A 72,089-nucleotide genomic window follows, 5' to 3' on the forward strand; every position below is an offset into this window, starting at 1 on the left:
TGGTTTCTTAACACGAATAGACTATTTCATACATCCAGACCACACTTTAACATACTCTCACCCACTGTTAGGACGCTGGACCTTTGGATCAAATGAAAAATGAAACCGTTGGTGTCTGTGTGGTCATTTGGTTGTATTTTTCTCTCTCTTAGATGTATAGCCAGGGTAGGAAGCACAGGTTTTTACTGTTTGAGGGCTGGCGTGTGAGTGCCCTCTCTCTACTCCCTTGCCAATCCTCACCAGACTCTAACCATCCCCCATGGTGAGGCGGTTCCTGTAGCTCTCCCTTCCTTCCTTCCTCCCTCAGCTCTGGCCCTTCTCCCTGGCCCATCACCCAATTACTTTGGAAAGATATATATTCAGATATATACACAGGGTCTCACTACATAGATCAGGCTAGCCTCCTCCGTACTGGGATCAAAGGTGAGTGCTACCCCACTAGGCTTTTTTTTTTTAATTATGTACTGTGTGTGTGCAGATCTTCAAGGCCTCTGTTTTGACATTCGTTATCTGTACAAGGTCTACAGGTAAATGTTAGAGTAAATGTATACAAAAGTCATAATGCAAGAAATGCAAGGTACCCCAAATCTAGAAACTACATGATTTTATTTATAAAATTCAGCATAGTGCTCAAAGTTGTCCATGCCCATTTAAACGGTACTCAGCTATAGACCGTCATGTTTCAAGTATCACTAAATACTTCAGCACACTGCTCCCCGGGTTCTGGTGTTAAGTACTACAGGAAACAGCAGGGTAAGGGCGAGCTCTCCCTACTGGCTTCGCTCCACTGTCCTCTCACGGAGCCTTTACCCGTGAGATGATTTCATTTACAAAGCTGTTGTTCTTCGCCAGCACCTCAGCTTTCAGTTGCTTCAGCTTCACTGAGACGCTCTCCTCCGACAAGTCAGTGAAGGGCACTTGCTTGACCTTGGACAGGAACTCCAGAATAATCTTCTCACCTTGCTGAAAAACACATGTTCCAAAGTCATTACAGTATATTCATGTGTGTGTGTGTGTGTGTGTGTGACACGAGTCCATGGGGGCCTTGGATGCCAGGGTTGGATCTCCTGGTGCTGGATTTACAGATGATCATAGCCCCCTGACGTGGGTGGCTGGGAACCAAACACCAGGCTTCTGGGAAAGCGGTAAGTGCTCTTTCCCACTGGGCCACCTCTCCAGCACAAGCAATGAACTCTTTCTCTAATTTTAATCTAAACGTGCTTTAGATGTTTAACAAACATTTTTATCACGGGTAAGCAATTTTGAGAATCTCAAAGTCCTTGGTTGCTATGAACTTTTCCAGAGCAAGCTATTTATAAGACATTTCTATTGTAATTTTAGATGACAAGGGATTGAGTAGCTCTTAAGTGATTTACTGACACGGAATTTAATCTTGGGGAAAATTTTAGGGAAGAAACAGTGACATTCTCTTCCAAGCACACAAATGGCGTATGTGCATGGAACACTCCCATTTTCATTTACTGTTCAATGCGGTACCAAGGAACACGGTTACAACTTTTGGGGCAGATTCCTAACTCACAGTCTTCATCTAAAAATGAGGATACCAATATTAGCAGCTTCACACACTTGTTGCAGGGATACAAAGACTTAGAGCATGTCTAAGCACACGTCAGGACTATGTAGTTTATTACAGCATGTGAAGAACTAAATGGCCCATTTCACACAGGAGAATCACCTGGTACCCACATGTCGTGTAGACAACAGGCAAGTACTGAACAGGCAAGAAGCACATAATATCCAACAGGAAAAGCAAATACTTCTCCACTTAAAATCACATGAGGAGCTGGCAAGCCTAGTCACCTAAATCTGATCTCCGAGACCTACATGGTGGATAGCAACAGAGAACTGATCCCTGAAAACTGTCCTCTGACATGTGCTGCGAGACAAGCAAACAAACCAAGGAAACACAAACCTTCTCTTCCCCCACCCGTCACTCAGGGAAAGTCAAGCTCCAGCACTGTAAGGATAAAAATGTACTGTCTGAAAAACAGAAGACCAGAAGCCTATACTAATGACAGTAAGAGTGCGTGGTCTCCTTTAGCAAACTTTTCACACATGTCTTATACTAACACAAGTGTACAGTTTCCGTTTTCTTGGAAACCAGGACTCCCGTAACACAGTCCTGCTGAATCCCAGTCATCAGGACCTGTGAGTTTGACATATGAAGGGAAGTAAGGATACAAAACCATTCTATGCCCAGGAGGGCAACCTTCCACATCTAAAATTATGAGCAAGTTAGGATAGTTTTCCTTTTTGTATAACAACTATCTATCCTTTCAGAAAGAAAAAAAAAAGGCCCACTGAGTAAAAGCTACAAACATGCCAAGTAAAAGTCTGTCACAATGTGTGCCCACTGTAAGGCCTGTCACAATGTGTGCCCACTGTAAGGCCTGTCACAATGTGTGCCCCTGTATGGTCTGTCACAATGTGTGCCCACTGTAAGGTTTGTCACAATGTGTGCCCCTGTATGGTCTGTTACAATGTATGCCCCTGTAAGGTCTGTCACAATGTGTGCCCCTGCACGATCTGTCACAATGCATGCCCACTGTATGGTCTGTCACAATGAGTGCCCCTGTATGGTCTGTCACAATGTATGCCCCTGTAAGGTCTGTCACAATGTGTGTATGGTCTGTCACAGTGTATGCCCCTGTAAGGTCTGTCACAATGTGTGTATGGTCTGTCACAGTGTATGCCCCTGTAAGGTCTGTCACAATGTGTGTATGGTCTGTCACAGTGTATGCCCCTGTAAGGTCTGTCACAATGTGTGTATGGTCTGTCACAGTGTATGCCCCTGTAAGGTCTGTCACAATGTGTGCCCCTGTATGATCTGTCACAATGTATGCCTCTGTAAGGTCTGTCAGTGTATGCTCCTATAAGGTCTGTCACAATATATGCCCCTATAAGGTCTGTCACAATGTATGCCCCTGTAAGGTCTGTCACAATGTATGCCCCTGTAAGGTCTGTCACAATGTATGCCCCTGTATGGTCTGTCACAATGTATGCCCCAGTAAGGTCTGTCACAATGTGTGCCCACTGTATGGTCTGTCACAATGTGTGCCCACTGTAAGGTCTGTCACAATGTATGCCCCTGTAAGGTCTGTCACAATGTATGCCCCAGTAAGGTCTGTCACAATGTATGCCCCAGTAAGGTCTGTCACAATGTGTGCCCACTGTAAGGTCTGTCACAATGTATGCCCCTGTAAGGTCTGTGACAATGTATGCCCCTGTAAGGTCTGTCACAATGTATGCCCCAGTAAGGTCTGTCACAATGTATGCCCCAGTAAGGTCTGTCACAATGTGTGCCCACTGTATGGTCTGTCACAATGTGTGCCCACTGTAAGGTCTGTCACAATGTGTGCCCCTGTAAGGTCTGTGACAATGTATGCCCCTGTAAGGTCTGTCACAATGTATGCTCCAGTAAGGTCTGTCACAATATATGCCCTGGTAAGGTCTGTCACAATGTGTGCCCCTGTATGGTCTGTCACAATGTACGGCACTGTAAGGTCTGTCACAATGTGTGCCCCTGTAAGGTCTGTCACAGTGTACGGCACTGTAAGGTCTGTCACAATGTGTGCCCCTGTAAGGTCTGTCACAGTGTACGGCACTGTGAAGCTGCCAGGACGAGGCAGCAGTGAAGTTCTTTATTACTGTGCAAGCCTGTGGTTGTTAAAAAGAAACAAGTTAGAGTAGAGATACTCTGCAGCACTGTGTGAACATCTAAATCTGACCCCTTACCTACAGAGAAGGCTCAACAGAAGATCCAGTTCTGGTAACAAACACTGCCCACCCACGATCAGCTCTCCTCAGAAAGTCGAAGACACACACTGCTCTTACTGCTCACACACATTCTAAATAGCATGGAGCTCGAACCGTGTTTGCTGCTGGTGTCACACTTATCAAATGACATCTATAGCTTTAAGAATTAAATCTAGGGGTTGGGGATTTAGCTCAGTGGTAGAGCGCTTGCCTAGCAAGCGCAAGGCCCTGGGTTCGGTCCCCAGCTCCAAAAAAAAGAAAAAAGGAAAGAATTAAATCTAGATGCACACTTGTTTACATTATTCACTCTTTACTCCCATTACCATATCTAGAACTTTCGGTGGTGTTCTGGGAGGGAAGTGAGTGAGTGTGTGTGTGTGTGAGACAGAAACTAGACCCGCAGATTCCTGCATGCTAAGCAGGTGCTCTACACAGGAATATATTCCAGCTCCAACCTTCCTTCATAGGAAGAATGGTACAGATATGGGAAAGGGAGGAGAGGGAGGGACAGAGGAAGGGAGGGAAAGGAAGAGGCTGAGAGGTTTAGTGGTTCCCATGTTTAATCCCAGCATTCTGGAGGCAAAGGCAGGCAGATTTCTACAAGTTCAGGGTCATCTAGGTCTCAACAGTGAGTTGTAGATCAGCCAGAGCTATATGGTGAGACCTTACCTCAAACAACAACAACCCAGGGATGGAGTTTTGGTTATGCTGAGAAATATGAGCCAGTAAGAATGACCGGAAAGTGAATACTGCAGTCCTACGGGGAAAGTCGTGACCCGCAAGGACACAGAGGTCCTGTGACTCACGGCCCCCAACCCACCTCTCTTTCCAGGCAGCGCCTCTTTGCAGCTGGCTGGGTTTCATCGTGTCCCTGTGAGGTCCCAATGCTCTGAAACTCCTCAAGCTCCAGAGCCTTCTGCTTGGCGCACTCTATCACATGCCTAGGGAAATTAGCGAGTTCAGCCACATGAATCCCGAAACTCTGATCACAGACACCTACAGAGACAGGGGTGGAGTGGGGGGAGGAGGAAAGAAACAGCACTTATGTAAATAGAATATCCTGCTTATTGCCTCATTGGAAAATGTAATAACTTTATATTTCAAATACGTTAGCCAAATGGTTCAGAGCACTTCAGATAAACCTTTTAACCAACCACCAACAATGAGACTCACACCCTCGCTTGTTCTGCCTTACTGCAAACCAGCAGTGGTGAAAGGACCTGAGTAACAAACGAACTTAGGACACAGCCGTGTGTAGGCACGAGTGACACTGCGTGGCACAGCTGCACCTCGGCTGTGCCCCAACTGTTTAAAGCAAACTAGTTCTCTTGCCCACCCCATGCTTTCCATCTAGAGCTGGAATTTGGAGCAAACAAGAGTAAACCACAGTCAACCCACGTCAAGTCCCACAATGGGCGGGCCGGTGAACGTACTCTTTCTATCCAGGCCAGACTCACGTAGCCCATAAGTATTCGGAAACCACTTCTGTGTTACACAACACACAAATAACGTACAGGCAGAACAGTGTCAGGCTGAAGGCCAGATCTACTACAGTATCAATAATGCGGACATAGTGACTCTAACTCCCGCTGAGGCAAAACTAAGAAGGACAGCATCAAGACATGTGGACAGTAATAAAACAGAAGTACTTTCATGGGACTCAATATAGACACGTGAAAACCCCTATCTGAACCAATCATCCACGATACAGAAACTCCTGATGGAGGGTAGCACCCCTGATTCTGTAATCTGAGCGGTGTTAGACCCACGGTCACCAGCCTTTCTGAAAGGACGCCACACCAGAGGATAGCAGACTCCAGAGCCACTGGACTCATCAGGTCTAAAGGCCACAAAAGGCCAGAAAGATGGCTGCCTCAGGTTAAATCGTAGAGTCGTCTAGGACACTGGTTCAGTTCTCAGCACCTGGATTGGGTGGTCACAACTCCAGTTTGAGGAGGGTCCATACCCTCTTCTAGACTCCGTGTATTGTGTGCACCGACCTCCACACAAGGCACAATACACTAATTAAAAAGAAAATAGAGGGGCTGGGGATTTAGCTCAGTGGTAGAGCGCTTACCTAGGAAGCGCAAGGCCCTGGGTTCGATCCCCAGCTCCGAAAAAAAGAACAAAAAAAAAAAAAGAAAATAGATCCTTTGAAAGATGTCAGTATAGTCCCCTACAATCAGAGCTGTAATAAACTAAGCTCCCTGTACCCCCTTTATTATTTTGATAAAGATAATGTATATTGCTTGTCTCTAGACTAGAAAGCCAGAGGTGAACTATGTTCTTAAAAACCTAAGACCAGGGGTTGGGGATTTAGCTCAGTGGTAGAGCGCTTGCCTAGCAAGCACAAGGCCCTGGGTTCGGTCCCCAGGTCCGAAAAAAAGAAAAGAAAAACAAACAAACAAACAAAAAAAAAAAAAACAAAAACAAAAACAAAAACCTAAGACCATAAAGACGATTAATGCCACCGGAGAGTAAAGGATGCACCAACACTGCTTCAGACCCACGTCCCACGCCGAGCTGAGCAGCTCACCTGTTTTCACTTGGTAAAGCATAGTCAGGGTCTCTTCGGTAGTCAGCGCTGTGACGTGGAGATTGTTAACGGTTGGTATCTGACTGGCCAAAGCGGTAAGTTCATGAAAATGGGTGGCAAACATGCAAAAGGCACCAATCTTCGTTGCGATGTACTCCGATATGGCCCATGCTAACCCAAAGCCGTCGTATGTAGAGGTTCCTCTTCCCAGCTCATCAATGATTATTAAGGAATCTTTGGTTGCCGACCTGAAATGCATAATCACATGACAGAGAGTGTAGTCCAGGGGTCACCATGGCAGAGGGGACAGAGACGAAAAGAGCCAGAGGTTGTGGATATCTGTAGCACAGTACTATTTGTTAAACTCAAAGCAGTAGAACATATAAATCACACTAGTGGGTTTGGTAGGTTTTCATGTGTGAACCACGCTCCCGTTCCTCCCTCTCCCTCCCCCCCTCTTTGAGATAGGGTCTGTCTTTTCGGTCCTAGCTATCCTAGAGTTCATTACACAGACCAGGCTGGCCTCGAACTCACAAATATTCACCTTCACCTGCCTCTGCTTCTGCCTCTGCCTCCCAGGTGCTGAGATTAAAGGCAAGCAACCATCACCCCCAGGTTCCAATCAGCTTTTTAAGATAGAATACAGTCAGTTCACAGGCAAACAAACACTGAACTAAGAATGCCCGTGGCTTATTATAGACAAATCTGCAAATGTGTTTCATACAAAACAGGGCCACACTTTCAGGGAACTAGGAGACATACCTGAGGATAGAAGCAGTTTCCAGCATTTCAGCCATGAATGTGGAGACGCCTTTCAGTTGACTGTCACCAGCCCCGACTCGAGCCAAGATGCAATCCACAATGGACACCTCTGCTGACTCACACGGCACAAAACACCCAATTTGGGCCATGAGCACAATCACCCCCGTCTGACGGATGTATGTTGACTTTCCTCCCATATTGGGACCTAGAATGGTGTATATGCAAGGTCACTGATTTCTTCTACTAACAATTAAGCTACTACTAGTCCAAAATTACAACTGACAATTACTTAAGTCGTAATGATATACAAATCAGACACCCACCCACAGGCCATCAAAAAACATGCATGAACACTGTCCACACAGCACCAAATGCAGTTTTCTTACCATTTCATCAGACAAGCCCACACAGAGCCCTCTAACAGGACAGTAGTCATAAAGCAACACAGCTGAGTTCAGCTTCGCCGTGGGCTACCACAGACATATGGCCCCTGGCTCACAGGCACCTACAGGCTCATCGAATGATGTCGCGCAGACCCAACTGACCACTCAGCGACTGTACTCATCAATAAATGGCTAGTTATCAGTAACCAGTCTGGGCAAACTCCTCTAATCACTTAAAAACTCATGCAACATGACCCTTCTTTTGGCAAATGTACAATTTACTCGTGTGGGTTGGGTTAACATTTAAATACCCACTTAGGAAAATGACAGGATGTGGCTGTAATTCCCACACTGTGACTCCCTATTGTTTTCTAGTCTCTGGTCCTAGTCACTGTCTCAGAATAGCCAAGCCACCGTTTAAAAGAGGAAGAACGCATGCCTGTCTTACATGCTGGCCCAGGCTTAAGCTTTCCCAGAAGACAAACCCTACCATACCTCCAAGGACTGGCTCTGGAGTCAGTGCCTGAGTTCTATATCCATACATTATCTCCTAAACTTTAGCCACCCCCAAAAGTCTGCCTTCCTTCCAATCAGGATCTGAATGTATGATCACCCAGAGCAATACACTCTTTAATGCCAGAGAGAGAGACTTGCCTCATCAACTTAAAGCATACTTCCACTCCATCATTAGGAAGAGAAAAAAAAAAAATTTTTTTTTTTTTACCAGTAATGATGTGGAACATCTGTTTATCTTTTTCAAAGTGCACATCGTTTGGAATAAATGCAACGTCATCTTGAACTTCAACACAAGCATGCCTGGAGGCTTTCAATATAATTCTTCCTTTTCCTTTCTCCAAGATGACCGGTCGCACGTAGGGGACAGGAGCTGCGTTTGACACATGAGCAAAACTAACGACGGCATCTAAGTGAGCTAGCACGTCATTGAGCGTCTGCATTGGCTCCACGTAGCCTGAAGAAACACAACACAGTAAAATAGACCCTTATAATAGACCAGCTCAAGGCCATTTAAAAAACTAACAAGTTTGCTATAACAATCTGAAAAGCCCTGAAACTCAACATCACCGGTGTTAAATGTTTCATTATATCTGTCCAAGCTTGGTAAACAGACAGCAAGGTCTTTCCTTACAGAAATCCCAATCAACTAGTGAAAAGCACATCCCCTAAAGTTGGGAAGGTTAGGAAAGCATGACAACACGGTTAAGATCACAGGAGAGCTGTGGTGGCCATGTTACCTTCAATCCCAGCACTCAGGAGGCAGAAGCAGGAGGATCTTGAAGTTCAAGGCCAGCCTGGTCTACAGAGTGAGTTCCAAGACAGTCAAGGAGCCAAGGGTGTTCAGAGAAACCATGTCTTGAAAACTCACAAAACCATTATTAAAAAAAAAAAAAAAAAACTATCATAAGCAACAGGCAAGCACAGATTCCAAGAATATAGGCAGTTTCACTGTCAAGTCAGCATGCACAGCAGGATTTCAGTGAGGGGATCCCTTGTGCCCACACAGCACATTCAAGACTCCACTGTGTCACAGCATTGGAGCCAAAGCTACCACACAAACCTACCTGATTCTAAGGCTGCATAAACCGTGTGACGGCAACAAGGGTCAGAGTCAAAGAACAGTCTCTGTGCTAATGGAGTGCAGTGCTGCCTGCCTGCCTCCTAATTTCTGGATTATCCATGGCTTTGTGTTTAAACGGCTGGAATCTTGACTTTGCAATTTTGTCTTTTTAGATATGTTGGGTGACTGTGTGAACTCAGAGAGGTCTCCTGCTGCTGCCTCCCGAGTGATGAGATTAAGGGTGTGTGTACCATGCCCACACTACTTACTGTTCATTCCCTTTCCACATAAAAGTAATGTCCTGTTAATAACAACTAACTTTTTTTTTTTTTTTCGGAGCTGGGGACCGAACCCAGGGCCTTGCGCTTCCTAGGCAAGCGCTCTACCACTGAGCTAAATCCCCAACCCCGATAACAACTAACTTTTAAATGCCTACATAAAATAATCATCTCATCATATTATAAAACCATGTTTTGTCCTGTTTTGTAACCTAACAGCGATCCACCTGTCTCTGCCTCCACAGTGCTGGGATCAGAGCGTGTACTGCTAGGATTGGTGGTGGACACGCTCTATTTACAGTTGGGCTATCCTCCCACTCCTTATTACAACCCTTACACTTGTTAAGATCCCAACCACACCAGGGCTGCAGAGACGGCTCAGTGGTTAAAAAGACTGGCTGTCCCTGCGGAAGACCTGAGCTCAGTTCCTGGCAGCCACACCAGGTAGCGCACAATTGCCTGCATCTCCAATGCCCTCTTCTGGCCTCTGCAGACACTTGCACGTATGCGGTGCGTACGACTGCAGTCTCAACACTTAGGAGTTGGAAGCACGAGGGTTATGAACTCAAAGCTAGCCTGCAATGTTTAAGGCTGTCTCAAACAAAACAGAAATGAAACAAAATAAAATTTTTAAAATTAAAAAAATTAGGCATTTAGGTATTGTGACATGGGCTCACCTTTAGGGGCAGTCGGATTTTTCCTTCCACCATGCAGGGGCTGGGATGAAACCCCAGGTCACACAGTCTAAAGCAACCACCCCTACCCACTATGCCATTTCATAAGCCCTATAATATTTTTAGAGCATTTTTTTTCAACTTTGAGACTAGCCTGGGCCAAAATCGGAGCCCATGGAGAGGGACAGAAGGAGAAAAGAAGGAAAATCTAATTTTATAAGAAGTTTGCATAAAAATCAGTTGATCTCAAGTATAAAGCTCTTGATTCAAAGGTTAAAACCCAGAGCCTTAACTACCCGGTGATGAACAGTTTTTGTTTTGTTTTTCTGAGGAAGATTCGTCATTGAAATAAACAGTATTTTATTAACAGGGCTCTTTAAAATGCAAATTAGATTCAAGTGCACAAATCAACTAGATTATTGTGCTTCCGTTACTTGCATCCCAGAGCGGAAGCTCAGCCTTCACAGAGCGCCCATCCACACACACGGGTGTTAAAACAGAACTTAAGTTCTGTCCTTCTGACTTAGCAGAACTAAAGCGTGCAGACAGCTTTCTAAAAGATTCACCACGCCCAGATAACTTAGCTCACAGCCCACAGAGAAAGGCCGTCTTCCCGCCTTTTCCTAGAACATGATGGTGGTATCACAGCCCCATTCTCAGCCACACCTCTGCCTTGGAGTCAGTCAGTGGCTGGGCCTTTGACTTGGTTGTTTGTCCCTGTGAGTCTTCCTTAATCTTGGACAGAGGCTGTCCTTTATGCTTCTTGAAAGGAACATTTGTAAAGAGTCCATGCATGAAGAAGAACACCCCTCAGTCCATATTTGTCTAATGCTTTCCTGTTCTCACGGCAGGTTAATGTTTGGGGCTGGAACACTCCAGTATGCTGTGGCTCTGAGTCACCTGGGCGCGTGCCATCTGTCCCAGTCACTGCTGTACCTTCCGTCTGGATGTAAGTTCATGTCTAGGTCCCCAGCCTAACACACTACTACCTACCCTGAGCTAAACATATTCACCCATTCTACAGGCAAGTAATGCATACCGCCAAGTCACACGCTTGCCCTTTAAGCACAAAAACAACACCTCCAGGGCTGTGCCGAGAACAGACTGAAAGCCTGTAAAGCAGCACACAGATCACCATCAGCTTTGCGTGTGTGGTCCGCACTTGCTTTACAGTGACACTTACTTCCAAACCCTACAGTGTGACCCAGGCAATGACTTAAAACAAACACTGAACAGTGGCTCACACCTTCAGTCTCCGTACTTGAGAGGATGAAAAGCAAGGGAGGACTTCGAGTAAGAATTAGAGACTAGCGGGGTTGGGGATTTAGCTCAGTGGTAGAGCGCTTGCCTAGCAAACGCAAGGCCCTGGGTTCGATCCCCAGCTCCGAAAAAAAGAAAAAGGAAAAAAAAAAAAGAATTAGAGACTAGCTACAGCACAGAAAGGGCCTTCCTTTAAAAAAAAAAGATGGGCTGGAGAGACGGTTAGAGTCAGCGGTTAGGAACACTGACTGCTCTTCCAGGGTCCCGAGTTCAATTTCCAGCAACCACATGGTGGCTCACACCCATCTGTGATGAGGTCCAGTGCCTCTCCTGGTGTCTGAAGACAGTGACAGTGAACTCACATACATGAAACAAATAACTCTTAAAAAAGAAAAGGTAAGAAAAAGCCCTAAAAGCCAGTGAGATGGCCGAGCCACTTGAGTACTTCAGTTCACTCCCAGGACCCACGAGGGATGTGAAGAGAGAACCCAGGTTAAACAGAAGAAAACTATCCTCACACATGCGACGCTTTTCCATTAGGAAAACCAGGACACAGTCAAACATTTTATGCACTACCAAGTTTACCTGAGGAAATATTGACGATTTCTTTAACAATGGCATCCTGGGCCTCCTCATACTCTCCTTTGTTCTTAGTGTATTCTTCATTTAAAGAAGACAATTCACTGCAAGCAAATCAAATCATTATTAAAAGTATCAAAGTGCCTGCCAGAAGTCACATGCATTACATAAATATATCCAGATTTGTCTTATAAAGCATAAGAACAATGAAAATTACAGGTTAAAATAAAAAGTGCTTTAGAAAACTGAAAGCAGACTTAGCAAAAAATGCTGACATCAAAGAAAAGGGATGACCATGGCTGGTGAGGCTCACGGCAAGTTCAATCTCAAGGGCACACAGGACAGGAGAAGACGGTCATCCTCTGGCCTCCACATGCACAGTGCATGTGTCCCCCTACACACACTCACACAACATAACTAAATGTAGACCTTTTAAAAGAGAAAAGTAACTAAGAGGAAAACATGGGACTCAGGGAAGTAGACCAAACTAGCTGGTCAAGACGACAATTTTGAACCTGGCCATGGGCCTAAAACAGCACAGAAAGATTACTATGGAATACGCAAATAAAGGAATTGAAGAAACGGCATGAGCATGTCACAGACCGAGACTCCTGCAGAAGAGGCAGGCTGGTGCCAGGTCACATGCGCTCCTTCAGAGAGATCCTACCCCAAGCAACAGACACAAAGACTGTCTTCCCCGGCTGGGCCGTCTCCTTTAAATAACGTGAAATAGATCAAAATAATGACCATCTCTGTCCGTTAGAGGCACTTCCCCCTGGGTTCTGCTTTAATTATTTTTTGTCTGTTTATTTTTCTTAAAAGATTTATTTCTATTATTTTAAACTGTTTAAAAAGTATTTGTGTCTGCAGAAGAGTGTGTATATAAGCGTGCAGATGTTTGCAGAGGCCAGAGACCGTGGATCTCCTGGAGCTGGGGTTAGAGGTGGCCATGAGCTGCCTGATGTAGGTGCTGGGACTTGAACTCTGGACCTGGTAGAGCAGTTAGCATTCTTAAATGCTGAGCCATCTCTCCGGCCCCTCCTTCCTATTTCTAGGAAAATTTTGGTACCATCTATCACGTAGAAAGAAAGCCCTGCTGTTTGAATTAAGCGTATGGTAGGTCAGTTTAAGGAGATATTTCACAGACTTCCTGAGGCCGTTACTGTGCTGCAGCTACTTCATGTTCGTACTGAAAACCTTTCCCTGGGTCAGGGGTCACCTGAGGCCAGGAGGTTTTTGACAGAACTTATTCATAGGAAGGAAAGGTTATTTCTAAAAGTCCCACGGGAAGAGCCTTACCTTCCTTCTGTACTGTTCTGGGACCTGTGGCCTCCTCGCTTTAACTCTTTAGTATTCCCATACAGAAAACATATATATGGGGTCCACTCTTGGCTGTGTATTTTTTTGAGTGTATGGGTGTTTTGTCTTGTGTGTGTGTGTGTGTGTGTGTGTGTGTGTGTGTGTGTGTGTGTATGCATGCGTGCTCTGTGTGTGCCTGTTGCCCTTGACAGCCAGAGTGCCTGTCAGACCCGCTGGGACTGGAGTTAGCAGACAATTGTGGGACAGCACGTGGGTGAACCTGGTCTTCTAGAGCAGCTCTTAGCACTGAGCCGTCTGTCTCTCCAGCTTCTGGCAGTGCTCGAAGTCACTGCAATCCTCCAGCCTCCTTGGAACTGGGCCCACAGGAACAAGTACCCGTCCTGGCTAACAGTGCTGAAAAATCTACTAGCTTCTTGGAAGAAAGCAAAACATGGCTCTCGGTTGAAAGCTTTTCAAACAGTGAACAATAAAATAAAGTAAAACCTCTTTGTCAATCAAAGCCATGAAGCTTAAGAGAATAGCAGGCTCCGGACCTGTTGGTGAATTTAACGCCATTCTTCTGGATATCCACGGTGCTGAAGTTCTTGTTGTTGCGGAGGACTTTCTCTTCCTTGCAGGTTACACGAAAGTAATACCCAAACTGTGCACTGGAGTCCAATTTAATCTGTTTGCCAGGGTCCAATCCTTTATGATAAAAAGAAAAAACTTAGGTAATAAATACATGAAGCCACTTTTCAGTGTAAATGATCAAAAACCATCTAATTAGTACAACATACTTCTTACAAGACAACATACAACATACTAGAAATCAGGATTAGCTCACTGGGAAAGGTTCAAATCCCACTTCACTGGGAAACTGTATAATATTCCTATGGAAACCTTAACCTCTCATATACATGCTGGCTCCTGACAGGGGAGAAGCTGCTTTTCATATGCGTGAACCCACCCAAGATGGCGGTGGTGGGGAGCACATGCTGTTTCAGATGTTGGAGGTCTATGAAAATGGGTATAGAAGGCCCTTGCTTATGGAGTTTTGCCTAAGATTTCTCATCTATTTTTCCTCACTTTATCTATTTGTGTATGGAGTGTGTGGAATCGTGTGCCGTGACTCAGTGGCTCAACATGGAGCTCAGAGGAGAAATCATGTGAGCCAGGTTCCCCACTCAGGAGTTGGGCTGCTCACCGCCCAGGCCAAACTCCTCTTTTTAACCAAAGCACGTCTGAAGCCTAGGGTAAAACTAAAAGCGGGCAAACGCAGTTTCTAAACCAAAATCTGACTCTGACAAGAATTTCACAGAGAGAGTAATGATTTGCTAGCTAAACTTTCTATACCTAAGATCTGTCAAATTTTCTATCACAGCCTCTGCTCATAATTTTACTCAAAGTAATTATTACACCACACTAAAAAAAAAAAAAAAAAATACTAGATACAGGACTAGTCTGAGCAAAGCTCGTGCCCTCTCGGGGTGAAAAGAGAAAGGACTGGGGGACATGGGGACACAGGGCAGCCTCACCAAGACCCCGCGCTGCACTTATTAAGGTGGACTGCATCTTCTTCTCCAGACCATCCATGACTTCTCTTAGCTCACTCAGGTTAGGATCAAATGAAGGTTTTACAAGGAATTCGTGGTTCTCCACCTACAAGAGGAACAAACAAACGGTTGAAGATAGACCTCACGAAGCTATTTCTTCTACCTGTGTCCATCTGGCTAACGCTGGCAGGAACGACCATCCCTAACACATTCAGCTAACACTGTGAGTAGCCTTCTACGTGTTGACAGATTTCAATAGGAACTTAAAGATACACAGGAATTGCCCATGGAAGCAGACCCACAGACCATGGCGTGGCTGTCCAGTTACCTTGTTTACAGTTCCTCAGGTAGTGCTAAAGAAAGGGCCAGTCGTCAGAGCCATCACCACACTGTGCTTTCTCCAAACCAAAGATCTGCCTGAAGAGCCTCAAAAGCCCCAACTCAGCACAGCACTCCACGCCCAGCACCTCCTCCAAAACACCTCTTAGAAATCTGTATCTAGGGGGCTGGAGGGATGGCTCAGCGGTTAAGAGCACTGACTGCGCTTCCTGAGGTCCTGAATTCAATTCCCAGCAACCACATGGTGGCTCACACCCATCTGTGATGAGATCTGATGCCCTCTTCTGGTGTGTCTGAGGACAGCTGCAGTGTACTCACATACATAAAATCAATAATCTGTATCTAGCTAGTGCAGGCAAGGTGGCTCATGGGTAAAAGAACTCATGACTGCCAAGTGTGGCGATCTGAGTCCCATCCCTGGAGCCCATGTGGTACAGGGTGAAAAATGACACACCAGAGTTGTCCTCTGTAGCTGTGCCATGAATGGTATACTTGCACCGCCCTTCCACAAATAAACACGTGTATGTGTATACACGTTCAAAATCTGTGGTGGCATTTGTCCTTAATCCTAACACTTAGAAGGCAGAGGCACGAGAATCTCTCTGTGACTCAAAGTCAGCCTGGTCTACTCAGTAGGTTCCAGACCAGCCAAGGTTACATAGGAACACGATAACTAAACATGAACGAATGAACGAACCAACGACCTGAAAATTTTTCTTCAAACTGAAGTTCAGCTGAGGCCCCAGTTTACAAGACAGATAACTTGTGAGCACTTTCTAAACTCAAAGCTGCAGTGACCACATAAAAACCAGACACGGCTTTGCGCTCCTGTAACTCCCAGAAGCAGGAGGACAGATAGATCCCTAGAGCTCATACATATATACCACACCCACACAGCAAAATCAGTAAACACAATTCAGCTGGGCATGGCAGCACACCTTCATCTCACTGCCTGGGAGGGAGAGGCAGGGAGAACCGGAGTTCTCGGTCATCCAGGACTGTATACAAAGTTGGAGCACAGTTGTGGGTACATGAGACCCTGCCTCAAACCCCTAAAGCTCATCAACATTTCATGACTTGTTTGTTTGTTTGTTTGTTTGTTTGTTTTTGAGACAGGATTTTTTCTGTGTAGCCCAGGCTGTCCTGAAACTCATTTTTTCGACCAGGCTGGCTTCGAACTCACAGAGACCTGCCTGCCTCCACCTCTCCAGTGCACATCAACATCCAGCTCAAAGTGTCATGACTTAATGACACATTTTAGAGGAGAGTGAATGCTGGGGTCAGCCATGGCACTCTTAGGCGCTGTCTCTGTAAGCTGCTCCAACGCTACTACTGCTGTGGGGACAGCGCTCACAGTCTGGTTGCAGACGGGCACTGAACCTGGAACTGCTGAGCTCTGCTGCTGGAATACTTGGGAGTCGAGGTGTGTGGCACCATGTCTGCCTATTTTATTATTAACCAGCAAGAGAGTGTGATGAAAACTGGATCTCATTTTTAAAAGCACATACATGGAATTTAAGTCTTTATTATGCAGACTTTTAAAAAGACAACTGATTTGAGCATTAAGGGAATTGGTCCCTAGTCAAGGAGCAAACCATGGAGACAGAGAGACTCAAATGTTCATGGCTCTTCAAGCCTAGTGACTGCTCTTTTATTTTTTTTTAAAGCAAATGACTAAAATTTAAACAAATAAAGTTACAAAAGAACATTTAAAAAAGAAGTCTATCTGTACCAGGCATTAAAAGTTATTAAATAGACAATTATACATAAAAGCTTAATATGAGAGTGAGTCAGTTTTCTAAAACGGGTCGACAGAAACACATTCACTAAATAAGGCTGAGATAAACTGCTCCTAATTATCATCCACTTAATCAGAGCACATCTTCACATTCCCAAAGTGAACTACACAGGAGAAAAAACCAAATTACAGAAAGCTAGCGGAAAGTGAGTCAAATATTTAAAATAAAGCATGTTCCAGATATATGAAATATTAAAAGCTAAAATTCTGAGTAGATGTTTTTAAAGATGAAAAGTATTCCACAGCTTAACCAAAAATATAAACACGTAAAAGCTTTTTGTCGGGGCACTTCTCTGCATATCAGGAAAGTACTAGGGTCATCAGAGAGCAGGCATAAGCACCTAAAATGAGCAGTAGAGAACAGAGGAAAATGCTGTAATAAAGGACATGAATATTTAAACAGCCTTGAGCTCTCCCCATGCAGGCAGCCATTCCAGCAGCTTTTCTCCTGCTTCCTGCCCCCACCTAAGAAAAGAAACTGCAGATGCTAGGGAGGCTTCCTGAACTACATAGGCACAGCCACGCCTTTGGAGAGTGAAGTTGGTAGATGCTTAAAAAGAACGGTGGCTAGACACATCGACACACATCTCACTAATCCCACCCTTCGGAGGACAGAAACAGGCAGATCTCTGGGCTCAAGGCCAGCCTTGTCTACAGGGAGAGTTCCAAGACAGCCAAAGCTACACAGACAAACCCTGTCTTGAAACACAAAACACACAAAAAAGGTAGGGGCAGGGCAAAATGCAATGAGACTTGGATGTGTTTACTCTGACACAGCTCTTCTACCAGAAATTTATGGAAATGATGAAACAGAAGCAAAATAAACATACAGGCTAGATAAAGCCTCCACAGTTTCCTGATAAAGCCTCCAGACAGTTCTCTTTACATAACTCATCGATAGAACAGAGTACTAATACTCGGTTAAACATATAATGAAGATTATCCAGAAATAAGGATCAATTGCAGGGGAGAAGAAATCCCAGTGCTGTCAAGAAAGACTGGAAGTGTGCTACATTATGTAAGTTGCTTCTCCCAGGGCAGAGGCAAAGCAGGGGCCAGGCCAAGTTCCCCTCCTCAAGCCCACCGTATAGAAAAGTGACGATGAGGCAAAGCCTCGAATCCTTCTCCAGATGAGAAAAGGCCGTCCAAAGGCTGCTGGAAGACTGTGGAGACGGAGCTGGGCAGCTAACAGCCCTCACAGAGGACCCAAGTTCAGCTCCTGCGCTCACGGCATCCACATGGAGGATCACATGGGGCTCAGACCACCTGTAACTATAGTTCTAGAGGACGCCATGTTTCTTCTGACCTTCTCTGGCCCCTGCACCTGCATGCTGTACATACACACTGAGGCGCACATAAATAAAGTATGTAGAAATACATGTTTAAAACAAAAATAGAGAAAGAGCTGCAGGGGGAAATGACTTGGCCTTTCATGTGGCTGAAATAAATGTGGCTAAAGGAAGCACATCCCATAGGCATCCTCGGCGAGCAGCCTGCCACTCGCCCACATGGGGCTCAGAACTTTAGTCACTGTTTTTCAAACAGTACCACCTACCTCGGCACTAAAACGAGCCACTGGATCAGCAAAGGTGGCAGGCAGGCAGGCAGGCAGGCAGGCAGGCAGGCAGGCAGGCAGACAGACAGACAGACAGACAGAGAGACAAGCAAGGAGCTCGTAGTGGGATAAAAGACTGAGAAAGGTAAGGCTGGACCTTAGCCAAGTCACTAAAGGACTCACCGATACACCAGAGACGGTCTGAAATCACATTACCAATTCTGAAAGAGTAGAAAACCTTTATAGAGGACGCACAGCAAAAGATGAAGAAATTAGAAAACAAATAAATATAAAAGATACTAAGATTTTCTAGGTTTTATATGTTTTCATATTTTATGATGTGAGTGATTTGCCTGGTGGTACCTACCGTGTGTGCTTTGGTGACCTTGGAGGTCAGAAAAGTACATGGGGTCCCCTGGGACTGGATATGATCTGCCATGCCTTGTGGGTGCCGGAGACCAAAGCTGGGTCCTTACAAGCACAAGTACACGATCTGCTGAGCCAACTCTCTAGCCCAGGGTATTTTTTAGATAATTACGTTATAAAAGCCCCACTACCCCAGAAGTATTAGATAAAATATTATAAGCAAGCTTTTCCAAACATCAGTTGGAGAAAAATTCCATCTAACGAACGCCAAGTGAAGACTTTCCAACATAAAACCAGGGAGACTATTTCAATGTCTGCTTCATGCCAGACATGGTTCCCAAGCCTGTAATCCCAGCATTCTGGAGGCCAAGGCAGTAACTCTCTGTACATGAGGCCAAACTTGCCTCTCTATACATAGCCAGTTCCAGGATGGTCTGGTGAGACCTATTAATTAGTGATTGATGAGGGAGGGCCCAGTCCATTGTGGACAGTGCCATCCCTAGGCTAGTGGTCCTGTGTTCTATAAAAAAGCAGGCTGAGCAAGCCATGACTGGCCAGCTAGTGAGGCCCTCCATGGCCTCTGCATCCGCTCCTGCCTCCAGGTTCCTGCCCTGTTTGAGTTCCTGCTCTGACTTCCCTCAAAGATGTGAAGTGTAAGCCACATGAGCCTGTCGCTCCCAAGTGTTCTGGTCCCGGTGCTTTGTACAGCAACGGTAACTCTCACTGTGCCTCAGCAACAAGGAGGCCTTGCATCCGTCCCCCCTGGAGGAGGAGGAGCGAAGGCAGAACACCCTCCACCCTGACCATGGAGTCTGGATGCTAGGCACTGGCTTTTTATGGCCCTTGTTTCTACTGTGATCAAAACTATTGGGTTTCTTTTTGTTTTGTTTTGTTTTGTTTTTAGCAAAGCAACCTTCCTAGCTTCCCTCAGAACCAGACATGGGGTTCTAAATCAATCCAAGCCAAGAGAATGGGAACAAAAGTTATGTGTACCACTTCCAAAATAAATGACACATTTCAGCTGGCTGGAAAGAGTCACCTTCATCTGAAGATGAAAATGGGACAGTGGTGAAACAGCCCAGAGCCACATCCCCGCCACAGGAGCTGCTCGCCTGTCCTACTCCTGGTACTGACCCCCAGGCTGTCGTGGTGAAAACTTCTAATCTCAGTAAAAACACCACAGAACACTTCCATTCTTGTTTGCTTTTCTTCTTTAAGCCACCAGCATTCACTTGTGCATCTTGTTTTAAGTTCATTCATCCCGATAGATCTGGAAAGCCCCAGGCTGAGCTGAGAAGGAGTCCAGAAAGCTTCCCTGCAGCTGGAGGGGTGCACACGCCTTTAATCCCAACACTAAGTGGGCCAGTGACTCTGGGAGCTAAGCTGGTCGAGGACGGGGAAGAAGCACACGATTCACACAAAGTTCAGCTAAGTGAGAACTGACTATCCACACATGTAAAGTGCACGAGGAAACAAGCCACCAGACATACATGCACATGCATGTACAAATACAAAGGTTCAACAAGACACAGTGCACAACCAAGGACCCAAGAGAAAACGTGAGGCAGAGCCCAGAGGCAGAGCATACAGACCACCATGCACAGTATCTGAGGTTCCTTCCCCAGCACCAAACAAACTTCAATTAATTAACTTTAGATATGGAAATTTAAATATTTAAGACATTTAGGGAAATATTAAAAAATACCTACTACTTAAGATAGTAGGAAGCTAAAATTGAACTGACTGAGTGAATGAATGAGTGAGTGAGTGAATGAATATGCACATACAATCCCTGGAAGAAATACTGACCGACAAGAGGGGGCATTGACAATGGCAGAAGGCCCAGCCTGTGTTCAACTGTAGTCCAGGAAAGAGAAAGGAAGAACAAGAGCAGGATTCAACTCGTTTTGGTGGCTGCTTGTCACCTGAGCTTGTCACCAGAGAAGAGGGAACCCCAGCAGTGAGAACCTGCCCCTAAGGGCTGACCACGGGAGGATGGCGATTGTGTAAGGGCCCTGCCCACTGTGGGTGGTGCCATCCCTAGACAGTAGCCTGAGGTATATAAGAAAGTAAACTGAGCTGGTGAGAAGGAGCACCTCAGTAAAGTCCACTCCTCCACAGCCTACAGTGATCTGTGAGGTGAAACAGACCCTTGGTCATGCATGGTCTTTATCACAGCAGCAGGGGGCACGCACGCTAAGACACTGTTATACTCCAGAGTTAAGCAGAGATATGAACTGGCTGTAGAGACGCAGCAAGCAAGCTCAGCTGGAGAAAGCCACGCAAGTACAGTGATTCAGATTAACTCCCATGATGCAGACAGTGGGAAAAACTGACTCCTGGGGAATCCCAACCACCTCTAACGCTAGTTCTAGGGGACATAAAGCCCTCTTCCGGTTTCCTCAAATACCTGCATGCACATAGAAAACACACACACACACACACACACACACACACACACACACACACAGCGCGCTGGCTGATCTTCCAGAGGATCCAGGTTCAATTCCCAGCACCCACATGACAGCTCACAACTGCTTGTAATTCTAGTCCTAGAGGATCTGACACCTTCACACAGACAAAACACCAATGCACATGAAATAAAAATGAATTAAAAGATAAAGAAAAAAGAAAACAAGGAAGTGAAGGGCCCTAGGGGCTTTTACCAGCCTTATACCCACCGCCTCAGGCCAAGGCTAGGCCAAGTTCCATTCTCCACCCACAGGTCTCAGGAGGAGCAGGGATGTTCTTGAAAACTGCAGAATGTACTGATAGTCGCCTGACCCTCTGGTCCCAGATAGAGTTCAAATGCATGTCATATGCTTGCTAGTGAATAGATTCAAAGGTCAATATGCTTAGCCAATAAGTTTAAACTGTAACCTTGCTGATGTTACCTGTACCCCTAAAAAGTATAAAAACTGCTTGTTATAGACATTCGGGGTTGCCTTCTAGTCACTCCCTACGAGGGGCTGATAAAGAGTAAACCCTAGAAAATCCCGTGGGGAAGAAAGCTGACCATCCAGGAGTGCAGACATCCTGAGACCGCAGGACAGACTGCCACGTCTGCACACCTCTGCCCACATCCCTGGTCCAAGGGGAAACTGCAGAGTGCCTCTGGACACAGGGAATAGGAACCAACAGCCGCCAGTACCCACAGTTCTGGTGTGTGCCCAGGACCGAACTGAACCAGACAAACAGCAACCTGCACCCAAATCCCATGGGGGAGAGAGCTGGACCCTCAGAAGTGTGGACACTCCTGAGAAGTCAGAGGAGACTATCCTCTGCCCACAGCCCAGACCCAAGAGGGAATCGCATAGTGCCAACTGTGCCCGCTGGGTGCAAGGACCTAGGAGCAATCCCTGATTCCTGCCAGCGCCTAGAGCTGGAAGGCAGTCTTCAGGAGCACTGACACACCTGAAATCAGAACACGTGTTCTCAGGAAAAGCTGAAAGAAAACAGGAAAGCATTTCTACAGGAATGTTGACACAGAGGCCTACAGCAGGGCCAAGTCACTCCCAGAAACAGCAAGACAAGCAAACACCAGAGACAACCCCAATGGCTAGAGGCAAGCGCAGGAACCTAAGCAACAGACACCAAGACTACTTGGCATCATCAGAGCCCAGACCTCCCACCAAAGAAAATACTGGATATTCAAACACACCGGAAAAGCAAGATTTAGATTTAAAATCACATTTTTTGATAATGATGGAGAACTTTAAGAAACACATAAAGAATTCCCTTAAAAAAATGCAGGAAAATACAAGTAAACAAGTAGAAGCCCTTAGAAAGGAAACACAAAAATCCCAACACAATCAAACAGGTGAACGAATTGAAAATGGAAATAGAAGCAATAAAGAATGTACAAAGGTAAACAACCCTGGATATAGAAAACCAAAGGAAGAGACAAGGAGCCGTAGATACAAGCATCACCGACAGAATACAATAGATAGAAGAGAGAATCTCAGGGGCAGAAGATACCATAGAAATCATTGACACAACCATCAAAGATAATGTAAAACACAAAAAGCTACTGGCCCAAAACATACAGAAAATCCAGGACACAATGAGAAGATCAAACCTAAGGATAATAGGTATAGAAGAGAGTGAAGACTCCCAGCTCAAAGGACCAGTAAATATCTTCAACAAAATCATAGAAGAAAACTTCCCTAACCTAAAAAAAGAGATGCCCATAAACATACAAGAAGCCTACAGAACTCCAAATAGATTGGACCAGAAAAGAAACTCCTCCCATCATATAATAGTCAAAATACCAAATGCACAAAACAAAGAAAGAACATTAAAAGCAGTAAGGGTCAAGTGACTATAAAGGCAGACCTATAAGAATTACACCAGAGACTATGAAAGCCAGAAGATTCTAATGTCATACAGACCCTAAGAGAACACAAATGCCAGCCCAGGTTACTGTATCCAGCAAAACTCTCAATTAACATAGATGGAGAAACCAAGATATTCCAGGACAAAACCAAATTTACGCAATATCTTTCTACGAATCCAGTCCTACAAAGGATAATAGATGGAAAACTCCAATACAAGGTGAAAGACCCCAGCTTAGCAGCAGTAACGCCATTTTGCAAGGCTGTACTTAAGATGACTGGTTCAGAGAAAGGTTAAAACACTGAGTACAAAGCGGCTGCCAAGCAGGATGTGTTTGGTTGAAGGCCTGGCAACAGGACGACTGTGGTTGAGCACCTGACAATGAAAAAAGCCCCGGGAGAGGTCCCACACCCTGGTGGGGGGCCGAGTCAGTCGTTATGTTCCAAGAAGGTAGCTAAGAAACTTGCCCCCGGGCTGAACCCTTGGGGGGCCGAGTCAGCCGTTATGTTTCAGGAAGGTAGCTAGGAAACTTGCCCCCGGGCTGAACCCTTGGGGGGCCGAGTCAGCCGTTATGTTTCAAGAAGGTAGCTAGGAAACTTGCCCCCGGGCTAAACCCTTGCCATATTAGAATCCACCAATTATATCCCTGTAACCATGCATCTGCTTCTGTATGCTTGCTTCTGCTCCCCAAAATCCTATAAAAGCCCATCCTTGGTTCTGTGGGGCGCGCCAGTCCCCCGAGTGACTGAAGCGCCCGCAGGTGCCTGTGCCTGTGTATCCCGACAATAAACCAAATCCTCTTGCTGATTGCATCCTGTGGTGTCTCGGTCTGGTCTTTGGAGTTAGAGGGTCTCCATCCCGAGGGAAAGTTCTCCCTGAGAGCTTTTCAAAGGAAGGAAACCACACCGTACAGAAACCAAGAATATAATTTCCTTGCGATGAAACCAAAAGAGAGACAAACAAGCATAATTCCACGTCTAACAACGAAAATAATAGGAAGCAACAATCACTATTCCTTAATATCTCTCAACATCAACAGACTCAATACCCCAATAAAAAGGCATAGACTAACAGACTGGATACGTAAAGAGGACCCAGCATTTTGCTGCATGCGGGAAACATACCTCAGAGACAAAGACAGACACTACCTCAGAGTAAATGGCTGGAAAACAACTTTCCAAGCAAATGGTCCAAAGAAACAAGTTTGAGTTGCCATTCTAATATCAAATAAAATTGACTTTCAACCAAAAGTCATTAAAAAAGATAAGAACACTTCATATTCATCAAAGGAAAAATCCACCAAGATGAACTCTCAATTCTAAATATCTATGCTTCAAATGCAAGGGCACCTACAATCATAAAAGAAATCTGACTAAAGCTCAAAGCACACATTGCACCTCACACGATAACAGTAGGAGATTTCAACACCCCACTCTCATCAATGGACAGATCATGGAAACAAAAATTGAACAGAGACTACAGAAACTAACAGAAGTTATGAACCAAATGGATTTAACAGATATTTATAGAACATTCCATCCTAAATCAAAAGGACATAACTGGGTTGGGGATTTAGCTCAGTGGTAGAGCGCTTGCCTAGGAAGCGCAAGGCCCTGGGTTCGGTCCCCAGCTCCAAAAAAAAGAACCAAAAAAAAAAAAAAAAAGGATATAACTTCTCAGCACCTCAAGGAACCTTCTCCAAAATTGACCATATAATTGGTCACACAACAGGCCTCAACAGATACAGGAAGACAGAAATAACCCCATGCGTCCTATCAGATCACCATGGACTAAGACTGGTCTTCAATAACAACAATAATGACAGAAAGCCCACATATACATGGAATTGAACAATGCTCTTCAATGACAACCTGGTCAAGTAAGAAATAAAGAAACTAAAGACTTCTTAGAATTTAATGAAAATGAAGGTACAACATACCCAAACTTATGGGACACAATGAAAGCTGTGGTAAGAGGAAAACTCATAGCGCTGAGTGCCTGCAGAAAGCAACAGGAGAGAGCATATGTCAGCAGCTTGACAGCACACCTAAAAGCTCTAGAACAAAAAGAAATAAATAAACCCAAGAGAAGTAGAAGGCAGGAAATAATCAAACTCAAGGTTGAAATCAACCAAGTAGAAACTAAAAGGACTATACAAAGAATCAACAGAACCAGGAGCTGGTTCTTTGAGAAAATCAACAAGATAGAAAAACCCTTAGCCAGACTAACGAGAGGACACAGAGAGTGTATCCAAATTAACAAAATCAGAAATGAAAAGGGAGACATAACTACAGAATCAGAGGAAATTCAAAAAATCATCAGATCCTACTACAAAAGCCTATATTCAACAAAACTTGAAAATCTGGAGGAAATGGACAATTTCCTAGACAGATACCAGGTACTAAAGTTAAATCAGGAACAAATAAACCATCAGAACAACCCCATAACTCCTAAAGAAATAGAAGCAGTTATTAAAAGTCTCCCAACCAAAAAGAGCCCAGGTCCAGATGGGTTCAGTGCAGAATTCTTTTTTTTTAAATCTTTTTTCTTTTTTCTTTTTTTTCGGAGCTGGGGACCAAACCCAGGGCCTTTCGCTTGCTAGGCAAGCGCTCTACCACTGAGCTAAATCCCCAACCCCTCAGTGCAGAATTCTATCAGACCTTCATAGAAGACCAATACTGTCCAAATTAATCCACAAAATTGAAACAGACGGAGCACTACCAAAATCCTTCTATGAAGCCACAATTACTCTTATACCTAAACCACACAAAGACCCAACAAAGAAAGAGAACTTCACATATAACAGCCATTCAGAGCCTGGCCAACCTGTGGCCCATATATATATAGCCACCAAAACTAGATAAGATTGATGAAGATAAAAAATGCATGCTGAAAGGGACCAGATATAGGTCTCTCCTGAGAGACACATCCAGAGCATGTCCAATACAGAGGTCAATGCTAACAGCAAACCACCGAACTGAGAACAGGACCCCCTTGGGGGGAATTAGAGGAAGGATTGAAAGAGGTGAAAGAGCTTGCAATCCCATAAAAACAGCAATGCCAACCAACCAGAGCTGCCAGGGACTCAACCACTACCGAAACACTATACATGGACTGACCCAGGGCTCCAAATGCATATGTAACAGAGAATAGCCTTGTTGGGGCACCAGTGGAAGGGGAAGCCCTTGGTCCTGCCAAGGTTGGACCCCCAGTGCAGGGGAAGATGGGGGGTGGGGGTGGGAGTAAGGGGGATGTATGGAGGGAATACCTGTATGAGGGAGAGGGATGGGAGGGGATGGGAGCTTATGGACAGGAAACCGGGAAGGAGAATAACATTTGAAATATAAGTAAAGAAATATATCTAATAAAAATTAAAAAAAAAAAAGAGTAGACCCCAACACCCCAGGAAAATAAATCTCTTGTGTTTGCATCGAACTCTGTTCTAGTGTCTCACTTGGGGGGGTCTCCCAATAATTAAGACTCACTTCGAGCCTTGACATGACAATGACATCCAAGGTTGTCTTAGAGTTCCACTGCTGTGAACAGATGCCATGACCTCTTATAATGACAAACACTGAACTGGGGATGGCTGACAGCTTCAGAGGTTCAGTCCATTATCATCTTGGCAAGAAGTATGGCAGTGTGCAGGTAGACAAGGTGCTAGAGAAGGAGCTGAGGTCTGCATCTTGATCTGAAGACAGTCGGAGGGGACCGGGAGAGCACTGACTTCTTCCACAGTGAGCAGCAGGCGGCCTCAAAGCCCACCTGCACATTGACACACTTCCTCTAACACAGCCACAGCTCCTAATAGTGCCAATCCCTAGGGACCGAGCATATTCAAACCACCACAGAGGGGAAGCGGAAAGATCTGCACTGGATATGTTCAAAATAAACTGTATACATTGTAAAAAAAAATCTTAAAAAATTAATATGAGGGGTTGGGGATTTAGCTCAGTGGTAGAGCGCTTGCCTAGGAAGCGCAAGGCCCTGGGTTCGGTCCCCAGCTCCGAAAAAAAAAAAAAAAAGAAAAAGGAAAAAAAAAAAATTAATATGATTCACTGAAACACCAAGGAAATGTTCAGTTTTGTAAAAATCAACACCTTCTTGAATTTTGGCTTAGGATAGTTTGGATCTACATTTATTTCTAAAACAGGAGAAAAAAAAGAGGACTTATGGAAAACAGCCACAGAAATACTTACTGAGGGGTGGAGTGGGGTGGGGGAAGCGCACAGGAAGCAAGCCATTGTGTAAATGAGACCCTTCATTACATGAACTCCTAAGCACAGCTGGGGCACAGCAAGACTTTCAGAGATCAGACATGAACAATTGAGAGTCTCTGGAGAATTTCTGAAAGTTGTTCTAAAAATGTAATCTGAATGCCTTAGTTCATTACAAATATCTGTGCTGACGGTGATTTGAACTTGCCTTACAACCTGAGATACGGTTAGAGGCGGGTCTAAGTCAGCTCCCAGGAGTGTGGCCTTTTATTAGGACTGAGTTCCACATATTAAACTGTAAGCGCCTCCATTACAGTGACTAAGGGGTAACTGCTACTGGCCACAGCAGCCCTGCCAGGCCCTGCAGTGTTCACACTTAAATGTCCCTCCTGCAGGAAGCTGATATGTGAGTGTTACAGCTTGGATGGAAAGGATCCCGGCTGTAGGGAGCCACAGAATACCAAAGTCACACTTCACAACAGACCTCACACAGATTTACTGAGAGGGAAGCCCGGGAGGGCGGCTGCCCAGAGAAACCAGCAGAGTGCAGGGTTTAAAGAGTAAAGGGTATCCGTGGGCAGGAGTGGAGCTGTCCAGGGTGGTCTAGGATTGGGTACTATGTGGCGATGACGGTCTCTAGAGATGAGCTTACGAGCCATCCCTTCCCACCCACCCAGGTTAGTATCAACAGCCAACAGCTAACCAGTCCTAACTGTTCTGGTCTAGAATGGCACCCAGCAGCAGCTGAGCCAACTTCCTGTGCCTGCCATTGCAACTGAGAGATTTTCTTTCTCCACTGAAGAGATAAGTCAACGAGCAAGACTGGACAACGGGCACTGCCAGGTCTAAATGTAAACCCCCAATGCCCCAGGCTGACTGCTGTGAGATTTATCCAACTGGGTCCCTCTCAAAACTCGTCTAACACACCTGGTTCTTTCTGCTCTGTGCTCCGTGGCCTGACCTCAGCATATTCTAGAAAACCAATCTAAATGGCCACCAGGAGGCACTCTACAAACTGACCTCGAAAATGTCTGCACAGGGCAAGAAGACTGAACTCCCTCATGTTCAAGTTTTTAGGAACTGCACTTCTGTACCTAGTGCTTGACAACCCCTCTTGTTGGCCAGGGTCACTGCGCCCCAAACAACCTTTTATCCAAGGACTTGGATTGAGTCACTGGCTCCCCCACCCCTTCCCTTCCCCCTACCCACCTCCCATCTCCCGTTTCTCCTCCCACTGCTCCCCTTCTAATGTACCACCTCCCCCTTTATGAACCTCCTCCCCATCCTGCTCTGCCCCTCCCCCTATGACCCTGTAACCCACACCCTAGTCTGCCCTGCCTGGACAGACAGACAGACAGACAGACAGACAGACAGACAGACACACACACACACACACACACACACACACACACGGCTTCTTACAACAGTCTGGTAGACCTCTGCTGTCTGCTGCCCTCCAAGAGGTGGCAAGAGCTGAGGGCCTTGTTCCAACTCACGTTCCTTTCTCCCTACACAACCTCCCCCAGACTGAAATGTGGTGAGGCTCCTCCTCAGCCAACCTATCCACCTATATTTGAAAGAGTTCCACTACCTTTGCCAGGCCTATGACCTATGAACTGTATGTCATACAGGGTTCCACTCTCACTCCTGAGGAACACGGGTGGGTTCGAGCAGCCGCCAGAAAGTACACAGACTAGACCCACTTAGTGGACAATACAGTTCCTGTGAGTGACAAGTTAGTGCCAGCTGCAGAACCCAGCTGGGATTACCAGCCAGGTCAGGATGGCTACCAGAGGAGGGACCTTATGGTCTGTTGCCTCCTTCAGGGAATGGAGTTAGAGTCAACTAATGATGACTTTAATAAATTCCATGAAAATCCCACCATGATTCAATATACTCTCCTGGAACCAGCCTCCCGAAGAGAAACCATGGTCCTCACTATCCATTTTACTTCTCAGTCATTGTAGAGGGAATATTTTCTGTACTGTATAGATGCATTACCTGTCAATTTAAAAGACTATGGCCTATGGCTTGGGCAGGAAATGGAAAGTGAGACATCGGGGAGGCACAGAGAATTCTGGGACAGAGCCAGGCATGGGAAGATTCACCAGAGGAAGATAGAACAAGACGGACGCATAGTACCTGAGCACAGGTAATTAGCCACGTGACAGAATGTAGGTTAAAATAACTGGGTTGTCTAAGCTATGATCTAGTCAGAAGAGCACAGCTATATGGCCAAAGTATTTGTAAACATATTTCGAGTCTGAGTCTTATTTCTGGGAGCGTGGGACCATGAGGTAGAAGACCAGACCTAACTTCTCCAAGTCCCAGTCACATAGTTGGAAAAACTAAAAGGCAGAGAGAGGAGGGTTCTCAAACCCCCTGACAGAAGCTGGTGAAAATAGCTTTTAAAGTCTTCAAAAGCATGAGAGGAGGTGGCAGAGAGAGCTCCCGGCAGGCTTGGCTACGGCAGAAGGCTACCCTCTGCCAGGGGCCTGTTTCAAATGTGGCAACTGCCGCTAGCCTCAGTAGCCCATGAAGCCACCCCGCCTACTGGCGGCCAGCAACTACAGATTGGAATGCCCCCACGTGGGCCCGCCTTCCATGCCCAGCTACAGAGGCCCAGCCCCACTAGCACAGACACTGCAGACCCTTAGAGCTCCTTGGCCACAGGACTGATGGCTCCATGGCCTCATCAAGCCGAGATGAGGCAGCAACAGATGAGCCTACCTTGTTCCTGATGGACACGGGCTACCTTCTTTGTTTTAACTTCAACTTGGGTCACACACCATCACCAATCTGTCCCGAGGATGTAACCCCCTCCCATACTAAGGCCCTGAACTTCCCTGCACTCTTGCAAGGTGATTCTTCTTGAGCCTTTCTGGTCATACCTGTCTGCCTGGGTTCCTTTACTCCGCCATGAAATCCTTAGCTGCTTTGGAGCCTCCCTGGGCCCCATAAATAACCTTTCCTGAGTCTTATCTTCTTTCCCTAGTTGCCTCACAGATCTACGCCAGGCTCACCTGTCCCTACCCTACAGATCCACTCAACCCTCCTCTTCCTCCTCCTTTCCCTCCAGACCCCAGTTTCCTGAAACCCAGTGCTGCGGTCTCAAGCCATTACCCACCTACTATCCCAGGGACTCTAGACTCGCCTCGCAACACTCCCATTCTCCCAGTGCACGAGCCTTCCGGTGCCTACCACATAGTACACCAATAAGGTAGATATCCAACCTACCCTGTCCAACAACCCTTCCACCCTCCTGTTTACACTCCTCCTCTATCTCCTACTTTACCATAGAGGACACAAAGGATCCCTTCTTTACTGTCCCCCTGAGCCCTGATTCTTATTGCCTCTTTGCCTTCACCTGGGAGGACCCTGATACACGCACTGGCTTCAAGGCAGCTCACAGGGACAGTTCTCACTCAAGGCTTCCAGGACAGTCCTCATTCTTCTTGCCAAGCTTTGACTCTGGACCTCTCCTCAGGACCTTAATCCTAGCACACTTCATTATATAAGATGACATTTTACTCCGCAGCCTTTCCTTGTCTGTCCCAAAAAAAACCAGTGACTTACTACTCAACTCTCTTGGTTCCCTGGGTTACCATGCCTCTCCATCTAAAGCCCAGCTGTGCTCTCCCACTGCTGTGTACATAGGCATCCAACTCGGCCCAGGGTGTACGACCCTCACCTCTGATCAAGTCCAAGTCTTTCAGGCAAACCAGATTCTTTCATTTTTTGTCCCTGGTGGGGTTCTTCAGATACTGGATCCCCAATTTTGCTCTTACAGCTAAGCCACTACACCAAGCAGCTAGAGAGAGTTCCCAAGTCTCCCACTCCCCCCGAAGCCAACCACAGTCTGCTGTCACTTCTCTTTACTGGAGGACACCCTCTTAGCAGCCTGCCCTGGCCCTCCAGACCCCACCCACCCCTACTGCCTCTTTACAGAGGAATGACTGCAGGTGTTTTAGCTCAGTCAACTGGGCCCTCCCATAGGCCAGAACTTTTGCCCTCCATCTGTGGATGGCAGCCATGTTTGAGGACCTTCACCATGGTGGCAGAACTTACCCAGGAGACCCAAGCTCACCCTGATCCAGTTCATCATGGCAGACTCCACCCCTCACCTCTCCATCCTTGAGTCATTTCCCTCTTTCCCTCCCTGGGTCCTCTGGGGTCCAAGCCTTTCATCTGTTTCTAGAAAAACCCCAAATTACCTTGACCCCCAGTCCTGCTCTAAATCCTGCAACCCTCTGTAACCCTCCTCCCTGTCCCATCCCCCTATACCTCCTCTCACTCATAGCCCAAAGACTATGGAGACTCTATGCTCACCCTGGCCTGGGCTTTTAACCAACCCCTTAGAGACCCAGCTCATCCTCTTTGTGGATGGGAGCTCTCACTGACAGACTGGTACACCTCCAAGTGGCTTGTGCTGTGGTCACCTCCACTGAAACAGTTGGGGCAAACCACCTCCCAGTGGGGACCTCTTCACAGCAGGCTGAGGTAACTGCTTAACCATGGACTGCAAATAGCCAAGGGCCAACATCTCCAATTCTGCCTCATTAAAAGCCCATACCCACTCCTCCTTTTGGATGGAAAGGAGCTTTTTCTCACCACCAAGGGTATGTTCATTGTGACCAACCTTATGTAGCCCCTTAGGGCCACACTTTTGGATGCTCTCCAACTCCCAGCAGAGGTGGCCGTCATTCACTGCCAGGGACAGCAGACTCCACTCTTCCTGCCTCCTCCTACAAACCTCAGGGCCAGCTGAGCTGGAGCAAATAACAAGTCCCTAGTCAACAGGACCACACATCTTGACATCTCTGACAGCAGTCCCAAGCCCCTCACCACCCCGCCCCGCCCAGCCCCACCCAGCCCTAGGTAACCACCCAGGGGTGCACGCCCAGCATGCAGCAGACAGTCATTCTCCTTTACCTACAAACTGTGAAGAGCTTCCCTACCACAGTCTGCCCTTGACTGTTTCAGTCTCATCCCCCAAGGCCCGGTAGCTCACTCCCAAATAAACTTGCCTGTTTTCTTTTAATTCAGCTCAAATTGGCTTATTTCTTTGGCAGAAAAAAACCTATTCATGGCAAATAATAGGGTTCAACTGCTACTGGTAGCTACTCTAAGGCCAAAGGGACTGGTTTTGATTAAATCAAGAAACCAGGCCTTCCAGAGGGTTCCACTGAACCTAGCAATTCTAAATAAAACCTACCCTCTTCTAGACTTCTTAAACTTTGTCTTATTCTTTCCAGAACATACTGACTAACACCAGTACTCGTGCACAAACACACATACGGTCTAAAACAACCAAAATAAATCAAGATCACAAATTATCAACTCAAATAGATCTACAGGTACTAAGAACCCAACCAAACTGTTACCTTGATGCCAATAATGTGAGTATATATCCTGGCATAGTCTTTTCATGGGAAATTCAGCTTAGATTTTTTTTTTTTTTTTTTTGAGCTGAGGACCGAACCCAAGATTTTTATTTTTTTAAGTTTAGGAAAAATTTAAGCAGGATATTGTGGTGCATGCCTGTAATCCCAGCATTTGATATATAGGCCTTGAGCTGGAGGCCAGCCTCAGTCAGAGAGACTCAGAGAGAGGCTGGCGAGATGGCTTGGAGGCTAAGAGCACTTGATGTTCTTCTAGAGGATCCAGGTTCGGTTCCCAGCACCATGTGGTAACTCACAATCATCTAACCTAGTTACAGGCAGTCAGATGCCCTTTTCTGGCTTCCACCAGCACCAGATACACACACAATATAGTTTTGTATACAGGCAGAACACATACACAGAAAATGAAAATAAATAAAAAACAAAAAGTGAACATCTATGCCTATTTTATGCACAAACTAACCACCTTACCTCCCCAAAACAACTTTCTACAGGACAAAAAATGACGCTTCCTTGTATCCTGTTCACTTTCCTGTTTTCTGAGATTTACACTGTAGTCTACACTGAGCTTGAACTCCTACAATTGTTGTGACCCAGTCTCCTGCCAGCTGAGATTACATGAGCCCCCGAGGTTCAGTAACTAGAATTCCTCTGCCTTGATGAAAATGTGTCCAAGTTGAACATTCGGAATCATTTATGATGTCATTCTCTCTCAACCCGGAACTGCCGCACACCCTTCCTTGTACTCCTTGCACTAACATTCGGGAGGCTGAGGCAGGTGGATACCATGTTCCAGGATAAACAGCAGGAAGCATCCCGCACCCAGTCTCTGCACTCAATGACTCCTATCTTCACTGAAAAGGACTGGTGGGGCTGGATGGAGCAGTGGTCAGACACTCGCCACCACATTCAAGGCCATGGGTTCAATCCCCAGCATCCCCTAGCAAGTCCATTCCTCCTTGTCTGTCACTTAAGTTTACACCAATTAGCCACAAAGGTGCCACACAAAGTGCCAAAAATACAAACTCAAAACAAAATATTTTTAAATATGATTTTTCTGTTTTGTTTCTCGTTACTTTTTCCTTTCCAAAACTACTTTGCTGTAGGAATTAAATGTAAATTGCATACCTGATCCATATCTAAAGTCGTTTCTATCATTTCTTGAAATTTTGAAAAATCAGAACGAAGATCAGTAAGAGGAGTCACAAAAACTGCCAACAACAATGCCTGGTGTCTTCCTAAAACAAAGCAGAAACAGAAATAAAAACAACAGCTCGTAACAATTAAAATAATGAACATCCTTTGAACCAGGAAGCACGACCTATATAGGTCTCTGAACTCAGTTCTACCTTTCTGCTTTAACTCAAAAGTTATCTACAAACAGGGAACTGCTGTGGTGTCTGCACCCAATGCCCCACTACTGGGCACTGCCCTCCCTGGATGTCTGTCGTCTCCTTCAGAGCAATGTGGAAACATTAACTATGACTAAATGATAAAGCCATAGAAATAAGACCTCTAATTTTCATCTAATCTCCATTAACAACCCAGTGCTCCAATCAAGTCTTTAAACTGGGAACTTGGCTGTTAAGAAGGAATAACGTGACAGGAGGAACAGGAACCAACAAGGTACCAGGAAGGCAGAGTTGGGGCTGGCGCCAGCCCAGCCATGCTGCTCAGTGGCTTGCTCATCTGCAGCCTGGCATCCTGAGCCCTGTCCTTGTCAGCACAATACACTGACAATGCGGCGACGCAGAAGACAGGTATGCACCCGGACGACAGCCATGGCAGTGTGCTCCACATGAGCCACCTCACCCTACACCACTAGTCACTACTACTTGGGACACAAGGATTACTTTTTTCTCCTCACCGCCACTTAATGCTTGAAGGCATTCTGCAGGTGACCACTAGCACACGGAATTTTAATCCGAAGTAATTAATTCCCATCTGACGGCTCTCCAGTGAGAATGATGAAAGCACTGGGAGTCACACTGCATTATGAACCACCACTGCCTCTAACACCCTGAGGACACTACATATGTGAGAACAGACAGGCTGGAAACAACCCTTTGCCTACATGACGTCTGCTGTGTTACAATGCCTGGCTCTTTATCTCTACTTGGCTTCAGAACTCCTGGTAAAGGATGAATGGCAGCCAATCAAAACAGTGATGCTGGGTCATAGAAAGCCCTAGCCCCACTGTCTCCAGTAACATTTTCAAAGGGGAATGGCAGTGAGACCCTGTAATCCCAGGCCTTTGGAGAAACCACAGGTATTGAGGACAGACTAGGACTATACTATAAGGTCCTGTCTTTAAAAGCTAAAATCACTTCCAAGAATGAACCTTAGCAAGGACAACCACTTCGCTTTCCACTGTGTTAAGATATACAAAGGGCACAAAAACATTTGCTAATACTTAACAACAACAAATACTGAACCTCAGTGTTAATTTGTAACTTTGTTGAAACCGCACTCTATTTAAAGCAGATACCCTGCAGCAGCTGAGCGCTGGTGGCGCACACCTTTAAACACAGCACTCGGGAGGCAGAGGCAGGTGGATCTGTGTGTTCAAGACCAGCCTGGGAATTCCAGGACAGGGGGAGAGAGAGCGAGAGAGCACGAGAGAGAGAGACGAGCTAAGGTGAACCCTACAGATAACTTGTTTCTATCTAATACTTTGTCAGTTCAGTATTTTGCAATTTTTGTGCAAGAACTTGTTTTCCATAAACACTGTCTTTCTATCTCATGACTTAGAAGGATTTTCAAGAATTCTCATGATGGGGCTGGTGAAGACAGCTCAGAAATTAAAGAGCGCAGGCTACTCTTGTAGCCAGAGGACCTAAACTGACTTTCCAGTCACCCATATGGAGGCAGCTCAGTTCTCTTTAACTTCAGTTCCAGGGTTTAAGATTCCCAGAGGGCGGGCTGGAGAGATGGCTCAGCAGTTAAGAGCACCCGACTGCTCTTTCAGAGGTCCTGAGTTCAATTCCCAGCAACCACATGGTGGCTCACAACCATCTGTAAAGAGATCCGATGCCCTCTTCTGGTGTATCTGAAGACAGCTACAGTGTACTTATATATATAATAAATAAATAAATCTTTAAAAAAAAAAAAAAAAAAAGATTCCCAGAGGGCACCAGTAACAAAAGCACAAGCGTACAGGAAAAAGTGCACGAGCGCGCAAACACACACACACACACACACACACACGGTATCAGAATACCTGTTACATAAAGAAAACAGAACAAAAATCAAAAATAGCTGTTGCACTGCAGATGTGTGGCTTGTCACCCTCGGTGTCCCCATCCTCTCCAACAGACTCCTGGAACCTTTGCCACCTCATCAGGCAAAGGTTGAGTTTTAACCCACACCGAGCCATTTTATATTAACGGCCACAGCCAGGAAAGCCCTGCACAAGCTAAGACAAGGTCCACAGGCCCCTGCACATCAAGGTAGAGCATGAACACAGTTCATCCTTTCATCTCCTCTCTAATTCCCAATACAGGTAATAAAGCTGCGCGACATTGTTACCAATCAAAACACCAACCATGCTCTCAAATCAGATAACGGAGTTTGGAGTCATCCAAAGTGTCATTGAAATTCATCATTCAGGAGGCTGGGGATGCCTCAGTGGTTAGGAGCATACATAGACCCACACTGGGCAGCTCACGATTACCCACAACTCCAGCTCCAGGGGTTTCAGACTGTGGCCTCCAGGGGCACCTATATTCATTCACATGTAGACAGACCCACATACACATAATTAAAATTAAAAATAAAGATGCATTACTTTGAAATTGAAGGCACAGGCCTGTCATTTCTTTCTTAGAAACAAGGCTGTAACTATGCTGCATAAGCTGGTATAAACCCCTGCATATAAGCAGTGTGCCTGCCCCGGCCTGCCCAGCTGGGATACAGAATTAAACCACCACGCCCAATCTGTGAGCATGTCCCCCGACCCTTTTTAGATTTATTCATCTTTAATTTTATATAAAATACATCCTTGATGCCCACAGAAATCAGAAGAGGTCACCAGATACCCTAGAACTGGAGTTTGGAATGGCCGTGATGGCCACAGAAGTGCTGGAAATCAAACCTGTCCTCTGCAAAAGCAACAAGCGCTCTTAAGCACTCAGCTGTCTCTCCAGCCCCTTAGACTCTTTTCAATGGCATTAACTAAGGGCTGGAGAGGTAGAACTGAGTGCTGCTCCCAGAGGACCAGTTTAGTTCCAAGATCCCACACCAGGCAGCAAACAATTACATTCGCTCTGGAGACCTGTCTTCCTGTCCCTTCCAAAAGGAAGGGAGGAGAGAGGGATGGACAGATGGACACACACGCACACACAATTTAGATTCATCAATTACAAGTCCACTGCTCTGTATCAAGGGTTTGCACCTTTTTTATTTTTTTTTTATTTTTTTCAGAGCTGAGAACCGAACCCAGGACCTTGCGCTTACTAGGCAAGGCTCTACTACTGAGCTAAATCCCCAACCCCAAGGGTTTGCATCTTGATAACTATACTTCAACAGGATTTTTTTTTTTTTTTTTTGGTTCTTTTTTTCGGAGCTGGGGACCGAACCCAGGGCCTTGCGTTTCCTAGGTAAGCGCTCTACCACTGAGCTAAATCCCCAGCCCCAACAGGATTATTTTTCTTTTGCACTTGTTTTATTTCATATGTTTAAAACCATTACTCTAAAAATAATTTTTATTAGAAGCCAAAATAGCTGGTAGTACAAAACAAAAACGAAATTACAAACATGAGATACCGGGCTGAAGAAGTGGCCCAGAGGTAAAGAGGACTGGCTGCTCTTCCAGAGGGCCCTGCACCACACACCGGCTCCTAATCACCTGTACTCCAACTACAGAGTACTGGACGCCCTCTCAACTCTGCGGGCTCAGGCCACTTGGCTTTGTTTTTAATTTTAAAGAGAGAGGACACACACACTAGACAGGCCTCAACTCCAGCCTTAATTCCTACCACTCTTCCCGTATTTTCTAGCACTGTGACTAAAACGTCACCTTACTTCACAACGTGTCCAATCCCTGCTAGCCTGAAATGCGGCACTGGCTGATGATACAGTAGGCTCCCTAGCCCCTCGCATCCTAGAAGCTGGCTCTGTTTCATCATTCAAATCTCATGTTGGAAAGTAATTTCTTTGACTTTCCTTTCTTCTTGTTTGTTTTGGTTTTCGAGACAAGGTTTCACTCTACAGCCCAGGCTGCTCTAAATTTATGGCAATCCTCCTGCCTCAGCATATCAAATTTGGGGATTACAGGTATCAGCACTATATACAACAGCAACTTCTCTTTCCTCGTAAGTGCACGGGTGCTTTGCCTGCATGTATGTCTGCATCACTTACATGCCTGGTACCCAAGGAAGCCAGAAAACAGCTTCAGAGCCCCTGGAGCTGGATTTACAAATGGCTATAAACCATGTGGTGCTCGGAATGAAACCCAGCTCCTCTGGAAGAGCAACCAGTGCTATCTTAAGTGCTGAGCCATCACTCAGCCCAAACAGCAATTCTCAGAGGCCTTCTCAGAGCACACCTAGTATCTATCACCTAGGCCTTCTTAGAGCACACCTAGTATCTATCACCTAGGCCGCAGCTCCCCCATTACACTGCTTACTAAGTATCTGAGATTTACTTATTCTCTTCGTGTCTTTCTCTTCCACCCTTCCATTCTCATGGAACTGCCACAAAACGAAGAGCCACACCTGCCACTGCCACTTAGTCCTGTGGAAGACGGGCCATTTGTTAAGAGGACGGTGTTAAAGGAAGAGAGCGCAGGAGAGGAAGCAAGCAACGTGGCCATCGACCCGGACACTTATGTTCACCCAATCAGGACCCTGGATTTCACAGACCACCCAAGGAATTGTGAACGTCTTAAATTAACCGAAATATGAAGTGTCAGGACTGGAAAGAAACAAACTGAAGACATCCCTGCTATAGAGTGGCAGAATACTGTGAAAACAGCTACACTAAGCAACTTAAGACTCAGTGTACTCTATCAAAAGCCCATCTGCATGGGGCCGGAGAGATGGCTCGGTGGTCAAGAGCACTGGTTGCTCTTCCAGAGGGCCGAGGTCCAATTCCTAGCACAGACAGGCATGCAAGCAAAACACTCATATGCATAAAATAATAACTTCAAAGTACCTGAGTGGATAAGTTGACCATGAAGTATGTCTGAATGAGTTATTTTAATCTGCTGGAAATTCGTTCAAGTGCAGAAGAGTTATTTTACATTGTACTCTGGCATTTTTGAGCTAGAAATAAAGGCCAATCTCATCTTGTCAATTCCCTATTTCTGGATGTGAGCGTGATCTGACTGGACAGGTATCACCCCACTCTATCACTCAGTGGGACCAACTAAAGCCATGCAGTCCCGTTCCCTCAGAAGGACAAATGCCTTGTCGAGGACTCTGTGTGGCTGCATTACCCAGTTAGAACCGCCAGCAAGTACCTATGTCTTACAGAGAAAAATGTAATCAATGCTAATGTACTTCCCATGCTGTGGCTGCCCCCTGCTGTCTGGAACACACCTTACTTTCAGTGTTTCTCTGGACTAAAAGCAAGCCTAGAATGAATCAAAGCCAAAAATGTCACAGGATGACAAATTACCTGTGATTTCTCAAAATAATGTGTGTTAATGTACTTTTTAAAGCATGGTTTTGCTCTCAAAAAATATTGTACTTGCTTTCTTTCTTTCTTTGTAGATTAGTCTGTTTTGGCTTTTTCGGTAAATTCAACACACTAAAAAACTGTGACGAACTCTTCAAAAGTAATGGGGATGGGAGGAAATCAGGAAAACAAAATACGAAACAAGACGTCTGCTTAAAGTCTATGAGCCCAGGCTACATGCGTTTGCTACAGCTGGCAACACAGGTAACTTAGCAACTGCCAGCTCACAGAGGATGAAGGGAAACGCAGGCTTTTAGAAACGGGAGCAGAGGGGGTTGGGGATTTAGCAAGCGCAAGGCCCTGGGTTTGGTCTACAGCTCCAAAAAAAAGAAAAAAGAAAAAAGAAAAAAAAAAAAAGAAATGAGAGCAGAGAGAGGATGATACAGACTGACACCAAAAAGGATTCAGACCAGAACTTGTGTTTTAGTTAGTTAGCTTTGCTTTTTGAGAAAGTGTCTCTCTAGGCAACACTGACTGTCTTAGAACTTCTATGTAAACCAGGCTGGCCTCAAACTCAGAGATCTGATGCCTCGTGACCAGATCCGGAGGTGACGGAAAGGGCAAACAAGAACATTTAAATGTGTAAGCCACAGAAAGAGATGATTTTAAGACAGAGGTCGCACAAGCTGGGCACACTGGTACACCGCCTGCATCTGAGCACTTCAGAGGCAGAGCCAGGCAGATCCTTATGGGCTTGAGACCGCCTTACTTATACAGAATTCCAGGCCACCCAGGGCTTCATACGACACTGACTCAATCAATCAGTGAGTAAATAAGAAAATAATAAGTAATTAAATCTGTATGGGCGACTTATCAGGAAACAAAAGGACACCTGCTCGCTGTACAAGGTGGGAGATACAGAAAACAGAAAAGTCCAAAACAGCTGCCATGGGGTGAGGGTCTGAGCCATGGTCTGGTAAGACTCACTCAAGTCCCCAGGCTTGGTGACGAGCCTGCACCTCTGAGCCATCTCACCGACAAGAGGAGAAATACTTCTGTAAGGCACTTTGAAAAAGTGAGAACACTTTAGTATCACCTTTTCCATGTGTGGTGTTTATCTGTACGCTCTGGTGTGTGTGGGTGCACATCCAAGTAAAGGCTGTCGTCAGGAAGGACTACTCTTCCCCACTGCAGTCTCTTGACGGAACTCTCTGTCTCTGTTTTAAAGATATATTTATTCTATATATGATGAGTACACTGTCGCTGTCTTCAGACACACCAGAAGAGGACATCAGATCCCACCTATTACAGATGGTTGTGAGCCACCATGTGGTTGCTAGGAATTGAACTCAGGACCTCTGGAAGAGCAGTCAGTGCTCTAAAAACTGCTGAGCCATCTCTCCAGCCCCCCAACCTCCAACCACCCCCCGCAAGGTCTCTTAATTGAAGCTAGAGCTCACTGATATGAGTCTTGCTAGCCAGGTTGGTGCAAGGACCCCGTCTCAACCTGGAACTATGAACATCCCCACCCAACATAAATAATACATGGGTTCTAGAGTTCCCAACTGCAGCCCCTGGGCCTGTGTACCAAGTGCTTAAAGTCTCTAGCCATTGGTTACCTTTTATAAAACAGTGCCTTAGGCCAACGAAATGGCTTACTGGGTAAGGGGCTTGCTGCCAAGCATGACTGTCTGATTTCGATTCCTGTGACCCACACATTGGAAGGAAAGAACTAACTCCCAAAAGCGGCTCTCCTGTTTCTGTACTCATTCTGGCAGATTACACAAAATAAATTATTGTCACAACAAAATTTAATTTGTATTCTGTCATCAAGAAGCTAAAGTTAAATTTGTCTGGAAAAAAAACCCAAAATTTCCCATATTACTGAAAGATCTATTTTGAGACACAGAACTCAACCCTCTTCAGTCACATAAGCACTCCACCGTCAAACCCCTAAGGGGTATGTTTTAATAGATTTAAGAGTTGTTGGGGTTGGGGATTTGGCTCAGTGGCACAGCGCTTGCCTTAGAAGCGCAAGGCCCTGGGTTCGGTCCCCAGCTCCGAAAAAAAAAAAAAAAGAACCAAAAAAAAAAAGAGTTGTTGATGTTTGGTTCAAACTGAAAATGCTTTACACGTTAGATATTTAATAACTATACAAATTGTATAAATTTACACTCGGTCCGAGGAAGCTGCAAGTAGGACACTGCAAAGATGGATGACTCAATGGCTAAGACACTTTCTCAGGACAAGTGCAACGACGTCCAATCTGCAGCACCCAGACAAAGACATGGCCCCTACTATAACCTCACCCTGAGGAGGGAGCAGCAGATCCAAGAAACATGATGAACGCACACGTCACTGGCCATCAGCAACTAGGAAAGCAAGCGTCTGAATAGGCGAGGTCTGAATAGGTGCTGCTCTGGGCACACGTACGCACAGGCACACACGCTCCATTTACAGGCGTGAAGCCCCACAGTGCCCATGCAGACACTTTGTCAAGGACATGACTTCACTCACATACACTCTATTAGATAACTATATGGACTGTGTACATCAGCACCTTTCTATGGAGACATGGTGTTGTGCAGTCTAGGCTGACCTTGAACTGCTGAAGGGCTCTAGCAGGGCCAGGCACAGGGAACATGGCAAACAAGGTGCTGGGTTAGATCACACTCCTAAGGCTGGCCCCGAGGTCTGGCCCCTTAGTAGAGCACTGTCTACGCCAGACTCAGTGTGAACCTATTAGAAAACGTAGCCGTCGTCACGGAGAAGGACTAAACCTAACTTCTGGAAGGACAGCACCTTCGATGCTTGGCATGGTAAGTAAAACAGAGGTGAGGAGAAAATAAAAAGGTGGGGACTAAGTAAAACAAAACTGCCGAAACCTTGGTATTTCTCCAGAGCCTGGATGACGTTGGGAAGCTGGTTCACACCCTGATACAGTCGGTAACAATCTTGTAAATTCGCTGCTTGTCTCTGAAATTTCTTGGCAAGCCGGTTAAGATCTGGAAATCGGCGAAGTAAATCCTCCTGTAGACTCTGCCTCAATTCTGAATCTTCAACAAAAGCTTCCACTAAATTTAATCTGGAGAAAAAAGTAAAGTAGAATTAGAGTGGTAAGAGCTCAAATAGGAAGGCCCTGGCCACTAAGCTTAACACCCTGAGTTCAGTTCCCAGGAGGTCCACACTGTAGGAGGGAGCTGATCCCCTCAAAGTGTCCTTGACTTCCACAGTGTGGCAACACCCCACAACACACACAAATCAGTATCCCGACTGCCTCAATTTCTTCGGGGCTGGAATTTCATTACATGTAGGCTTCACCATGGTTAGCTTAAAAAAAAAAACAGAAAAAAATTAACTTTAAAAAGTAAAGACCAGGGCTGGGGAGATGGCTCAGTGGTTAAGAGCACTGACTGTGGGGTTGGGGATTTAGCTCAGCGGTAGAGCGCTTGCCTAGCAAGCGCAAGGCCCTGGGTTCGGTCCCCAGCTCCAAAAAAAAGAAAAGAAAAAAAAAAAAAGAGCACTGACTGCTCTTCCAGAGGTCCTGAGGTCAATTCCTAGCAACCACATGGTGGCTCACAACCATCTGTAATGGGAACTGATGCCCTCTTCTGGTGTGTCTGAAGACAACTACAGTGTACTCACAAACATTAAATAAATAAATAAATAAATAAATAAATCTGAAGAAGAAGAAAAGGAGGAAGGAGATTGAAGAAGAGGAGGAGGAGCAGCAGCAACAACGTCAGGCAATGGAGGCAGATAGATCCCTTTAATCCCAGTATTCAGGAAACAGAGGCAGAGAAATCTCTGAGCTCAAGGCCAGCCTGGTTCATAGAGTGAGTTCCAGAATAGTCAGGGCTATACGGAGAAACTGTCTCAGAAAGAGAAAGAGAAAGGGGCAAAGGGGGGCCGGGGGGGGGGGGGGGAGGACACGGACGACCAGAGAACACCAAACACAGAGACAGATCCAACTGATCTTCTACAGAACTCTGGCACAAGAGGCAGGCACAGTAAGCCATGCTTGTAAGATAGCACCTGGGAGATGAGACAGGGGCAGGAAGAACAGGAGGTCCTTACGGCAGTCTATGCCTAACGAAATGGGTATGAGGCCAACCCGGGCCATGCAACACCCTGACTCGAAGCAAAATACGCAAAGCACTAGCACAAAGCAAATCACAATGCTCCCGTGTCTGGCCCAGGTATCCTGGAAAGCCTAGCAAATTGCTAGTTTCACAAGTCTATTCAGTAAACCACTTCAGAATAATTACAGTGTCAAGTTTATATCTCTAGATAACAGTCGTGTAAAAGGAAGACTTCTGTTTCCTTGACAATGCCACTTTAACATCCCAATTTTAGAACATTAACGGAGTATACCTATCAGTCATACTAAACTCAATTTCTCAGCTGCACAAAATTTGATACAGAATTAATTCACGATTGAACTGGAATGCAAGATAAATTTTTTTTTCTTTTTTTTTCGGAGCTGGGGACCGAACCCAGGGCCTTGTGCTTGCTAGGCAAGCGCTCTACCACTGAGCTAAATCCTCAACCGCTGCAAGATAAATTTTTAAGAGCCAGCTAATCCCTAAAATTCCAAAGGGCTCTTTGAAAATTAATCATAAGTATCTGGTATTTAAAAAGTTACTACATGGGGCTGGGGATTTAGCTCAGTGGTAGAGCGCTTACCTAGGAAGCGCAAGGCCCTGGGTTCGGTCCCCAGCTCCGAAAAAAAGAACCCAAAAAAAAAAAAAAAAAAAAAAAGTTACTACATTTACTTCTCTGTGTGTGTGTTTACAGATGTGTCACAGCACACACACGAAGGTCACAGGGCAAAGTCAAAGAGTTTTCTCCCTCTACCATGTGGTCCCTCAGATGAACTAGCTCATTAGGTTTGGAAGTAGCCATATTTAACCCCGAGCCTTTCACCAACCCGGCGTCTGGTTTTGATAACCTGCATGCTTGGGAGCTGGAGCGATGCCTCGGTGGTCGAGAGTTTGGACTCCCAGCACCCGGGCACCGGGTCACTGCTGCTGAGAACTAGTTCCAGGTACCCAACACCGTCTTCTGATGTTCCCAGGCTCCTGCACACACGTGATGTAACACACATACACTCAGATAAACCTGGATCAGCAGGTCACTCTTTAGTGACAGGACCCTGCAGGGGAAGACCAGGGCTGAGAACATAAAAGATATGCAAGTTGATAGCTCAGCGGTAAGAGCACCGACTGCTCTCCCAGAGGTCCTGAGTTCAAATCCCAGCAACCACATGGTGGCTCACAACCATCTGTAATGGGATCTGATGCCCTCTTCTGGTGTGTCTGAAGACAGCCACAGTGTGCTCACATACGTAAAATAAATACACCTTTAAAAAAAAAGGACAGTGTCATCAGACAGCAGCAGCACACCCCTTTAATCCCAGCACTCAGGAGGCAGAGGCAGCATCTGAGTTTGAGGCCAGCCTGGTCTACTGAATGAGTTCTAGGATGGCCAGCGCTGCAGAGAAACCCTGTCTTGAAACCCACAAGCCGGGGCTGGGGATTTAGCTCAGTGGTAGAGCGCTTGCCTAGGAAGCACAAGGCCCTGGGTTCGGTCCCCAGCTCCGAAAAAAAGAACCAGAAAAAAAAAAAAAAAAGAAACCCACAAGCCTCCAAAAAGCATGGCATCTCCTGATGTCATCAGGAGCTAATCAAGCAATGCTGTACAGAGGGAACATGGGACATCTCAAGTGCACAGAGGCCGAGACTGAAAACAATGGCCCTTTAGAGGGCAGCGAGTGCTTCTCAGAAGCCAAGGCAGAAGCTTCCTCTACGCCCCAGGCCATTACTGGCCTTGCCAGCATGTTCCTGGTTTTAGATAAAGAACTAGGTCCCTTCTCCATAACATCAGGGCTTCCAGGAAAGCCCTAACATCAGCCTGGTTCCCAATACAGACATGTATAAACAGACAGATGTTATTAAAAACAAACAGGGACAGGCTTGGCGCACACCTCTGGTCCCAGCGCTCGGAGACAAAGGCAACTGGGTCTCTGTCAGCCTGGTCTAAAGCCAGATCTCTTGTCTCAAGGAGAAGCAACTGAGCAAGGCCATGTGATGACGCCCACCTCTGCTCCCAGCTCTGAGGCAGAGGAATGAAGATATCTAAGGAATTTAAGGTCAGCCTGGTCTTACAAATCAAGTTCCATTCCCGCCATGGCTATATAGTGAGAACCTGTCTCAAAAAATCAACAGCGGGGTTGGGGATTTAGCTCAGTGGTAGAGCACTTGCCTAGCAACCGCAAGGCCCTGGGTTCGGTCCCCAGCTCCGAAAATAAGAAAAAAGAAAAAAAAAAAAATCAACAGCAATCTGTCATTTCTTTAAAACCAGTAAAGGATGGGGGCTGCAGAGATGGCTCAGCGGTTAAGAGCACTGACTGCTCTTCCAGAGGTCCTGAGTTCAAGTCCCAGCAACCACATGGTGGCTCACAACCATCTGTAAAGAGATCCGATGCCCTCTTCTGGTACATCTGAAGACAGCTACAGTGTACTTATATATAATAAATGAATAAATCTTTAAAAAACAGTAAAGGATGGAAGGTTGAACCAACAGTTAAAAGCACTTGGCTGTTCTTGCAGAAGAACCAGGTAAGGTTCCTACCACCCACATGGCAGCTCAAAAACCATCTGTAACTGCAGTCCAGGGGTCTGATGCGCACTTCTGACCTCCTCAGACACACACACACACACACACACACACACACACACACACACACACACAGGAAAACATTCATACACATAAAGTAGATAAACCTAAAAGAACAAGTCTTATCTTTAAAGTTGTTGGCCGGAAAGAAAGCTCCTCAGGTAAAAGCCTTAGGCCCTGACTCCAACACCCAGAACCCACAGTGAAGGGAAAGAACTAAAGCTCCCCACCCCCACCGCCCATGCTCCCCCAACAAGTAATAAATAAAAATAACTGTTAAAAACAAGGAAAATAAACTGGGCTAGGGACGGAGCTCAGCACAACATCCTGAACGAGTTTCCATCCTGAATGCTTCAGGCTCCAGATAAACTGGGGGAGGTGGCCCAGCACCTGGGCGGTGGAAGCAAAAGGATCACAAGTTCAAAGTTAGGCAAGAGAGGCTCAGAGGACAAAAGCCCTCGCTGAGAAACCTGTCTATTTGAGGAGTCTGACCCCAGAGCCTACATGAAGCTGGAGGAATGGATGCCACGAATTTATGGTAAACACGTATGTGCTCACGCTTCTGCCTGCCTGCCTGCCTGCTCGCTCGCTCTCTCTCTCTCTCTCTCTCTCTCTCTCTCTCTCTCTCTCTCACACACACACACACACACACACACACACACACACACACACACACACACACACACCACACACATAATAATTTGTTTTGGCCGGGGATTTAGCTCAGTGGTAGAGCGCTTGCCTAGGAAGCGCAAGGCCCTGGTTCGGTCCCCAGCTCCGAAAAAAAAAAAAAAAAAAAGAAAAAAAGAATAATTTGTTTTATTTTCTCATCCTCAAGTAATATCAAGTTCAGGATCAACCAGGACTCTAAAACAAAACTAAGCAAAAGTAAAATAAAAGGAGTGTGAAATTGTGTATGAGAATAAGTGGCACTGATTCCCACACACAGCGAGAACAAACCGCTCAGGGGCAGGGAAGCACACACTAAACGCTGTACCTCTCTTCAATCCTGTTTTTATCCATGAGCGGCTGTTTGATCCACTGGCTAACCAGCCTTTGTCCTTGAGCAGTTTTGCATTTATTCAATAATGCAGCCAGAGACTGAGAGCCTGTGGTGTCTTCAACAGAACCCTAGAACACAAAAGTAAATACGTACGTACGTACATACATACATACATACATACAAACAATAAAAACAGTCATCAGCAAAGACTAATATGCCATGAAATACAATTTGGGCAAAAAGAATGAATATTATTCTCCAAATATAAACTGAGAACTGTTCACAAAAATTTCAAGTGAAAACCAAATTTCAGCCTGTTAATCTGTATTACAGACACACTTTGCCCTCAACTAAACTCATAATTCTGTCTTTTTTCTCATCCTCACCCATCTTCCCTCCCCTCCCCTCCCCCTCGCCCGGCCCCAGTTACTGCAATTTTAAACCCAACTCAAAGCAGAACTTTAAAGCACTACTATGATAACACGAAATTAGTCAAAAACTAGGACGAGGTGACATGCATCACTTGAAGTTAGAAAAATGAAAGTTAAAAACAACTTATCCTAACTACAATAATGTTATAAAGTAAAGATCCCTTAAATAAGTCATTGTTTGCAAAAGAAAAAATATTTTTAATATGATTCAGCATTTTTAACCCATGTTGTGCTTTTTACCTGGAAAAGGTTGAGGGCTCTAACTGCCGCCATGTCTAACTTCATGTACTGGCTGAAGTCAAAAGTCGCCAGTTCAAACTGCCCAAAATTCGAATCATCTGATAAGAGTTCTAGGAACTTGATCACTGCAGACAACGATGAAACTGCAACCTAGAAGTAGAAATGAATGAACAGGTTCCTCCAGCATCAAGACTAGGCACTAGAAATGCAAGCACAATGTAATGAACAGGTTCCTCCAGCATCAAGACTAGGCGCTAGAAATGCAAGCACAATGTAATGAACAGGTTCCTCCAGCATCAAGACTAGGTGCTAGAAATGCAAACACAAGGAAAAGCCCAGCTGGGCATGGAGGCATGTGCCTGGAATTCGAGTGTGAGTGCAAGACCAACAGAGGCAAATCGAGAGTGCGGCCAGCCTGGAACGCACAGCAGTCTACATAGTGTACAATGCCCAGTGCAACCTGTCTCTCGTGTGTGTCTCTCGTACTGGTGAGACAGCTCGGTAGCCAAAGCACCTGCTCCCTGAGCCTCATGACTTCATACCCCTAAACCCACAGAGGGCAAAAAGGGCTCCCCAAAGTGTCCTGGCCTCATGCACATGGAGCCCCTGGGACCTCATATGTAGGCTGGAGTAACTTCATGACAACACACACACACTCACATGATAATTAATATATACATATACGTGTATAATCAAAGTGAAACCCACCACACGTGGCAGTACAAGCCTTTATTTCCAGCAATTAAGAGGCAAAGGCATGAGGGATCTGTGAGTTCAAAGCCAGCCTAGACTACAGTATGGGTTCCAGGCCAGACAGGAACAGTCATATCCTGTCTCAAAAAGATAGAAAAACCCAGTTGCTTAGAAGTGGGAGACAGAGGGAAGATGGTTTACATCTCAGTAGACAAGTATTGAAAGCTGGAATCTGTCCCCATGGAGACTGTCTTTTGGGTTTTGAGACGGGGCTTCTCTGTGTAACCCTGGCTATCCTGGAACTCATTGATGTAGACAAGGCTGGCCTTGAACTCACAGAGATCTGCCTCCCAGCATGAGTCATCACTACCCAGACTGTCTTCTCTAAGAGATGTCTCCTGGGAAATAGTAGAATTGTGGCTGTTATTCCTTCCCCTTCCTTTCCTTTTCTTTTCAAAACTCGGCTTCAGCAAGATATGAAAGAAAGAGGAGGCTATGAGAGCTCATCTGATTCCAGCCATGATGCAAGAGGTCACCAGGAACTCTCCACAAAGACCAGGTCTGATCTACCAGCTCCCACGGCTGGGGGATGAGGACAGTCCATGCTGGTCTGACATGCTGACAGACATGCACACACATAGAAGGAAACCACCAAGACGTGACAAGATGACAGGGTCTGTCTGAACAAGGACTGCTGTGTACAAAACTTGATCCTTCGACTTTAGATAAGTAAGCTCCAAATCTCTGGTCTGGAAGAAATAAAGGTCATATACTCAGTCCTGCTAAAGTCTTTTAACAACTTCTTTTTTTTTCTTTTTGGATTTTGGAGACAGGGTTTCTCTGTGTACAACCCTGGCTGTACTGAGATGTGTTCTGTAGTCCTGACTGGACTCCAACTCCAGAGATCAGCCTACCTATGCCTCCCAAGTACTGGTCTTAAAGGTGTGTGCCACCGCCACTGCCACTGCCACCGCCACCACCACCACCACCACCACTGGCTGCCCTTTTTTTTTTTTTTGGTTCTTTTTTTCGGAGCTGGGGACCAAACCCAGGGCCTTGCACTTCCTAGGCAAGCGCTTTACCACTGAGCTAAATCCCCAATCCCCTGGCTGCCCTTTTTATACCTCCTAAAATACTGCTCATTGGTATTTACTTTCATTTATAAATAAACCACAGCACATTTATTTCAATGGTATACATGAACAAGTAGAAAACCTGTCTCCAAATACAAAATAGAAAAAAAAAGACCAAAAAATCATCCTATACTTCTTTTATATATACAAACAAACAAACAAACAAACAAACAAACTCATCTACACTGTCAGAAGCCAGAACCAGAATCCTGCTGTGGTGCAGATGAAGACAGAAAGAAAATCTCAAAGTGGATCTCTGAGTTTGAAGCCAGCCTGGTCTACAGAGTTCCAGGACAACCAGAGCTACACAGCAAAACCCTGCCTCAAATAATACATGATCTATATTCTACATTATTCATATAAAATAATAAAAATTAAAACAGTAAGAAGTTCAAAACATCAAACAATAGTAAACACTGATTTAATATATACTTAAGAACCAAGATGTTTTAGTGTCTTATAGTCAGTAAAGAAGTGTTCTTGCTTTAGCACACGGCTGATGACTAAGTCAAGGGAACTCTCAGTGTAGGACAACTCTCAGTTGTCTTCCGACCTCCACTCTGTCAGCAATTACACACACAAAGTAATAATATATAAAATCTGTTTGACAAGCAGACATGGTGGCCTATACAAACCCAGGACTCAGGATAGGAAGGCAAGATCAAAAGTTCATGGTCTACAGCACCAACTCAAGGCCAGCCTGGGCTACATGAAACCCTGTTTCAGATAATGCTGGTTCATTTTAACAGACCTACTTTTTCCTAAATAGTAACTACATTCTAATTGCCTATGTCAAACTTATTAACATGTAAGACTGTCCACATGATCTCCCAGTACATCACCAGGAAGGAGGCAGGCATCAACATTCTTTGTTTTGGTTATGAGACACACTCTGTGGCCCAGGCTTGTTCTTACTAGTAATTCTCCTGCCCCAGCTTGCTCAGTAAGTACTTGGACTACCGAAGTAAGCCACCATATCTAGCCATAAGAACTTATTAACTGACAAGCAAGGGGGCACATGCTTTTGATCCCAGAACTCGGGAGACAGGTAATCTCTGTATGTTTAAGGCCAGCCTGGGTTATACAGTGTGTTCCTGGCCAGCAGAGTTATAGAATAAAACCTTGTCTCAAAAAATAAAAATAAATAAATAGCCAGATCTCTACCAGCTTATTTATTTACAATGTCCTTACCCCATTTTTATTTGCCTTTCTGAGGTGGTTTCATTTAGCCAAAGATGTCTTCCAACTCAACATACATTTGAGACTGCCTCATCTCCTGCCCACGCTATTCTGTTCTCATTTAAAAAAAAAAAAAAAAAAGTAAGAGCACCAGTGGAAGGGGAAGCCCTGGGTCCTGCTAAGACTGAACCCCCAGTAAACTAGATTGTTGGGGGGAGGGCGGCAATGGGGGGAGGATGGGGAGGGGAGCACCCATAAAGAAGGGGAGGAGGGAGGGGGATGTTTGCCCGGAAACCGGGAAAGGGAATAACACTCGAAATGTATATAAGAAATACTCAAGTTAATAAAAAAAAAAAAAAAAAAAAAGTAGGAGCTGGAGAGATGGCTCAGGGGTTAAGAGCACTGACTGCTCTTCCAGAGGTCCTGAGTTCAAATCCCAGCAACCACATGGTGGCTCACAACCATCTGTAACGGGATCCGATGCCCTCTTCTGGTGCGTCTGAAGACAGCTGCAGTGTATTCATATATAATAAATAAATAAATCTTTAAAAAAAAAAAAAAAAGGTAGGGGCTGGAGAGATGACTCAGCAGTTAAGGACACTGGCTGCTCTTCCAGAGGTCCTGGGTCCTGAGTTCAATTCCCAGCACCCACATGGTGGCTCACAACCATCTGTAAGGAGATCTGATGCCCTCTTCTGGTGTGTCTGAAGACAGCTACAGTGTACTCATATACATCAAATAAATCTTTTTTTAAGAAGGTAAACATACTTTCAGTTTTAGTACTTGCTAACCTCCAATAACAATCCTTCAATTCAGTCATATTTATACTTATTTAACAAAACATTAAATTCTCTCTCAAAAACATTATTGCACAGCAAAGTTGGGACAAGCAAGACTATGCTATGTTCCCTACGTAACTGACACTAATCGAGTTCTTTCAAGATGACTTTTTTCCTCCTCTTTGTAGAAACATGGTCTCAATGACCCAGGCTAGCCTCAAGTTTGCAACATTTACAAGGATGATCTTGAACTTCTGATCCAATTTCCAAAGCCAGAATTTCAGGCTTACATATCAAGCTCATGTGTAAATATTAAACCCCTTCCACATATACTCTACAGATATGAACCACAAAAGTAGACTATAGGGGTGGAGAAATAGTCAGCCTGCACTGCTCTTCCAGAGAATCCAAGTTCGTTCTCAGCGCCTACATATAAGATGGCTTACATCCATCTATAACTCCAGCCCTAGGGGAGTCCCACGTTCTCTGTCTACTGAGGGCAGCATACTTCCCCTACACATACATAAATTAAAATATCAGTAAGTATTTAAATATAAGGCTATAAGGTTATGTTTAAAATTTCCTAGTCACAGTCATTTTCTTGATTTTTTTTCCCCACAAACTTTATTGTATATAAAATAGTATCACAGATGCAGCTCAGATTTCAAAATGAGTATGACATAGGTATGGGCCGGTGAGATGGTTCGGCAGGAGAAGCCCCTCCCGCCAGACCTGACCGTGACCCCAGAGTTCACATGGTAATAGTAGAAAACCTCTCTGTAAGAGTTATTCCCTGACTTACACACACACACACACACACACACACACACACGCTGTGGTATGCGCTCATCCATGTACACGAGCACGGGCACGCACACAGAACAAATAAATGCAAGTTTACAGTGACTGAATTAGCTTTAAAACCACCGCTGCTGTGATTTAAGCACACACTTGTGACCACAGACCTGATTCTCCATCTCTGGTAAGACAGCGCTGTTCATCTGCTCTCCTTTTCTGCCTTTCAGTAACCGGTTGAGATCCTGGTAGATGTCTTTTGTGGAAAAGTCGATTCTCTTTCTTTCTGTGATCAGAATCCCTCCTCTCTGTATAACCTGTTCATAGGAAAGATTTCAAGTTACTTTGACAAAATCAATGAGCAAAGGAAATGTCTGACATCAGAGAGCCTAAAAGGACAACAGCCTAGAGGGTTATTATAGGCACCAAATTTTGTTCACTGTCCAAGTTCTTAGAACAACCTCTAAATCTAAGAACTAACTCGGGAGGGAAAGCTAAGTGGGTCTCACATCTTGAGTTCAAGGTCAGCCTGGTCTTCGCAATTCCCGAGCGCCAGGCAAGCCAGAGATACACAGTGAGACCCTGCCATTCAGTTAAACAAGTGTGAACACTGAATTCAACTTTAAAGTTATGACAAAATAAAAGTTTCAAAAAGAGTTTCTTGCTTGGTGTGATTTTAAACCCTAGCAGCTAAGAAGCTGAAACAGAACATTAGAAGCCTCCTTGAATGCCATATTGAAACCCTTTTGTATTTTGTTGGGCACCTGATCTTGGACAACAGTGTGCTGATCAGGTACTGTACTGCTGAGCTCTACCAACCCAAACCTAGAATTCTTCAAGTTTCTAGGTTTGTTGAGTCATGGTCTTACTTGACAGCCCAGGTTGGCTTAGAACTCAGAGCCATCCTGCCACAGCAGCCTGAGTTCTAGGATTACTTGAGCGCTACCACAGATATTTAGCCTTTAAAACACTATTTGTATATATGTCTGCATGACAGACAGAAGAGAGCATCAGATCCCCCAATGTGGCTGCTGGGAATTGAACTCAGGACCTCTGGAAGAGCAGCCAGTGCTCTTACTAATGAGCCATCTCTTCCCGTAGAACAAGTCTTATATAAACACTTGTCAGGATGACTTAAGAATGCCAAGTGTCTTCCAAAGTTAGAAATCAAGATTGTCCTCAATTAGGATTAAAACTGTTTCCCCACAAATGAGAAGCAAGAGCCACAGCTCAGCGGCAGAGCACTTGCCCAGCTCTCGAGAGGTTCGGATCAACACAGGGAAGGGGATTTTTAATTAAAGATGTTCCTGGACTGAACTCCCTCACCTGCCTCAGTTTCCCCATGTCTCCAGCAGTCTCTCCGCCTGGTAAAATGCATTCCTTTGGTCCAATCTGAATCAGAAGAGCCTCGAGATTGGAGAACTGATCGTTGTCAGGGAACTCACACAATCCTAGCTTTCTCTGGGTGGAATCCACATACCCAACTCCAACCTGTCTCTGACCATCAACCGTAGACAGTTTAATACCCATAATGCCAATGGAAGTGGACATGTCATTGTTACCAAACAGGATGTCTTCAAACTGAGAAAGATTGCCAGGAGAAGCCTAAGCAAAAACAAAAACAGTTTTTAAGAAACACTGAACACATTTAAACTTTCCAAGTGAACACTTATCCAAACTTGACCAATTTTGTATTTTCCTACAGAAAAATGCCAGTCAGTATATTTTCAATTATTATTACATGTGCTATAAAAACCTCTCTTCCTTTCGCAGTGACCGATTTCTACAGAGACAGGAAAGCTTCCCTGGAAGCTTGGCCAGACAGAATGATACTGTGCTCCTGTAGCTTCCTGAGCGATAGGACTGCAGGCACACATCACCATGCCTGGCTATGGCTGCTTTTGTAACACTTATGCACATCTAAGGGTCGTTCTGCCACCTTTAATCCCAGCACTCGGGAGGCAGAGGGAGGCAGGTCTCTGTGAGTTTAAGGCCAGCCTGGTCCACAGAATGAGTTCCAGGACAGTCAGGACCATACAGAGAAACTATTCTACCAAACTGATTGACAAGCCTCCCAGCACAGGAGAGACTGAGACAGAATGACAGAGTCCAGTCAAGGCCAGCCCAGGCCACAGGAAGACACTATGTCCAACACCAAAGCATCCTCCAGGCTTGTGACTCTACACTCATTAAAGATGTGGACTGAGAAATGTGCACAGTCACAAACTTATAAAGGCGACATTAGGGACAAGAGAACCTGTCTGGTGGGGCTGGAGAGATAGCACTATGGTTCAGAGCACTGACTGCTCTTCCAGAGGTGCTGAGTTCAATTCCCAGCAACCACATGGTGGCTCACAACCATCTGTAATGGAATCTGATGCCCTCTTCTGGTGCATCTGAAGACAGTTACAGTGTACTCACATAAAATAAATTAATTAAAAAAGAGAGAGCGAGAGATAGAAAAGTCAAAGGCAGGTTGGCAGGGCATGTCTGTAACCACACCAGCGCTGGAGAAGCGAGGCAGGATGATGGATGACACCAGACTGAGCTTGTTCTAAGAAAATTTAAAAAAAAGACTCCTTTAATCCCTCAACTTGGGAAGCTGAGTTAGGCATTTTTCTTTGTTTTCATTGTTTGCTTTTGGCTTTCAAAAACAGGGTTTCTCTGCTGGGATCAAAGGCGTGCACACTTGCACATCAAGACAGCCATTATCCAAGGACTGCAATAACCCTAGGCTGCCCTGAACTGAGGACACAGTGAGACCTTGGAGGCTGGAAAGACATCGCAGAGATCAAGGACACCGGGTACTCTCCTAGAACTAGCTCACGATTCTAACTCCAATCCCAGGGATCCAAGGCCTCTCCTCTGGCCTCCTCTTTCAGCAACAGACAGGAAAGTGGTGCACACACAGACGTGCAGACCTAATACACATAAAAATAAGTAATTTTTTAATTAAAAAAATGAATAAAACCAATCTTTTTAATGATAATATTTATGTCCAGGTTATCATCCCGGTTACTTTTTATTTTAGAAACAGCGAGAGACAAGGATCAGTGTGTTCAGAGACATTATATAAAGTCTACTGAATTTCTAAATTGTGATTAAACTGTAACTTTTAAAAACCCAGCACTATATCAAAATTTCTCAAAGCATTTTTGCTATCACAGCCTAGTTTATATAGTAAAACATGCACTGAATTTAATTTTCTAAAACAAACATTCAAAAGAAAGAAAATTACCTTATATGCCAAATACCAGTCGTTCTCCTTAGATGCCTTATTTCCAGCTTTATTCTTATAAACTTCAACTCTATAGTGACGAACCAGAAGAAGATCTTTCACGAAAGACTCAAAATTCATCTTACTCAGCACAACAGTCTGCAGGGTCTTTGCCCCTAGAATAAACAACAAGTAAACGAAGCTAAATGTTACAGATGAGGGTTTGAGGTAACGCATGTCTGAGCACCTCCCAAGTGAGCCCAACCCCGTGTCCCCCAAGCAAGCCAACCTTTCAGCAAACTGCTCAACGAACAAACACTGTGCATGTACAAGGAAGCATATCCGGCGCAGCTCTGGCCTTTGGAAGTCTGAGGCAGGGGGATAACCAGATCAGGAGTTGGAGGGCAGCCTGGACTACACAGCAAGATACAGTCTCAAAACAACTAAGCACAAGGTTATCAAGGTCTCCGTGAGTTAATGCTTGCTGACCTGAGTTCAAGGCTCCCGTAGAGGGAAAGACCTGACTCCTGCATGCCGATTGCATTGTGTTCCCCAGATATATAACACCCAAAGGAGATGAATAAAAATAAATTAATTCACTAGATGGGTGTGGAGGCCCTCCACAGGCAGAGGCAGGGGGACCTCTGTTCTAGAACAGCCAGGGATGTTACAAAGAGAAACTGTCTCAGAAAAAAACAAAAAGCAAATGCCTTCGCTGGGCGGTGCTCTGCTTTAATCCCAGCACTCAGGAGGCAGAGCCAGTCGAATGTCTGAGTTCAAGGCCAGCCTGGTCTACAGATTGAGTCCCAGGATAGTCAGGGCTACTCAGAGAAATCCTGTCTCAAAAAAACAAAAGCAAGGGGCTGGAGAGATGGCCCAGTGGTTAAGAACACTGGCTGCTCTTACAGAGGTCCTGAGCTCAATTCCCAGCACCCACAGGGTGGCTGCTCACAACCATCTGTAGCTCTGGTCTCAGGGGATCAAATGCCCTCTTCTGGCCTCTGTGGGCACCAGGCACATACACGATACACACACATACATACATGCAGACAAAACACCCATACACACGCTTTTTTTAAAAAAAATTTGAACTGTCTCATCCATATCTCAAGTAGGAGTGATTCTGCTCCTCTTGGGAGCCTATAACTGGGGAGACACATAAGTGGTCACAAGGGGACAACGCACTTTGGAATCTAGTGGACAAGAGAAGGCAGGGGGAGCTGTTAACATGATCACAACAGAACTGCTTCTCACGATAAACGAATCATTTATTCTTCAAAATGTAAATGAGACCCTGTCTTAGAGGAAACTAAGTCATTCCAGCTGCAAGGAAGCCAATGCTCTCTTCTAGATTCGTAAGCATGGTGCACAGTGAAGCATGCACACTGGATAGCCATAACAAAGTAAAATAACTTTCTACACACAAACGCACGCACACACAAACACACACACAAATGCACGCGCACACACGCATACACACACATGCACATACACACACTCACACACATATGCACACACATGCACACAAATAAAATTACCACACCATCCACGGGAATAAAACTCAATTTTCCCAGCACCCATATGGCTACTCACAACTATTTTTACCTCTAATACTGAGGGGCTCTGAGGCTCTCTTCTCTTCTGGTCTCCTCTGGCACCAGGCATACACAGGATGCAGACAGACACGCAGACCAAACACATACATATAAAACTCAGTATGTAAATGTCTACGAGGCTAGTCTGAGGGAGAATGCCCTAACACTGGGAAGACAGAGAGGCAGGTGGATCTCTGTGAGTCATGTTAAGTTCCAAGCCAGCCAAGGCTACACACTAAGACACTGTCTGAAAAGCAAAAGATAAAATAAAATAAAAATGCATCAGCTCTCAATTTAGAAACTAAAATGTAGTCTTATTTGGCAAATATATTGTGGTGAGGGAAGATGGTCTGGCCTAATTCTGGGACAGCGGCTAAACCAACACACAGCATGTACCAGAACCATCTGGTCAGGACAGAACTGCTGAGGCTGCATTAAAGTTCATCACTTCACCATGGAGACCACATCCGGAAAAAGTTCACTGGTTATCCTCTGAGAAGCCATTGCTCTAGAAGGCAGAGTAATTAAGTGTGACACACTGAGAGGCAGTGCACACTTGATGACTAGCGTCTAAAGGCCTTGTCTGTGTATACTCTAAGTTCCTGAAGAACCAACAGGATAAAGAGAACAGGATTTTTCTGCTGTGAAACAACTGATCAGAATTGAAACCTACCCATGCTCCACAGAAGGAATATACTCACGTTTGTACAAGGTTCCTGAGAATGACATATAGCCCCTATGGGCATTCAACCGTGCCAGATGGTGGGACATAAAAGGACTTGTAATGTGATAATGCATTCCAGGATCTGAACCTGGGAAGCTGAGGCAGGAGGCTCTCCCTGATCACAGGGCCTTAGAAGAACAGATCATTTATTACATGAGCACAATCAAGCGGGTAAAATGTCAGTAAAGGGATACCAGAGGCCAGCTCCAGAGAACTATGAAAAAAATCAACAAAATTCTACCCAAGCCCATGGCATGGGATCCAGAAAGCTGCAAAGCACTTACTGTTCACTACACTGGTGGGAAGGATGGGTACGAATGCAAACAAACGTGTAGGTTCCTGTGTAAAGCTCAACTGCACACTCGAGGTGGTGAAAGCTTGGAGTCCCAGGAGGTAGTGTGAGGCTCTAAGACAATGTAGGTAAACCTGAGTTCCCAGTGGGCCAAGGCTAAACAGAGACCTCGTCTCAAAAAAAAAAAAACAAAAAACAAAAAAAAAAAAAAAAAACAAGCCAATATGAATTCCACCAACAAAGAGCTAAATGAAATGTGGGAAATCCATACAATTATTTAGCAACAAAGGGAATGAAATGCTGAGCACAGATAAGCCTTGAAACAAAGAACAAATATGACTTCATTTACATGTCACATCCCAAAATATCTAGAGAAGAAACATAACCTAGTGGCAAGGGCTGGGAAGACTGTGAGGTAAGAATAATAATGGACACATACTTTCATGTGAGTGCCTGCCTGTCTTTCTCACTCTTTACTCAAGGTGAGGAACAACTGTCGAACAAAACCAAATACTACAGGATGTGGAGGCAGCAGACGATCACCTCGCATAGGGAGAAACAGGTAACCCTATCCCTTGTCTGTAACATCCCATTTGCACGTAACGGCATAAGAATTACAACTCACAGCTCCAAAGTACGATAGAATGGGCATTCATTGTATTTGAAAGAAAAAGCAATGGGGGATGGGTTTATTATGGTGGTCAAATTAATCTACCTAGGCCACAAATGAGGTCTGAAGCCTTTTAGGGAGAGATGATGCTGGGTGAGTAGAACCAAGTGGCAGGGGAAAAAAAAAAAAAAAAAACGAATGCTGAGCACGGCTTTCCAACTAGCTCAACCGCAGTCAGTTGCATTAGGGGGCTGCAACTGAAATCCGGGCAGTACAGCTCCAGGACAGATCCCAGGTCCTGCCCACTTGGCGATACTGCCCTTCCACAATGGTCCATCACTGGTTCTCAAGCGGAACGGCGTAAAAACAAAAACAAACCTTATATTGGCAAATGAGGGTGCCCTAAAGGAATCTCCCAACGCACCCTCCACTCCTCACTCCTAGGCTGCGGGCTGTTATAGATTTGGAGCTAGGCATGGTGGCAATGACTTTAATCCTATCAAGAAGCTGAAACTTGAGGATCAGACGTTCGAGGACAGCCTGGAGTGGGCGGCGAATTGTCGAGAGCTCTACGGTGCACACACAAGCATAGCCCGCTGTGCGGAGGCGAACCAAAACAATATGCTAAACACATAGCCCCAGGAGGCACCTCTCCTGCACAGGGGAGCAGGGCCGCTGCTCCACCGCTGACGCGCCCAAGTTTCCTGCCCCGGCGCGGCAAAGCTGCCCGCCGCGCTCGGGCCCCTAGCCGGTCCCGCTCCCGCGGCTGCCCTCACCTGCCGGCCCCATGTACTTGATCACGCCTTGGGTCTTGAACACCTCGCGGGCCGCCAGCAGCGCGTCCTCGCCGTGCGCGGTGTAAAAGTCGCCGCGGTCGAAGAGGCGCACCGTGGTGCTCGGCTTCTCCGGCATGCCCTCAAAGAAGCGTACGAAGCCCACCTCGGCCGCGCCCTCCAACTGCAGCGTCTCCTTAGGCTGCACCGCCATTTCCGAAACGCGCCACACAACCCAAGAGAGTACAGCCGGACCCTGCGCTCGCCGGGTCGTTTCCCGCCTCCCCAACCTCGCCCCTAAACCGCGTCCGGCCTCGGTGGGCTCGCCCAATCAGCATGCAGCGCTGCTCCTTGGTGGGTGGGAGTCTACCGCAATAGCCAATCATAACCGAGCAAGGCCCCAGCTTCCCGCGAACTCTAGCACCCTAGCTACTGCGCATGCGTTTGACTTGCCTGCACGCTTGCACGCTGACCTGCAGATGCGCAACCCCTTCAGAGGCTACGCTTTCAGGTCCGCACTCCCGAGAGTCAGGTGGGTGGGTAGCTAGGATAGGCGGGGTCAGCTAGGAATTAGTTTCTCAACTGACCGAAACCTAAAAGTGAAATCACAAAGAACTTGTAAACAAAGAACTATTCTTTTTCCTCCACCCAGCCTTGAGTGCGTGACATACGTTTGTAGTGCAAACTGCCTGGTAAGATTTCAGGTTTGGGGTTGGGGATTTAGCTCAGTGGTAGAGCGCTTGCCTAGGAAGCACAAGGCCCTGGGTTCGGTCCCCAGCAGACCGAGTCTGGTGGCTGAATCGCAGCATTTGGGAGGCCTTTGAGGCCAGCCTGGTCTACCAATCGAGTTCCAGGATAGTCAGGACTACACAGAGAAATCCTGTCTGGAAAAAATAAACAGAAAAGGACACATTGGGGGCTGAAGAGTTGGCGCGCAGTTTCTTCCTAATGTTTTCATACTAGCCTACCTTGAGTTCAGTCCCCAGCACCGGTGCAGCTCAGCATAACTGGTAACTCCAGATTCTCTTGTGGGTAGAGGAGGTCGGCGTCAGACACTTGCACTCACGAAGGCAAACAAATAAACAATAGTTTATTTTTTTCTTAATCTAAATAAAAAGTTGTAGTTTGTAAACGAGTGTGGTGGCACACACTTGAAACCCCAGCTCTCAGGAGGTTGGATCAGAAGGACCAAGTGGCAGGAAACTCAATACAATATTATCCTTGGCTATGCAGTTGGAGGCCAGTTTGGGCTGCATGAGTTGTATGTGGAGGTATAAACTGACAGGAAAACCTGCAGGGTTATAAATATTCTTTAGGGCAATTAACTGCTTAGGATGTGATCAGGGAGAGGGCAAATATTGCAAGTCCTGAGCCGTTACCTCGAGCTAACTTTAGTTCTCTAAAGAACTGCTAACAGCCCACCTCTGTGTTGACCTCAACAGCCTTGTGTTTACCAGTAAAGTCTTTGTACAGACCCCTTAGTTTCTACAAACAGAAAGACTAAAAATGTCATCAAATAAGATCTAAGGCCTCGGGCTGGAGAGATGGCTCAGTGGTTAAGAGCACCAACCTGCTCTTCCAGAGGTTCTGAGTTCAATTCCCAGCAACCACGTGGTGGCTCACAACCATCTGTAATGAGATCTGATACCCTCTTCTGGTGTGTCTGAAGACAGCTACAGTGTATCCATATAAATAAAATAAATCTTTAAAAAAAAAAAAAAATCTAAGGCCTCCAAAAGTCCCTCCCCCCTGTGCTGTAACCTGCCTGCCTATAACTTTCTTTGTTCTTTTACTATAAAATTTCTTGAGGGCCATTGAGATGGCTCTGGGTAAAGGCACTTGTACCAAGCCTGATAATCTGAATCCCATACCTATACCTATCGTGTAGTGTCGGTCAGAGAAAACAACTTGTACACAGGTTTAAGCCAATAGGGCGACTTTGTTAGTTAACCAGTAACTACCCTGGGTGTTCAGGATCCCAGTGTAGCACTGAACTTTTCTTGGGGTGAGCTTTTAAACACACACACACACACACACACACGAAATGTTCTGGGCTGTCATACTTTAGTTAACAAGAACAGTTAGTCAGAAGTGGAACTACCTAAGCCAAAAGGCAAGGCTAGTGCATTTAGAGACTGCCCCAGAACTGTGGAGTTGGGTGGAGTAGGTCTTTGTTTTGTTTGGCAGGTGGTGCTGTCTGTGTGCTGAGTTTTACACCCTGAGTGACACTTCCATGATGGGGTCAGTTGTGCTAAGGTCTGGGGGCCTACTACAGACCCACAAATAGAGAGAACCAACTCCCACAAGCCATCCTCAGACTTCCACACCCCCCTGCTATGGTTACTCGTGTACTTATGGATGTGAGCACAAACACACACAAAACACAATAATTTAATTTAATCAATAACAAAACAACTTCATGGGGCTGGAGAGATGGCTCAGCAGTTAAGAGCACTGACTTCTCTTCCAGAGGTCCTGAGTTCAATTCCCAGCAACCACGTGGTGGCTCACAACCATCTGCAACACAATCAGATTCCCTCTTCTGGTGTGTCTGAAGAGTGTAACAGGGTACTCACTAATATAAAATAAATAAAATCTTAAAAAAAAAAACAAAAAACAAAAACAACTTCATAAAACTTGTATCACATTGGAACATCACCATGTTGGAATAACGTAAACTGTGTTTCCAGGCCATGGCCGCCTATATTTGATTCTGAAATATTTAATTCTTTTAGTCCCTTTGAAGTGAGGTCTGTGTTTTGTATTGATATGTGGTTTAAATTCCATAGGATTATGACCTGAAGGGGGTCAGGGTCCATTGTGCTTAACACCCCCCACCCCATTCTGGAGAAAATTACTCTGTAGGTTGTGGGTTTGTTTGTTTTTTTTTAACATATTTTTTTTTTATATTTTAATTTTTTCGGAGCTGGGGACCGAACCCAGGGCCTTGCGCTTCCTAGGCAAGCGCTCTACCACTGAGCTAAATCCCCAACCCCCAGGTTGTGGGGTTTAACTGTTGTTGGTTTGGTTTGATTTGGACAAGGTATAGCCCAGGTTGACCTCAAATTCAGTAAGTAGCTGAGTATGATCATATACTGGGATTACAGGCATGAACCACCATACCTGGCCTTTCCTGGCATCTTTTAAGGAGTTTCCAGTGTATTTCTCACAGCCAAGTTTAGACACCACTAACCCACAGGCTAATATCTACATACTTGGAAAAGAGAACTGCAGACGATCTAACTGCAGACTACCCTCCCCGCCACATCTCCTGAAGCTTAAACCACATCTCCTGAAGCTTGAACATGCCGGCCTATTTCCCTGATGCGGATCTGGGGCCATGAACTTAGTTTGTCTTCAGAGTTGACCTTCTGCTCGGGAATGGCCCTCTTGACCTCTCAGTCGGAAATGTCTGGTCATCTTTAACTCCTCAGTCCAAATCCCTCTGCAGGGAAGCCTGCTCAGTGCCCCCAGCTGTAACTGGTTGCATTTCTTCTGAGGTCCCGCCTCATATCACTTTTACAACTCTGGTTTCAGGAGTCTGGGCACTTTTTTACCACACACCCGACAAGGACTGGGACGAATACTCATGCACTTATTCATAATAATGTGGACAAACAAACACCGGTCTGTCTGACAGGTTTTTAACTTCACATACCGCTAGTTTGGGGACTTTCTATCACCATTTCTGAAGTTGACAGATATAAAATGAAGAGATGAGCCGCTGGCAGCCTTGGTAAAGAGGGGCCAGTCTTAAAGAATAGCATCCAGGCTGGCCTCAGACTCCAATGTAGCAGGCCTCACCTCCTGCCCTGTTGCCTCCTTCCTGAAGTGTTGGGATTGCAACCATGAACCTGTTTTGAGAGGTTGTTTTAACATTTTTCTCTGTCAGTAGTATGTATATATTGATGGCTGATATACTCATCTACAAGTCCTTACCAATTTTAACTCCAGCCTGGGTTCTTTTTCCCCCATGAGTTGTGGATCACTAACACAATGGTGGCGTTTGAACACGAACAGTCTACCCTCACCTACTGTTGCTTATTCACACCCAGGCAGGCGAGCACCGTGACACGGGCAGTAATCACAGCATTTGGGAGGCGGGGGCAGATGGAGCAGGAGTTCAACCTCAGCCACATATCAACAAGAGACCCTATCTCAAAACCAAACAGAAACCCAAGAATAGAGCAGGAAAAAACCTCTCAAACCAGACTGTCAGTCAGCTGGGGGCTGACAGCTACAGACAGGATAAGAGAAAGCTGAGCATACAGCCCTCCAAAGCCTGAGGCAGGAGTGTTAGTCTGAGCAAAGCCTAGGCTGTACCTGAGACCCTATCTCCAATAAAAAGTAAAACCAGCAAATAGCAAGTGGCCCACATCTATGACCTTATTGCAAAGACAGATGAATTATTCCAAGTTCAAGTCCAGGCAGAGCTACATAGGGAAACCTTATCTAAAACTAAGTTAAAATATGGGGTCAAAATAAAACTATGGGTGAAGGATAGGTTAACGAAGGTAAGACTATTTGTGTATTTTCTGGGGATGACAGATTTTCTTGAAATGAACACCACCTCTTTTACACAGTTCTTCCTGGCCCCAGCCATGGCTGTCCTCAGCTGTCCCGGTACACTTGGGGACATGTCACTTAGCATGCAGGTAGGATTATAATGAATAGAAGGTTGCCTGCGGCAGTCACTTGGGCAGACACCTTAGTTAGATTCAACCATTTCCTGCCTGCAGACGTTCTGTGTCGCATCTCAAAAAAAAAAAACCAACAAGAAAGAAGAGATACAGACTAGGCATTCAACTCGGCCAAGTACGAAGCCTGAGCAAGTCAGGTCTGCTGGCAAACACCTCGGAGCCGAGGCGAGAGGACTGCAATCAGCCTGTGCAACTTAGTGAGATCCTGTCTCAAAGAGAGAAGGAAAAGACCAAAGATATAAATAGGTGATTGGCAACAGGAGGCAGAGGCAGGCACATCTGAGTCAGAGGCCAGCCTTGTCCACAGAGGTGATTTTAGGCCAGCCAGGGCTACATAGTCAGACCCTGTCTCAAAAACAAAACAAAAACCAACTGACAAGAGGTGGGGATGTGGGGCTGGGGATTTAGCTCAGTGGTAGAGCGCTTACCTAGGAAGCGCAAGGCCCTGGGTTCGGTCCCCAGCTCCGAAAAAAAGAACCAAAAAAAAAGAGGTGGGGATGTAATGCGATGGTAGACTATTCACCTAGCACCCGTGAAACTCTGGTGTCAACACCCAGCACTCCGACAGACAGTCTGATGAGCTTTAGGCACATGATTTTGGTGTCAATGTGGAATTTGGGTGAGACAGAAAATAACCCATTGGCTGCAAAGTGACACTGGTGAAGACAGATTAAAGGAGCACACATTCTTGGATCTAGTGGCTGAAAATAATGTTCGTCGTAGAGTATTTGGGGCTTGATTCCTGGTGAAGCTATCAATGTGTCTTTGATTCTGTTTTGCTAGGTTTTAGTGTTTGAGGTGAGATAGCCCTGGAGCTCACAACATATATCAAAGGGGCTGTAACTTCACAGGGACCTTCTTGTGTCTATATCCTAAATGCCACCAAGCCCCGTTTGCCATCACGTGGTTGGGGTGAAATGGCTGTAGCTCAGTGGTAGAACATCTAACACACACACACACACACACACACACACACACACGGCCTGAGTCAATCCCCAAACTGAAGACAGGAGATGGGGGTTTGTGGAGGAAGGCATGAGATCACTAAAGGCTAGTTATGTGAAAAAATTTGGAACTCAGTATGAAGAGGAGACGTGGAGATTGTTCATCCGGTATCTAGGGTTAGATGGGCAGGTAACTAAGGCAAGACGGACAGAATCCTCCTGCAGGAGAAACAAAACAAAGAACAAATTCTGGAAACACTAGCATTTTAGGATTGGTACAAGTAGCAATTGACCAGGAGACACCAAAGATAACGTACAGACAGTATACGAGGTGGGGCTGAAGCACTATCACCATGACAGGCTTTGGAGAGGGCATACTGGCCATGCAGAGGCACACACCTAAGCAGGGGGCGCTTCAGAGTAGAACTCAATGTGTTAAATGTACCAATTCCAAGTCTGCCCTTTTGGCCTGGTTTGTGCATGTAAACACAAAGCAGTATCAGTAGAGGGCACTAGAGAGGCCCAGCAAGGGGAAGTCGTTCCCTAGTTCTGATAAAGGCTTGAGGCTACTGCACCATCTCAGGGAAGCAGGTTAGGGCCACCAGCACACCTGCGGCTGCAATCTACAATCTTATAGAATCCTTTTTTCTTTTTGAAAGGATCTATGGGGAAAGGTAGCTCTCTGGCTGGCTAGAACTCAGTATGTAGATGGGGCTGGCCTCAAACTCTGAGATCCATCTGCCTGTTTCCCAAATACTGGGATCAAAGTGTTGATCTGAAAAGAGCTGTTGGTACTTTGTGGTTTGAATATGACTGCCATGCTCCCACACTGATGATAATGGCCTGAACCTCTGAACCTGTCAGTCAGTCTCATTAAATGTTGTCCTCTGTAAGAGTTGCCTTGGTCATGGTTTCCCCACAGCAGTAGAAACCCTAAGACAGAGATGCTTCCTCTGAACAGCTTTCTCCCAGTACTTCAGAAGTCGGCCAACTTCCTGCTTTCACTTACACTGCAGCTGTACCACACAGCATAAATGAACCACCGAGGCTGTGTTCCACAGCTCTGCCTGGACTTCATAGTTTTCACATGCCCAGTAGCATTCTCCTGAGAGTTTAAAAACATAAACGTGTCAGCCACTTTCCTCACTGCTACAACGAAATCTGAGGAAAGCAACTTACAGAAGGAAGGGTCAAAAGTCCATCAGGAAGGAGGCAGCTGCTCAAATTGCAAGCATCAGTAGTCCGTGGTGTTCCTGCTGGGCAGCCTGCCTTCTGTGTGCGTATTCACAGTAGTTCTCTGTGAAGTTCTACAGTAAGGGCTGTTTCACATCCTGTGGTCAGTACTCATGAAAAGCTCCAGTATTTTTTGTAGTAAGAGTGCTGTAGTGTGTTCGCCAGTAGTGCAAATTGATTCCAGGGCACTTACTACCACTGAACACCCCTCCCTAACCACCCCATGCTACCCCAACTCTCAGAATTCGTTACTGATGGTCAGGGTCTCACGGGGTAGCCTGGAACTCTGTGTCTACATAGCCTGGGCTGGCTTCAAAACCACAATCATGCCTTAACCTCCCAAATGTCGAAGTCTTAGGCAAGAGCCATAGTGTAAGACTTATCCAAGTTTAAGTTTGCTTTTTATTTCTTTCAGATAGGCTGTTAGATAGCCAAGGCCAGTCAGTGACTAACTACATACATAGCAGTACCCTGGCAAACCCTAATCCTCCTACATCTACCTCCCAAGTACAAGAACTACAGGCTTGCCCCACTTAGCACTGCCAGAGCATTTAAAGATCTACTATCTTACATGTGCATATGCTAGGAACTATGATTCAAACAAACTTAGAAACTCAGTTTAAAAATGTTTTATTTCATTAAAAAACGTTTATTATGTACAAGACTCAGTGTGTAGAAGGGCAGCTTTAATCACAAAAATGAGAGTAGTCATCGTATTCTACTGTGGGCTGTTTATGACACACACACACACACACACACACACACACACACACTTCAACAATAAGCATAAGCTCTCCTATCTTGGCAGGCTAAGTTCTGAGTTCCACGCCAGACCTGCATGTGTAAGACACTCGTCTAATTTTAAGATTGTTAATGCCAATGTCAAGCTGCTTGTATTTATGAGTACAAATTTCACTGTTACAAATGTGTGAGCTTAGCTAACAAAGCAGTGACCCTCGAAAGGTCTCCATCCTCCCCAGGTCTATCCGTTTGCAACCTGAGTTCTTCGCCATTTCCGTCCGGTGGCTCCCTCCTCAGTGCAGCACACGGCATGGTTGGTTAGGCATTGAGCTCTCTGTGTATCTCACCCATCTCCTTTATCTGCAACAGAGGAGGGGCATGCAAGGCAACTCAAGTGACACTCAGTCCCTTCAGGATTGTTAGGACAGGACTTCTCTGTGTAGCCCTGGCTGTCCTGGAACTCACTCAGTAGACCAGGCTGGCCTTGAACTCTCCTGCCATCGGAAAGTTTTCTTAAGAGTTATTACAGGGGACAGAGAGATGACCTTCCTTCACATTTATACTTATTTAATGAAAAAAAGAAAAGTGGGGCTGGAGAGATGGCTCAGTGGTCCTGAGTTCGACTCCAAGCACCCACGTGGCAGCCTCACAACTTTCTATGACCTGTTCAGGAGGGTCTGGTGCTTCTTCAGGTCTTCTACAGGCACCAGGCACACATATCTGACAGACATAGATACAGGCAAAACACCCATACATATAAAATGAAAGGAAATAAAATGTTATTCTTAAAATGCTGTATTATAAGGAAACTATATTGATTTTAGGGTCCAGTTTGTATTTGAAACAAGAAGGCCCCAGATTCTTTAAAGGTTTCTTAAGACTTATTTACTTATTTATTTTATATATGTCAATATACTGTCACTCTCTTCAGACACACCAGAAGAGGGCACCGGATCCCATCACAGATGGTTGTGAGTCACCATGTGATTGCTGGGAATTAAACTCAGGATTCCTGGAAGAGCAGTCAGTGCTCTTTAACCTCTGAGCTATCTCTCCAAATCCTTTTTCTTTCCTTTCCTTTCCTTTCCTTTCCTTTCCTTTCCTTTCCTTTCCTTTCCTTTTTCTTTTCTTTTCTTTTCTTTTCTTTTCTTTTCTTTTCTCTTCTCTTCTTTGAAACAGTTTCTTTCTTGTATTGTCCTGGCAGTCCTGGAACTTGTTCTGTTCAAGTCAGGCTGGCCTTGAACTCACTGAGACCCTATCTCTGCCTGAGTGAGTGCTGGGATTAAAGGTGGGCACCCGATGTTTTTAAGGTCTTCAAGTTGCTTTTTCAGCTGGATGTGGTGACTAACACCTGAAATCTCAGCCCTGAGGGGGCAGAGGCAAGGTGGGTCTCTAAGTTCGAGGCCAGCCTGGTCTACAGAGTGAGTTCCAGGGCAGGCAGGGCTATGTAAAGGGACCCTGGTTCTAAAAAGAAAAAACAATTTAAAAAAAAAAAGTTTTTCAAAATAGGCTTTCTCATTTCTCTATGTAGCCCTGGCCAGCCTTTGCCTCGCTAGTACCGCGGTTAAAGGTGTGTGTGCATCCTATGCCCAACTCAAACGGTTCTTATAAACTCGTAGAGCCACAGGAAACCAGGTCAGCAGGGGCACTGGGTCTCTCTAATGCGGCCCCACTGGAGTGCGCTTCCACAAGACTCCAAAAGCTAAAGCCAGAGGCTCCTGTACCCCTTGTCAAGGGGGCAGACAGCAGTATGAAGCGGCCTGTCACAGAACCTGTTAGGTAAGAGCTCATCCTAAGACAGGACTGTGGTGTCTACAGTGTGAAGGACTTTAGTGCCTTGAAAGGGTCACAGATTCCTCAGAAGAAGAAACTCAACATTCCCTGTCTCCGCTTACCTCAGCCTTCTCATATTTTGCTGATCTCTTCCTTGTAGATATAACCTGAAAGAAAAATCATGATGTTACTACTCAAACCAAAGTGACAAAATTAACATATGTGCCTTGAACACACATAAGCATGTGTGTACAAGTTTGGGGAGGGGGGGAGCGTCTAAAAACAGGTCACATAGTACCAATTCTCTGAACAGCTACATCAATACCATCAATACCAGAGGTGCCTGGTTAACTGAATGTAGACCAAACACCGCACACATTCATTCACTTACCGCCCACTCCCAGATAATGAACTCTCAGACTGATCTCTAGGTTACCCTCACAGGTAAGGTCAACATACGACCCTGACTGTGCTTGATTTGGGGTTGGTTGATTGGGTCTCATTGTGTATGTAGCCCTAGCTGGCCCGGGACTCACTATGGAGACCAGGCTGGTCCCGAGCTCTCCTCTGCTTCCTTGAGCATGGGAGTTGAGCGTGTTCACACTCAGTCGAGCTTCTTCCCTGAGCATCTTCCTGGGTTTCTATGTGACAATTAGACTTCTCTCAGTTCTGTGTGTTTATTTGCCAGCTGAAGTTCCTCTATAAGCCATCTTTCCCAACTTACTACCAAGCTTTTACTGAGGGAAGGGTGTGTTGCTGTTTTAAGACAGGACTCTGCCTATATATACAGCTTAGGCCAGCCTTCAACCTTGGTGTCACAATCCTCCTGCCTCAGCCACCTTTGATATATGCCACTGTGTCTAGCTTTGCTGCATCTATTTCCATTTTGTGTGTGAGCTGTGTGTGAGCGGTGTGCTCATGCCCTCGTGTCTGGAGGCAGAACAACTCTCAGGAACGAGTTCTCACAGGCCACCGTATGCAATCAGGATGTAACTGTCACCGGTGTAGGGAAAGGTGTCAGCTCAAGACCCTCAAGACGAAGTTCTCAGGACGAAGGGGAACAGAGGGCAGGGGTACAAGACAAAGACAGGAGATAGAGGACGGGGAAGGGAGAGGAGATGGGGTATTTGGCCCAGAGGGACAAAGGACTGCCTCTGGCAAATGGCGGTTTATAAAGGTATGGGGGAAACCCTGAGTTAGGATGAGGTGCTTAATTTCAATTGGACATGTTAATTAAATGAGCTAAAGAGGATTTTGATCACTAGACTTCAATACTTTGATAGCTGTACCTAGTCAGCCACAGGAGGAAGTGGCCAAAGGGGATAGGCCCTGGGGGCTGGCTGCAGGAGTGTGAACTAAGTTTGTAAACGAGCCAGGGGGGAAATGAGAAGGGAAGGCCTGCGGGCTTGTCATGCTCACCTGGCATACTGAGCGACCCGATTAGCTGGCCAGGGTCCCTCAGCCAGGCCTGAGCACAAGGCCTCGGCCTGACAGCCACTGTCACTCTTCCTGTGGGTTTCCTCATCAACTTGGAAGAATTTGTTCGATGTTATGTAGAGCATCCGTCTTTATTTTACATCATAACTATTTTAATTCTATGTTTTGCTTTACATTAAATTTGCCATGAAGATACATTTTTTCTTCTGCTAGGAGCCCAAGGCAACTTGAAACTCTCAGTCCCCTCGCTGAGCTCAGCCTGAGGGTTAGCACTGCAGGTGTGCGCCACTAAGCCCAGCACCCAATGTTAAAATGCGGAATTTGAGTTGGGCATATGTCACGTGCCGGGTGTCCCTGCAGAGTGAGGTGATCAGTTGAACCCAGGAATCAACACCAGCCTGGGTAGACTCCACAAGCAGGGGAAGACACACAGGAGTGCATCACACACGCACTCACTCACTCAAGGTTGGAGATGGCTTAGTGGGTAGAGTACCAGCCGCACAAAAACGGGGACCTGAGTTCCATCCCGGTGTCCCTGTAAAAACACTATGGGTGGCTACCCATAGCCACGTGTGTCTGCAAGCCTGGTGCTGGGAAGTAGACTTGACAGATGCCCCAAAGCTCAATGGCTGGTCAGCCAGCCTGACTGAAGAAATTATAAGCTCCAAGTTCAGTGAGAAATCTTATCTCACAAATAAAAAGGTAGCTCAAGGCCAGGCTGCTCTACAAGGTGAGTTTCAGGACAGCCAGGGCTTTGTAGGGTGACTCTGTCTCAACAAACTCAAATAAACAAACTAAAAAGATGGGGAGGCACAGAGAAGACTCACAACGTTGACCCCTGACCTCATCCAAGACAACAACACACACAAAACCCTTCTACACACGTACACACCATGCACAAACCAAAAACTAGTCTGGGGCTGGGCCAGCACAAGCAATAGGCCTGGAGTCTGGATTCCCAGAAACCACAAAAATACTGGATGATTAAGTTGAAAACAGACCTGAAATTCCATCTTTAGAAGGCAGAGATGAGATCCCAGCCTGAAAGCAAGCAGGCTAGCCAGCCTCACCCTATCAGTCTGCTCTGGGATTGATTGAGAGAGCCTATCTTAAAGAGTAAAGTAGAAAGCTACAGAGCAAGATTCCCAACATTACCCTTGGTCCTCCATGTGCACTGGCATACACATGCACAGGCACTGGCAAACAAATGTATCCCGAACACATGTACTGAAGTGAACCACACACATACATGTGAGAAAATAAATAAAACAAGGAAGTAGGGCTGGAGAGATGGCTCAGTGGTTAAGAGCACTGACTGCTCTTCCAGAGGTCCTGAGTTCAAATCCCAGCAACCACATGGTGGCTCACAACCATCTGTAATGGGATCTGATGCCCTCTTCTGATGTGTCTGAAAACAGTGACAGTGTAATTATACATGAAATAAATAAATAATAAATGAATGAATGAATGACACAAAGAAAAGGTCAGGTGTTATGGCTTACATCTGTAACTCCAATTCTTAGGAGGTTGAGTTTTAAGAGTAGCATTTGAAGCTAATCATTGGACTACTTAATTCAAGAAAGGGTGGCATGATGGTTCAATGAGAATGGCTCTCTCACAGGCGCAAACGTTTGAATGCCTGGTCCTGGTTGGGAGTTGGTGGATTAGGAGACGTGGCCTTGCTGGAGGGAGTGTGTTCCTAGGCTTGGGATTTCAAGAAGTCCCTGTCATTCCCAGTTCTCTCTGCCTGGTGCTTATGGATCAGATGTAAGCTCTCAGCTACCGTTCCTGCCTATCTCCCCACCCGCCCTC

At 45.6% G+C, this 72,089-nt stretch overlaps 2 protein-coding genes across 4 annotated transcripts in view; both read right to left on the reverse strand.

Moving 5' to 3' along the window:
- Positions 1-589: 589 nt before the first annotated feature.
- Msh2 (mutS homolog 2) lies at positions 590-59,736 on the reverse strand. Of its 3 annotated transcripts, none has more exons than XM_087554885.1 (16): positions 59,453-59,736; positions 55,477-55,631; positions 53,565-53,843; positions 52,409-52,555; positions 47,660-47,809; positions 46,983-47,116; positions 42,193-42,392; positions 33,818-33,927; positions 14,660-14,783; positions 13,679-13,829; positions 11,832-11,929; positions 8,183-8,344; positions 7,076-7,280; positions 6,314-6,561; positions 4,598-4,773; positions 590-963 (listed from the first exon to the last, which is right to left on the reverse strand). In XM_087554885.1, the coding sequence occupies exons 1-16, from the start codon at positions 59,661-59,663 to the stop codon at positions 796-798; spliced, it is 2,718 nt and encodes a 905-aa protein (XP_087411011.1). In that variant the 5' UTR covers positions 59,664-59,736; the 3' UTR covers positions 590-795. The 3 variants fall into 3 exon arrangements, 2 of the variants coding, with proteins under 2 accessions (XP_087411011.1, NP_112320.2); NM_031058.2 differs by having other exon boundaries at positions 8,183-8,428; positions 59,453-59,729; XR_015622171.1 differs by lacking the exons at positions 590-963; positions 4,598-4,773; positions 6,314-6,561; ... (4 more) ...; positions 14,660-14,783; positions 33,818-33,927 and adding an exon at positions 37,109-37,253 and having other exon boundaries at positions 41,966-42,392.
- Positions 59,737-66,940: 7,204 nt separating this feature from the next.
- Epcam (epithelial cell adhesion molecule) overlaps positions 66,941-72,089 on the reverse strand; it is a 15,959-nt gene continuing 10,810 nt past the window's right edge. Inside the window, exons 8-9 of the mRNA NM_138541.2 lie at positions 68,963-69,007; positions 66,941-67,427 (exon numbers count right to left, since the gene is read on the reverse strand). Of these exons, the coding sequence (NP_612550.1) occupies positions 67,386-67,427; positions 68,963-69,007 (87 nt within the window). The 3' untranslated portion in view covers positions 66,941-67,385. The remainder of the gene's footprint in view (positions 67,428-68,962; positions 69,008-72,089) is intronic.

The sequence above is a fragment of the Rattus norvegicus genome, chromosome 6 (assembly GCF_021556685.1).
Source record: "Rattus norvegicus strain SHRSP/BbbUtx chromosome 6, alternate assembly SHRSP_T2T, whole genome shotgun sequence".
NCBI classification, from domain to species: Eukaryota; Metazoa; Chordata; class Mammalia; order Rodentia; family Muridae; genus Rattus; species Rattus norvegicus.

What these genes read in the sequence shown, in the direction of transcription:
- Msh2 (NM_031058.2), bottom strand. Translation starts at nt 59,663, where the DNA reads ATGGCGGTGCAGCCTAAGGAGACGCTGCAGTTGGAGGGCGCGGCCGAG. An exon ending in AAAAACAGGATTGAAGAGAG is followed by an intron (nt 42,393 to 46,982) that starts GTACAGCGTTTA and finishes TTTTTTCTCCAG; the next exon opens with ATTAAATTTAGTGGAAGCTT. An exon ending in AATCGTCAATATTTCCTCAG is followed by an intron (nt 8,429 to 11,831) that starts GTAAACTTGGTA and finishes GTGTTTCTTCAG; the next exon opens with GCTACGTGGAGCCAATGCAG.